Source organism: Pseudomyrmex gracilis, unplaced genomic scaffold, assembly GCF_002006095.1.
Source record: "Pseudomyrmex gracilis isolate BER0280 unplaced genomic scaffold, ASM200609v1 scaffold_123, whole genome shotgun sequence".
Taxonomy (NCBI): Eukaryota; Metazoa; Arthropoda; class Insecta; order Hymenoptera; family Formicidae; genus Pseudomyrmex; species Pseudomyrmex gracilis.
The window spans coordinates 74,945-144,471 of record NW_018020707.1 but is presented as its reverse complement, the minus strand read 5'-3'; the positions used below and the strand labels follow the sequence as shown (position 1 = coordinate 144,471).

General features: G+C 42.0%; 7 protein-coding genes and 1 non-coding gene across 20 annotated transcripts in view; 4 read left to right on the top strand and 4 right to left on the bottom strand.

Moving 5' to 3' along the window:
* LOC109856561 (LIM domain-binding protein 2) overlaps nucleotides 1–18,976 on the top strand; it is a 131,423-nt gene extending 112,447 nt beyond the window's left edge. For 2 of the 6 annotated variants that reach the window (XM_020431958.1, XM_020431956.1), the window contains exons 4-10: nucleotides 15,254–15,356; nucleotides 16,146–16,318; nucleotides 16,820–17,023; nucleotides 17,576–17,708; nucleotides 18,202–18,326; nucleotides 18,409–18,651; nucleotides 18,875–18,976. In XM_020431958.1, the coding sequence (XP_020287547.1) occupies nucleotides 15,254–15,356; nucleotides 16,146–16,318; nucleotides 16,820–17,023; nucleotides 17,576–17,708; nucleotides 18,202–18,326; nucleotides 18,409–18,651; nucleotides 18,875–18,976 (1,083 nt within the window). Of the gene's footprint in view, nucleotides 1–15,253; nucleotides 15,357–16,145; nucleotides 16,319–16,819; nucleotides 17,024–17,575; nucleotides 17,709–18,201; nucleotides 18,327–18,408; nucleotides 18,709–18,874 lie in introns of all 6 variants that reach the window. The other 4 variants (XM_020431957.1, XM_020431962.1, XM_020431959.1 and 1 more) reach the window with 3 other exon arrangements.
* Nucleotides 18,977–26,729: 7,753 nt separating this feature from the next.
* Nucleotides 26,730–29,784, top strand: LOC109856558 (stAR-related lipid transfer protein 7, mitochondrial-like). 5 transcript variants are annotated; one of them, XM_020431952.1, is made up of 7 exons: nucleotides 26,731–27,715; nucleotides 27,808–27,959; nucleotides 28,052–28,320; nucleotides 28,398–28,525; nucleotides 28,612–28,751; nucleotides 28,828–29,133; nucleotides 29,221–29,784. In XM_020431952.1, exons 1-7 carry the CDS (start codon nucleotides 27,318–27,320, stop codon nucleotides 29,232–29,234), a joined length of 1,407 nt encoding a protein of 468 aa, XP_020287541.1. In that variant the 5' UTR covers nucleotides 26,731–27,317; the 3' UTR covers nucleotides 29,235–29,784. The 5 variants fall into 5 exon arrangements, with proteins under 5 accessions (XP_020287538.1, XP_020287541.1, XP_020287540.1 ...); XM_020431949.1 differs by having other exon boundaries at nucleotides 26,730–27,715; nucleotides 28,055–28,320; nucleotides 28,828–29,784; XM_020431951.1 differs by having other exon boundaries at nucleotides 26,732–27,712; nucleotides 28,055–28,320; nucleotides 28,828–29,784.
* Nucleotides 29,785–29,888: 104 nt separating this feature from the next.
* On the bottom strand, nucleotides 29,889–32,054 carry LOC109856559 (DNA-directed primase/polymerase protein-like). Of its 2 annotated transcripts, XM_020431954.1 has the most exons (4): nucleotides 31,467–32,054; nucleotides 30,573–31,363; nucleotides 30,237–30,471; nucleotides 29,889–30,094 (listed from the first exon to the last, which is right to left on the bottom strand). In XM_020431954.1, the coding sequence occupies exons 1-3, from the start codon at nucleotides 31,782–31,784 to the stop codon at nucleotides 30,258–30,260; spliced, it is 1,323 nt and encodes a 440-aa protein (XP_020287543.1). In that variant the 5' UTR covers nucleotides 31,785–32,054; the 3' UTR covers nucleotides 29,889–30,094; nucleotides 30,237–30,257. The 2 variants fall into 2 exon arrangements, with proteins under 2 accessions (XP_020287543.1, XP_020287542.1); XM_020431953.1 differs by having other exon boundaries at nucleotides 30,085–30,471.
* An 871-nt stretch (nucleotides 32,055–32,925) lies between these two features.
* Nucleotides 32,926–34,574, bottom strand: LOC109856567 (cuticle protein 21.3-like). Its single transcript, XM_020431977.1, has 2 exons — nucleotides 34,403–34,574; nucleotides 32,926–34,273 (listed from the first exon to the last, which is right to left on the bottom strand). The coding sequence occupies exons 1-2, from the start codon at nucleotides 34,412–34,414 to the stop codon at nucleotides 33,293–33,295; spliced, it is 993 nt and encodes a 330-aa protein (XP_020287566.1). The 5' UTR covers nucleotides 34,415–34,574; the 3' UTR covers nucleotides 32,926–33,292.
* Nucleotides 34,575–36,038: 1,464 nt separating this feature from the next.
* Nucleotides 36,039–36,120, bottom strand: Trnas-gcu. The gene has a single exon. It is a non-coding gene; the product is annotated as a tRNA-Ser (tRNA).
* A 578-nt stretch (nucleotides 36,121–36,698) lies between these two features.
* LOC109856555 (molybdenum cofactor sulfurase 3) lies at nucleotides 36,699–40,427 on the top strand. Its single transcript, XM_020431942.1, has 7 exons — nucleotides 36,699–37,011; nucleotides 37,378–37,534; nucleotides 37,654–38,310; nucleotides 38,397–39,382; nucleotides 39,470–39,664; nucleotides 39,753–39,970; nucleotides 40,037–40,427. The coding sequence occupies exons 1-7, from the start codon at nucleotides 36,912–36,914 to the stop codon at nucleotides 40,220–40,222; spliced, it is 2,499 nt and encodes an 832-aa protein (XP_020287531.1). The 5' UTR covers nucleotides 36,699–36,911; the 3' UTR covers nucleotides 40,223–40,427.
* LOC109856557 (migration and invasion enhancer 1) lies at nucleotides 40,316–41,194 on the bottom strand. Of its 3 annotated transcripts, none has more exons than XM_020431945.1 (4): nucleotides 41,121–41,194; nucleotides 40,852–41,037; nucleotides 40,665–40,762; nucleotides 40,316–40,580 (listed from the first exon to the last, which is right to left on the bottom strand). In XM_020431945.1, exons 2-4 carry the CDS (start codon nucleotides 40,878–40,880, stop codon nucleotides 40,417–40,419), a joined length of 291 nt encoding a protein of 96 aa, XP_020287534.1. In that variant the 5' UTR covers nucleotides 40,881–41,037; nucleotides 41,121–41,194; the 3' UTR covers nucleotides 40,316–40,416. The 3 variants fall into 3 exon arrangements, with proteins under 3 accessions (XP_020287534.1, XP_020287535.1, XP_020287533.1); XM_020431946.1 differs by having other exon boundaries at nucleotides 41,103–41,147; XM_020431944.1 differs by lacking the exon at nucleotides 41,121–41,194 and having other exon boundaries at nucleotides 40,852–41,095.
* A 3-nt stretch (nucleotides 41,195–41,197) lies between these two features.
* LOC109856556 (ras-related protein Rab-27A-like) lies at nucleotides 41,198–44,501 on the top strand. Its single transcript, XM_020431943.1, has 5 exons — nucleotides 41,198–42,027; nucleotides 42,391–42,461; nucleotides 42,934–43,048; nucleotides 43,571–43,683; nucleotides 43,810–44,501. Exons 1-5 carry the CDS (start codon nucleotides 41,884–41,886, stop codon nucleotides 43,991–43,993), a joined length of 627 nt encoding a protein of 208 aa, XP_020287532.1. The 5' UTR covers nucleotides 41,198–41,883; the 3' UTR covers nucleotides 43,994–44,501.
* The last annotated feature ends 25,026 nt before the right edge of the window (nucleotides 44,502–69,527 follow it).

The following is a 69,527-nucleotide window of genomic DNA, read 5'->3' as shown; positions in this document are numbered from 1 at the left end:
GGCGATGTGTTATCTGCATGCGTAATCCATAAGGGGACACAGCCCCGAGTAATATCGCGCGCGCGCGCGCGTATATTTACCATCGAAAATTATTCCCTTATACCCCCCGCGACTGGCAGTTACAACGCGCGATTTACGACAAGCAGAAGTGCGATGGTAACATTCCTTCTTCGTAGATAGGTTGATACTTCGCGCTAGTCAATATGTCATTAAGGATTGAGTAATGCGAAGACGTAAAAGAAAAAAATCAAAATAAAAAACAAATAAAAAAAAAAAAAAACGCCCGAGGTTAATGCGTTCTAATGAGCCTGCGCTCCTAGCACGGCGTTCATTAATCTTCGAGCCGCGGATGGACAACCGGTCTTCTTCCCTGGGAGGTCTCTTCGACAAGCGACCGACCCGAATAAATTCCTTCGGTTTCTGTCGTTAGCATCGCGCGCAAGAGGCAAGACGAGGCGGCGAGAGCTGTCAACGCCTCGCCGGAGAATCGTGCACGTGCCGTCACGAAAAACTTCTTCGCGTGCTCAGCTTTTGAATCCGGACGAGATCGGGATTTTCGCGCGGATTTTTGTGCGAAACATTTTTTTTTGTTTCCGAAACTGTTTCGTTCACTACAACCGCAACGATCATCTTGACAAGCGCACAAAACTAAATTCGAGAAATTGCGCTCTCTCTCTTTCTCTCTCTCTCTCTCTCTCTGTCTCTCTCTTTTTCTCTTTCTGGTCATTCTCGCGCGCAGCGCACTGGGGACTGGGCGTGTGCGAATTATATTTCGCTGGCACAAGCATGTATGAAAGAGAGAGAGAGAGAGAGAGAGCGCAGGTATTAATATATATATACACACATGAACATATATATGTACAGATATATATATGTGTGTGGACCGCATCGATCGTTGCGACGAGAGAAAGAAAAGGTCAGAATCGAACAGTCGTGTGTCGCAATTGCTTTTACTTATGCATATTGAACTGCACGTATTTTGCGTACACTCTATCGCGATGACCCGAATTCATCTTGAATCATCGATAGAAATGATCGATCTTCTTTCAAACAAGAAAAAAAATTGCCCGAAGCGACATGATTTTTATTAACAATGCAATCGTAAAATCCAGTTGCTAAGGTAATAATTAGCAGACAAACGCTCGAGGATTTAACATCAATCAAATCCAACGTCAACGTTTAATTTTATATAATAGGATTGTTAGTTAATGTTATTGACGTGTGCTAATTAATTAATAAAGTTACTTACTGTGTAATTGTTGTCATGCATATCTCTCTCGGAGATGTAAGATAATCTAAATTGTAAATAATTAGAACCCATTTTTCTTTCTCCAGAGAATTGTTTTGCGATAGTTTTTTTTTTTTTTCAGCACAGAGAAATGTATCTCTCATTTCATGTTGCGTCGAGAACTTCCTTTAAATAACAACAACGACGGCTTTATCGTAAAAAACTTTGATGCGATCGATGATGTTATTCAGCGGCTCGACAGTGTTTGCGCGCATTCAACACGCGGTACGAAATCGCGCCAACGTTCGCCGACAGATTAAAGCGAAATAAATTCTTCGTTAAAAAATTCACATACTCCATCGGAATATTAGAGCACGCGTGAAAGTGGCGCCTCTCGGTTGTGTGTGCGTGCGTGCGTGCGTGCATTCGTATGTGTCGCGTGCAACAGCATGAAACGAGAGTTAACGCGGATTGCTTGTAGGTAACGCGTTTAATAGTATCTTTAATGTGTCGCGATGCATTTCGATAAGCCGCACGCGTCGCATGGGTCCAATTCTATTTTGTGAATCGCGTCGTCGTCCCAGCGTCTCCTCGTACGAAGCGAGCGTTAAAAACACTTTTTGGTCAGCTTTTGGGCTGGCGATTACGCCACGACCATCATCACGGACAAAAGATTGCGCGGCGCAATCTCTTTGCCCAGCCGAACCGATTGTTTTTGCAGCAAACGTGTTGTTTAATTGTAAACCGGAGGCTCTGCGGTCAAACGCGTCTGTCGGGGAAAATTGCGGGCGAAATACGGTCGGTGCGCAGCGCGCGTTAAGTTCAGGCAACCACAGCCGAGTTTCATCGAAAAAGTATTTCAAAGGAATGTGTATCGACGTTGAAAAAAAAAAAAAAAAAAAAAATATATAAACTTCGCAAATTTAACGCGATATATAAGAGACGTAGAGACGAGAAATGTTTTTTTTTTCAACGAACAAATAAGTAAAACAAAAATAATAATAATAGAAAGTACACATTTTCCGCAAAGAAGTATCGTGAGTTTTTTTTTTTCACGAGCTTTCTGTAAGTCGCGGTTATAATGACCCCGCATGTGTTGTCACGTGACATACCCGTGTGTCTTAACTCTCGCGTATCACGACGACAGGTGCGTGCACAAGACGCGCTTTTAAACGCGGCCGCGCAAAGTCGTCCGAGCCACCAACGAGGCGTGGAGAACCTCGCGAAAGGGCAGCGATCCAAATTTCAACAGCTACAACCCTGTGTCGAAAGCGCGGTGTAGCCGGTGGCGCGTTACTGGCACAGTTTCTACCTTTCCTCATTGTCTCTCGATCGCCAAGAAGTGAGATTTGCTCTTTTTCTCTTCTTTTCTTTTTTTTTCTCCCTCTCTCTCTCTCTTTCTCAGATTTTTCCTCGCATTTGGTATGTCTTGTGTATTCACATGTCACATGTGCGCTCCGAGCGGATTTGTTCTTCTTTCACTCCCTTCTTTTTCCTTTGAAACGCGACATAAATTCTACTCTCTAGTCCCGCGCTCTCTCCATTTCTACCTCGCATGTCCTTTTCGCTCTTCGTGTTTTTCGCGTACGCTTTCCTGCTCCCTCGCGCGCACGTGGACACACACGCCTCGTTCGCGAAGTTTAGCAAACGACATGGCGTGTCCCGCGGTCATAAATCATTTTACCTCGCGCTATCGTCGCATCTCGTGCGTTGTCAGCATGCGTTTGCAAGGTTCAACGCCGTTTCTTCCGCTACTTCCTTCGGTTCTAATAGTATTGGTTGGCGGGGAGGAGATGTTTTCTTATACGAAAGGGCGCGTTTTCGAATTTTGAAGAGGGGAGGAGGGTCGTATTTTTTCGACGACAATTAGTTGCGAGCGAAAAGTAGCTGCGAAAGTGAGGCAGCGCGAGCGAAATGGAAAAATGTGAATCGCCTCGTGGATTAAAATCCACTTTGAACAAAAATTAGGTCGGTCAATATTCGACATGGGTTATTACCGCAAAATGTGTCTCGCATGTGTGTGATATACTATTCGCGGGGTGTGGTGAATTATATAGCATACGTATACGTATGTATACGATCGACCCTTCCAACACAATCGTTCGATCGTATCGAAGTTAGCTAGCGATTAAATGTATGCAGTTTAGAGTGCGTTCTATGTGAGAATGATTGATGTAAGGCAAATGAAGAATGCGTGCGGAAGTCACGAGGAAGAAAGTGAAAACGGGAATGAAGGGTGAACACGCGCGTTTTCTTAAAGTCGCGGTGTGTTTCTCAAAAAAAGAAATAAAATACAAGTAGGAAATGAAATTATCACAAAATTCTTATTTTATATAAATTACGTTGCCGGAGCTGGATTTTTATTTTTATCAGCCGATAGTCGATAGGCAGAAATTATTAATTTCGATGCGTAAGAGGATTACTAACGATCGCTGGAATACTATTCGCGGAAGATCTTTACGTTGCGGTTGAGGGGTAGAGAGCGAGAGAGATGGCCGGAGAGCTGCTAAGTGTACCGTTACTTGCAAAGTTTGGCGTAGTTCTGCTTAGGAAGTTATCTAGACGAAGACGAGGAAAGAAAGAGAGAGAGAGAGAGAGAGAAGGAGAGGAAGCGATTTAGTCGAGAGCGAGAAAGCCAACGAGAACAAAATGAGGGAAAAGACCGCGAGAGGCTGGAAACGGGAGGAAGAAGCAACGACCAGAGAAGCAGCAACGGAAAGACTGCTTTTACGATTCGGTGTGTCGCGAATATACCGAGAATTCATAATCCTGCGTATTCATGCGCGTGCGAATCAACGAAAGGCCTCCGCTGATCTAAATAGTGATTCGACGCGAGAACGAAAGAAAATCGCGATCGGTCGATTTGTACCTACGTTAGACCGAGTTGCGGCAACTCGGTAGAGATTGAGCAAGCCCGGCTCGGCTCATGGGATTGGCCGTTTCTCTTCAGATATTACAGTTTCTCCATAGTCCTGCCTTGTAACGTAGAAGAAAAAAGTCATTTAGTTGGCTTTGTAGTTTAAAGCTAACTCTTAGTCATCGAAGAAATCAAACTTGAAATTTGCGAATCTTAGTGCGCTCTCTCTCTCTCTCTCTCTCTCTCTCTCTCTCCTTCTCGCTTTCTTGGTAGTATCGGTAAATTACAAGATAAGTTCACTTTGCCGGAAATTTTATTTGAGAAATCCACTTGCCGGGAAAGTTAAGGGTAGTTGCGAAACGTTGCGACGAAGTGACAGTTCAGGAAAAAATTCATCAAAGAGAATATCCCTGAAATATCTCCGGTGAAGCGGAATTGAAAGCGAAGAGAAAAAGCAGAAGGCGCATGAATTCGTCAACAACAACAACGGTGATAGACTAAGTGTTCGCATCCTCGAGAGAGAGAGAGAGAGAGAGAGAGAGAAAAAGAATTGAAAAATCTACAAATCTATCAATGCGAGAGAGAGAGAGAGAGAGAGGGAGGGAGAGAGGAAGAAAGATAAAAGTGAGCAGTGAGCATATAGTATAGGAAGATCGACGAAATTTGAATCAAAGTGGATGAGTCTATTCTTCCGGGCGAATGCGATAATACGTAAGGGAGAAGATTCTGGCCTCACTGTCTCTCTCTCCCACCGTATTTGTTCATATCGATCGGAACTAAATCGATTTCCGAACGCGCCGGAGCGCTGCTTGGAATCGACAGGATCTAAGCTTCAAAGAAGCTTATAGTACAATCGGATAGAGTGTGACGGCATCGCCGCGAAGCGTGGGCACGTTCGACGAACGAAAACGACCGACTCGTAACACACAGAATTAACGCAGATGCGAAACGCGGAAGCGACGGCCAAGACGATCTAGCGTTGCGGATCGCGCGCGATAAAATTAGTTATAAATATAGTTTCTCAGACGAGCGTCGTCGCGTCGAAGGAAAAAAACCTCGAATGACGTAGAAACGCGATCGAGCAAATTTTGCGTGCAAATTTCCTGCGACTTCTATGCGCTTTTTTTTTTTACTAGCACAACACAGATGCGTGCTACGCGCACGCTATTATTGTTTTTATTTTAGCGTGTAGTGTCAGTAAACACAACTTGTCACCGCGATGACAGCTAGTATATACGTCTTACAAACCATATAATACACATTTGAGAAATGTCAGAAATAACGCATGAAAATAAAAAAAAAAAAAAAAATCGTAAGGAGTAAAAAACCAACACGTGACTACAGTCACGTGCCTTTATTTTAATCGCGTGTCTTTAAAAAGATGACTAAAGTACAGTCACGTGTTGTTTTTCCTCTTCTCATTGTCACGTGACTTTATTTTAATTACGTTTCTAAAGACACACGCAAGAAAGTCGCGCTTGAACGGCGCGAGACAGTACCGTGCCTCTTGATTCGTACGACGTGAATCGAGAAACACATCCGAGAAACGTCCAATCAGCGTTGCGATCAAGAGCGGCAACAATCAAGATCGATAGAATCAATTGTAATTATTTAACACACGCTTTTTTTGCTAGGATCGCAAGCTTTTTCTCTCAGTTGCGTCAAAATCGATGTGACGTAAAATAAGTTCCGACGAAATAATTATTATGCGTATAACATCTCTCGAGCGAGGAAATATCCAATGATACAATCAAGAGCGCGAGATAATTTTCAAAAAAAAAAAAAAAAAAAAAAAAAAAAAAAAAAAAAAAAAAAAAAAAAAAAAAAGAGAAAACGATATATGAAATATACACAGAAGAGCGAATAAAATAGAACATCAAAGCGATATGATGATTTACTACGGAAAGCTTCGAGATTGCACCGTTGGCCCGTGTTACTCTCGAGTTTAAACAGGAAGCGCTATCTTTCTGTGATAAGACCGGCCCTGTCGGTAGATGTATATCTCATCGATCTTATCTTAAGAACCGAGAAAAAAGATTTTAACGGAAGTGAATGACGTAGCCGACGAGAGATCGAATGCCGCTCATAATGACCAATAGGAAATGCGCGGCTCGAGAAAATTGGAGCGAAGTAATTATTTCGAACAATAGCGCGTACAACGATGCGAATCATCCCCCATTCGAATCTAGTTTGAGAAAGAATAATAATAATAATAATAATAATAACAATGTCAAAAGTAAAATCAATAAACGAGACGCAAAAATTCCTTTTCTCGTAAATTATAATTCAACGACAGTAGAGAAATCGACAGATGTGAGTCCGAGAAGAACTACCTCCGAGTAGCTGTCTCGGTGCGCGATTTCTAAACAAATCGAGACGCGCCGATTACTGTTGGTAGCAATCTGCTCGCTTTTCGTGCGATTTTTCGCGAGATAATAACTCTTTTTCTCTCTCTTTCTTCTCTTCGTTCGTCGAATTGCGTTTTTCAGACACGAGCATCGCAACGAACGGCTACGAAGTGGTGGGCACGTAATACGCGGGAGAATGTGCGACAATGCGAAGCCGATAGAGTTCTAATGGACGAGAAGGGCGGCTTCCGAGCTGGACGGTCGGATTTGAAAAGAAAGAAACCCGATTCGGAATCCGAAGCGACCGAATCGCGGAACGAAACGAAACTTCGCGTGCTTTCTCTTCAAGGAGGACTTTCTCAGGGAAGCCGCCGTCGACTTCTCTTCGCGACGTGCCGCCTTTCTCGATGAACCATATACGCGAAAACTACCGTCGTTGTGCAGCTCGAGCTGCACCTGGCTGCAGACACGGTTGCGCTGCCTTCTTTTGGTTGTTCGATATTCTCCGAGTATGTTGCAACCATCTTTGTGCTTTTCGTGGCGATCTCGAAGTTGCTTTACGCTGCGGTCGGCTCGTTTCAAGATCGTGACGATGAACGTAAATAACGTCGGTTGGCGAGTTGTATTAAGGAGAAAGAAGAGGGATAAAAAGTGACACGCCGTCGTTCACATTCCCTCTCCTTCATTATCTCATCTCGGGAGTGATACGAGAGAGAGAGAAAGAGAGAGAAAAAAAGAAAAAGAGCGAAAATGAAAAAAAGAGATAGACGTGCGTGCGAGGAGGAGTTGCGTTATAAAAACCGTAGACGATGACTACGGTCGCCGAGACAAAAGACGAGACCCGCCAAAGTTACAATGCGAACGTTTAAACGGGTTCCCGATACACTCCCGAGAGAGAAAGAGACACGTTCAATGTATATACCGAACGGCAATTAACGGTGCGACAGCAGGGTTAGATAAAAAAAAAAAGTTTGTTAACCGGTTTGCCGCCGATACGGAAACGAGTTTCTCAGGAGCCGCGATTATGCATTTTCCTTATATGTAACTCGTTTATGCGCTTTATTGAGGCGGTGCGCGTGGCGAGCAGCCCTCGTGGTGATAATGCGCGCGTTTCTTTTTATGTTTTCTTACTCTCCGACTCTGATTTAATGAAGCCATCTGAGGTATTTACGCGCGTTTCCGGCCGCCGTAAATTTCACGGCGAGCTAATCTCTTTCTTTCTTTCTCTTTTTCTTGCTTATCTTGTTACTATTAACTATATATTCGTCGCGATATATCAATACGTCTTACGGAATGATAACAATCTGCAATAATGTGAGCTCGAGCGTGAAAAATGTCTTAGCGCCATATAAAACGGGCGCTCAAGTACTCTCTCTCTCTCTCTCTCTCTCTCTTCCGCGCGCGTTTCCAGGCCACGGAATCTGTCTTTAAAATTAAGGTCGCGAAAAATTCGCGCGGGATTTTTCGCGTATGATTTATATACCGAGGGGAACCCCCCCGCCGTACGCGCGCGCCATTTTTTTCATCCCCCGCGTTTCGCGGTCGTCTAGTTTTCGACGTACGTTACTCAGCGAAAGAAAGTGCATTAATTTCCATCGTTGGACTTTGACGTGCACGTGAAGAGAGATCCACTCCCGACTATTATGACGCGCAGCATTTTGACTGTGACTGATGGCGCCTCATTTTACCCCTTCGCGCGTAAGTTCTCTCTTGATTCTACACACGCACGCATCTCTCTCTCTCTCTCTCTCTCTCGCCTTCTTTTTTCGCCACTCCTCTCTTCCGTCCTCTTTTCTGCGCGCGATATTTATACGTATGTATATGTGCGTGTGTATCTCTCGTGACACGGTAATTCCGTAATTACGACAAAACAACGTAAGGAATGCCGACGAAATGGCATCGCGGCTCATTAGCGATAAAGCGGGACTCTCTTTTTTTATAAAGATTTTAATTATCTCTCCGTTTTGAATAGCTCGGCGTTCTTTTTTGTTTCGTTGTATTCGCGCGTTTGACATCGCGAATATTATGTATATTACGTATTATACTTACGATATAGTATATATTATATTATATTATTATATATATTTTGTTTTATATCAAACTTCTCCGAGGCAATCATGTTTGTTGATATTACGTGAAAATAATTATGTTTGAACAAGTAACTTTTAACGAGGGAGAGCGGAGAGAAATTAATTTGGATTTTCATGAAATGTACGATTGAGAATGAAAACTCTCGTGTGATCAGAATGCATTTGTTAGAAAGATAGATGGAAGGGAAACGCGAACGAAGCTTGTAAACAGCGTGTTTAAATACGATATATATATTTTTTGGATCCGTTTAGAAACAGTTTTTTTTTTTTTTCATACGAATCGTGTATTTTGTTTTTTTTGTTTTTGCATTATTCCGAGATTTTTGTGTATTAGATGTGCTAAAAATACATAGCATCGGGAAAACTCGATGGTGTAAATTTTGTTTGCGAAGTATTATCTCGAATAAAATATATCTGCAATTCTCGAAATATAAACTTTTTTTTCTTCTTTTATATATTTCTCTGCGCGCGGCGCTTGAAATCTGTGTTAAATGAAACTGGAAATTTTTTCCGAGAGAAAATTGCTTTGCCGAAGAAATTCTGCTGCTAAAATATATATATATATATATATATATATATATATTTTTTTTTTTTAATAATAATTCTTGTACGTTCTTTCGAGCGCGCACACATGCGTGCGAGTTATTATTTAAAAAATATTACCCGATATTAAATCGAGTAGTTAGTATTACACGACCGCACCACTAACGAGCAACACTGACATATTAATCCGTCGCGTGTTATATATTTATGTTGTGTATTCACTATTCTCGAGCAATGACAAATTTCTGCGAAACATTAGATTTTTTTTCCGCGAACGAACTCTTGAGACCCAAGGGGGAAAAGGGCGAATGCAGAGCGCCGCGAGGGTGTCGGCGTGGTGACGTCGTTGCGCGAGATGACGTTATCGAATGCAAAAGCCTCCGTTACACGGTTATCGAACACTTTTCACATTTTCCATCGCGCACATTCGTCACGTCGCTCTCTTTTTCTCTCTCTCTCTTGCTCGTTCGTACTCTTTGCGCACGAAAATAGCAGCAAATATTGTCGCCGTTGTTCTTCCGTCAACGCGTTTCGCGAGTGTGTGCGCGCATATGCCCGCATCTTTCTGAGGATACGAACGTCTGTACGAACATGTACGATTCGATGATTCGACAACTCGCAGGGAGTGTAAGTACGCGTCTCATGTTCGCGCAAGTCGCAACGACGACGAGTAGCGAGTCGCGTGAGAGAGAGAATCAAGTTCGGCCAAGGTTGAGAACCGTCATGGGAGCCTGGGTAATAAAATGAGGGCCCCTGCTCTCCCCTGGGGGTGGGGCCCCCTCGATAACCCATATTGTACCCCCCATCCCCTCGTTCTTCCCCCCCGAGTTCGTCCCTCGCGCCGCCGCCCCTGGCCGTATATACTCCGATCGGCCGGAAGAGTTTTGTCCGGGCCGGTCGCGTCAGAGAGAAATCCCGTCGAATCTATCTGCGGGCGTGGCGCGTGTCCGAAATTTCTCAAAAATGGTGGTCATGCGGTTCGGAATTTTCGCGAATTTTCGATATAGGCCGCGTCCACGTAGGCCGCGGACTTGGGCGCGAAAAGGATTTTCGCGAGAAAATCGAGAGGTGGAGCGCGCCGACAATACTTTCGCGGCGACGTATATACACGATCATATACCACCCCTAGTCTCCCCACACCCCCCTAACAACAGTGGGGTGGTACAGTCCCGGCGAGAGAGCCGCCGGCAACCCCGGTGTATAGTCCGCGCCGCCAGTCGGAAACGCGCGAGAAATCACAAAACTGAAGAATGAACGGATAGGATGAAAAAGGCGGATTTTGACAGTCGGTTCGAGAGGAACGGATTGAAAAAAATGAGGAATCGAAGCTAATATGATTTCACCGCGTTCGGCTTTCGATGTCGCAAGTATTCGCGAGAATATTCCGCACATTCGCGCGTTTCCACTCTCCGTAAAAAAGACATGTGAGACACACACACACACACACATATGTACTCAGTTAAATGCTATTACATAAAAATAAGTAAAAAAATAGCGCTTTTGAATATATCAAGCTCGAAAATTTTATATTTTTTTTTAGAATTTCGTGTAATAATTTTGCGCAACGCTTCATCCAAACGTAGTATCAAAAATATCTTTTTTTTTCGAGAGAGAAAGAGAGAGAGAAAAAATACAGAATTCAAAATTCAACAGATCCAGATTATGTCACAATCGTATCAGATTTAATTCCTAGAAATCTAACGAGAAAAAAGGAGCCGTAACGTATCTGTACTTATTTTTTCACGAAAAAAGAAAATTCAAGTTCGCTCTCCGTCCGCGCGTATTTTAGTGCGTGACACATTATACTTCCGTCTTGATTCTCTGATAATCGTGGCTGTTCTAAAAAGTTTTCCGGTGTTGGTATACAAAGACACGAGAAGCGGTCAAGCCGGTAACAGCCGTACTTAGCGTTAAACGGGCGTGTACGGTCAAGAATTTGGGGACAAGGGCAGGAATTTCGGGAGTTTCTCTCCGGGCAAAGCGACGAAAGCGGAAAGGGCAGCGAGACGCATCGCGGTCGGTTTTCTCGAGAATGGTCGACGCGGCCAAATCGATGAAAAGAAATTTATTCGTCGCGAGCGCCGGCGGCGGCTTTAAAATACGGCGTCGGCGTCGAGACGCCACCAGCGGCGCGTCGCGTCGCGCCTAGCTACCTGGCGGAATTACATTCGAATTCTTTCTCGTCGTCGCGCCGGTATGCCGGAATCGGACTGGAATTCGGGACGACTCTCGACGTCAAGCATTTTTTCGGGCTGAAGCCGCGGCGAAAACGCGCAGCGTTGCGCACACACCCCGGTTATTACACGAGATCCCGGGACGCGACTCTTCTCTCTGCAGCTCTCGGCCAACCTAGTGTGCGGTGGGCCTTTGCTTTTTTCCGCCCCGGGACTGTCCGGGGCTGCAGTTCTCTCTTTTTCTCTCTCTCTCTCTCTCTCTCTCTCTCTCTCTCTCTCTTCCTCTCTTTCCGAGAGGCAAATTGAATTTAACTCCGCCCGCTAATACGAGAGACCGTCGAAAAAACGCGCGCGGCGGGAACGCGGGAAAATCACGCCGCGATTTATGTCCGAGCGCGCCCTTTTTCCTCACTCGCCGCCTATGAGATCTTCCTCTCGGTCCCTTTTGAATGTGATATTATGCACGCCGTGGTGTTTTAATATAGCGGTCCATTTTAATGAATAGAAAGGCGCCGCGGAACTTATGTCGCGTTTTGCTTGGCGAGGGCTTTTGTGCTTATTAATTCGCATGCTTCGAATTTATTGTTTAGGGAAATGACTCTCTCTCTCTCTCTCTCGGTTGGAGACAACATATATTTCGTAGATCAGAATTTTAACTGCATTAGACGAAAAATCTAAGAGCGAGAAGATTGCAATATTACATCTATGCGGCTAAGCTAAAATAAAGTCAAAGAAAAATAAAAGAAAAAAGAAATAATAAAAAGAGAGAATTGTTGAGTTTTTTTTTTCTTCTAGTGTGTGTACCATGTATAAATGATATTTTTTTTGGTATTAAAAAACATGCGTGTCCGTAATAGAATAATATCTTTCTGCGGGCGGTTTTTGTTAGCGCGAACAACCGACCGTTGTGCTCGTCGTGCTCGCTATTCGTACATTGCGCGACGACCATTGCAGTTTTCGCTGTTATTAACTTGGCTGAATGCAAGTGTACGGTGTACGCGTGTGCGCGACTGTCGCTTTTTGTTATTTCCTTGTCATTCGCGTGGGGACACATACCTACAGTGTTCACGGCGGGGAGAGCCAATTTTTATTGCGACAAATCATATTGAATTTCGACGGTTTCGCAGCGAGGACAGATGCGAAAATTTCTTGCGCACTGTCGGAAGTGCGGTTTTGTGTAAGGCGAGAGAGAATTATCGGATGGAATTATATAGGAATTATACAGGATCGAAATAGAAAAAGAGAGAGAGAGAGAGAGAGAGAAGAAGAATGAGACGGAACAGGCGGACGAACATGAGACAGTCGAATAATGAGACTTGTAAGAACATAATTTACGAATAAGCACGCGTTAATTTATGCACAATAACTGTTTATACATATATTATTATTATTTATAGAATAATGTGAATGAAAAAAATCTCATGCGTGTGGAAACACTGCGAATTTATTGACACTATCGGTTGTATTTATGCGAATAAATTTGTGTTCAGACGTTCGCACAATGGTTCTGCAAATATTTTTCGCATTTCAAATAGTCGTTAATTAATTTCGCCTACATTAAAAAAACCGTATGTTTTATTCTATCTGCGTAGAATTTTGGACCGTCGTGCGCGAGAACACGTCGATAACGTGTAGCGTCCGCGGAGCGCGTGAAAAAAAAAAAAAAAAAAAAAAAAAAAAAAAAAAAAAAAAANAAAAAAAAAATCGCGCCGACGGAGAAACGTCGGAGAATTTAAGGAAACCACCACCATCCGGGGAGGGATCCGCATTGTGCCGGTCGAAAGACGTACCCGAATGATTAACGAGCTGTTAATTACTCCACTGAAATATGTATGACGGGCGTTAAACTTTCGCGATATTCGACAGTTTTGAGAATCGCTAAGCTACAACTGAAGGGCCTTAATTATGTGACTCGGAAAACTTTCCCGATTTTATCTTGCTCGCGACAAACTTCGAGTTAAGTCCATGACAAATTCGATTCTTATTTGCTCGGACGAAAATTAACGCGAAATAAAGAACTTATTGATTAAACGCGTCTGCCGAAGATTCGTCCGAATGATTTTTTGCGACAAAGATAATTCTCGAAAATACTTGTATGCGTCACATCGCTCCATCGTTTAACGTAAGAAATAACATCACACGAGTTCAATTTTCCTCATAGCTCTCTGAAAGCTTGAACTCGTGCTACTACCTTTATGTACACCGCTCATATGACACTTATTACACGTTTGTCGGAATAGATCGTTACATGTGCGTCGAAGCGCATGTCACTCACATTAGAACCGGAATGACGGGACCCATATTGCGCGCGCAAATAGTACTGGATTTCTCATCACGTCGTCGGCCGAACGATTTGGCGAAACGAATACGGACTTTCGCGGCAATTGTCGGCTTCGATCGGCCTCGCGAGACATTTTTCTCTTCAACGCGCGGGGCGGCCGGCCGGCCGCGCGCTCTATTGAATATATCGCCTATTTGTCGAGGGAGGTAACAACGTCTTCTTCTTCTTCTTGCTCGTTCGTTCGCGCTTATCGCGCCGCCCGTTCCGACGACTTTTCCTCTTGCCGCGTTCTATCCAGGGCGCGCTGCTCTCCTCCTTTCCGCGCGTCCCGGGACTGCAACCGCGCTTGCCAGAAATATCAATTTGCGCGGGAGTGGTAACAGTTTGCTTGATTTGGCACGGTGCAGCTTACGTCCGAAATAAATCACGGCGAGTGCGATGTCGGGGTGCCCGGAAACCGATTGTCTATGCGGGGATTTGACGTGAGTATAGCGGCGGAAAGGGAGGAGCGGCAAATTCGACGTTCCCCGGCGTACGCGATATCTCATTTCGACGATTCGATGTCTTGCTCGTTATTGTCAGAGTTCTTTTTTTTTTTTTTTTTTTTTTTTTTTTTTTTTTTTTTGCGTCCGATCGATAATAACTCGATTAGAGAGAAGTGTGTGCCTCTTTATGCACACACGCGAGGAAGGTGAAACAATATTTGTCTCTGTTTAATTATTCACTTTGAAGTCGGCAGTAATGTCGCGACGCCTCGTTCTGTCATCGCGCGCAATAAAGCCGTCTTTATCGTTGAATGAAAAAAAAAAATTAAAAAGCATCTATGTATCGACAACCGCGACGGAACAAGCGCGCAACAATAAGTTACAACGGCGAACGATGATAATTGTTAACTCCGACAACGAGCGTTTTATTGTGCAAAAGAAGCGTGTACTCTCCGCAGGCCACGCGACGATATCCGTCGAAATGTATCGCACGCGTGTGTGCGATACGAAATATAACAATTTTATTTACAATAATACACAACATTTTGCACGCTTGTTTACGCATTTCGATAATGAAAATAGACACGTCATAATCAAGAAGGTATATTCGCGAATGAAAATTGCGCGTCCGGACGATTGACTTGCCGCGATCTCCGGTAGGATTCGCGCGAGCGATCTCGGCCGACGAAAGTCAGCGATGACAGTAGGTTTTTCGCGCGCGGCAAGTAAACCCCGGTCGAGAAATCGAGAGAGCCACACGCGGGAAAATAATAATAAGAGGAGCGCCCGCGGGAGGTTTGAAGGTACGTGGGCCACAGGCGCGAGGGGATTGGCGGTGGATGCATAATTGAATGAAAGCGTGGCGAACAGAGCCAAGGGGTAGTTCCTACGACTGGGAGGGGGCGGAATGCTATAATTTCAAGCCAGACAGTCATGCGTTATTCAGCGCTGAGGTACAGCCTCCCTCTGTCTCTTTCTGTTCTCTCCTCTTCTCTGCCTTTTCCGCGCCGTCCTTCAGAAGGAGGAGAAGGAGGAGTGAGAAAGGGGTGTCATCTCTTCATTCTATCTCCTGTCCTTTTCATTCCGCTGCGCCTTCGTCACTTCTGTCCTCCGCGTAACTCCTCGCAACCCTTCGCTTGGCTTTCACCCTTTCTCGATCGTTTTCGATTCCGCACTCACGGAATAAATCGGCGCGCGATAATAATCAACGCGAGGCTAATTCCTTCTGTGTGTTTCTCTGTTTCTAGGAAAGCGATAATCACTGGTGGGAGTCCTTCGCGAACGAATTCTTCGAGGAGGACGCCACCCTCACCCTACAGTTCTGTTTGGAAGACGGACCGAAACGATACTGTAAGTGTGTCTCCGATTACTTCAAGAAAAACAAGACTAAAAAAAACTGTCGGAGAAACCGACTGTCTCAGAGAGTAATTATTTTTTTATTTATATTTTTTTACCTTCATTATGTGAAATATCTTATTTTACTTTTTTTTTTATAGTTTTTTTTTTTTTTTTTAAACCAAGGTGACATTCCTGAATAAATTCCTCCAGCTATCTGTTCGCGTCATCCGCGCTAATGCGTCCGATAATCATGTCTGCCAGTGCGAGATAATTTCTTGCATCTTGGCGATATCGCGCGCGACCCATTGTCGTCGATACTTAATCGCCGGCGCGTTTCGCGCACGATAGATACTCGCCGTCCTCCCGTTCTAAATAATAACGTGCCACCGCGCGGCAATTTTGCAGTCGGTGGATTTTAATGTCTGTTCTCGCACACATCGTCGTGAGGATATACGACGACAACGTGATTACATGTCTCGTGGAATACGCGTCGTGTTGTCACCTGGGTATAAACGACAGGCTCGCCGCGCAAGTGAGAGACGCGCGGCGAAACAAGCGCGATAATGCGAAATGCATTTTGCAATCGGAAAGAAAACGCAGTTGCTCCAACAATTATTGCGCGTTTCTTTAAACGCAATTGTAATTGGTTGCTTTAAGTATCATCGATCGGTTTCAAGATAAAGTTGTGGATCTTATCGCATCTCGTTTTTTTTTTGCAAAAAAATAAAAAAAATAAAAAAAAATAAAAATACACGTTTATCGTATTTATTTTGTAAACTATTCTCACCTTTATCCTTTCAGCGATAGGAAGGACGTTAATACCTAGATACTTCCGCTCGATATTCGACGGCGGAGTGACAGAACTTTATTACACACTGAAGAATCAGAAGGAGTCGTTTCATACTACCACAATATCATTGGACTGCGAACAATGCACGATGGTCACGCAGTACGTAAAGCCGATGTTCGTTAAGGTACGAATAGTCCTGTAACAGAATTTTATTATATTTAATATTGTATATATGTGTATTCGAACTAAATAAAAATAATTGAAATAACTAAAACAATAAATTGAGTGGAAAAGTAGTAGTAAAACTTTCGTGGTTTACGTGATCACAAAGTTTATTTATTGCAACATATAATATGTACGCAAACGAGAGAGAGAGAGAGAGAGAGAGAGAGAGAGAGAGAGAGAGAGTGTGTGTGTGTGTGTGTGTGTGTGTGTGTGTGTGTTTGTATGTTTGTGTAGATAACAAATAAAGATTGCTATTTCAATTCGACTGCAAAAAAATGTTGCGAAGGGATATAAAAGGGATTAAAGTTTAATTGAATTTTCGTAATTTCCGTGAAACTTTGTTTCCCGGCTTCAAGTTCTCTGTGAACTCTCTCTCGCGACGAGACCGGCGTTGACATGCGAAATCAAGCAGACTCCCAAAATAGACGAGACAGATATTGTTATGCAAAACTCATTCCAGGTGTTAACGGAGGGTAGGTTAATATTGGAGTTCACCTTCGACGATCTCATGAGGATAAAGTCATGGCACATGACGATAAGGACATATCGGGAGCTTATGCCAAGATCTGTCGTTGGCATGCAGCAGGACCCGACGATGATCGAGCAGCTCAGCAAAAACATCACCAGGCAGGGCATGTCCAACGCTACTCTCAACTACCTTAGAGTAAGTGTCCCACGTTGTAACAATAGTCATAAGTGACGTGTTGACTCTTACAATACACGCTTGACGATGTACATACACACGCCCACGTTCGCGAAAGTGTATCTCCGGCTATCCGGGTTACGGATCCACCTTCTCGCTGCGCTCGGAAGCGCTTTCACCGGAGCGCCCGCGCAATTTCGCTGTGTATCCTCCCAAAGCCGTTTGAAAAGCCTGTCGATTGTTACGTCGGCTGCGGGAAAGTCCTCGTCCATTGTTGGACCGGTACATGATGTTCGGAAACGGCCTGTCGTGAATAGTTTCTTCTCGCGGATGGAGAGTCTCACCGATGACAAAAGTTCATGCGTAATTTGCCGGATAGATATCGTCGGCGTGTGAAATTTTCTTCAGTCGTTCTTCAAATATTATCGCGCGATCTTCGTGTTTTGAATAGTATTAATGATTAGTAATATCAATCAATCAACAATATTAATTAACGAAATATAATGTTTCCTTTTCGAATTGCTACTCGAATGTTTGATCATGTTCTCACATTGACGATTCTCACTGTTCTAGTTGTGCGTGATCTTAGAGCCGATGCAGGAGCTGATGTCGAGGCATAAATGTTACGCGTTGTCACCTCGAGACTGTCTGAAAACGACCTTATTCCAGAAATGGCAGAGGATAGTTGCCCCGCCGGGTAAGAGAGGTAGACGAACAGTTGCTTTACATGAGAAGCACCAGCCAGTGGGGAAGTTGAGTTGGCCGACGGTCCTAAACGACAATGAGAAATCGGGTTTTCTGCCGGCAATGTTGTTGATGTTGTTCGCCGGTGTTTTCTTTCTCGCAATCATCTCAAATTCCGTCAGTTTGTTCGCGACAAATTGGTGGAACGAGAAACGCGTTATTAACCAACACCAAATATATACTAGCTATGCCAAGCGTGTTTCTCTGTAAAGATTTTCTGAGTGTCCAAAATACAAATTGTATTCGTGAGAGAAACATAGAAATAGATCTAATGAATACACATGTCTATATGTCTTGTTTATCGATGCATGCTTGTGCTTGTACAAGTCAGAGACCTTTGATAATGAGAAAGGTCCACAGCTGGGTAGTGCTCTTTACGTTTATCAGTGTGTTAGCTACACACGTGGCCAAACGTGGCGCAGCGTCATGCTCACGAGTTGTACGTTCTTCTTCAGAATCGCAACGACCGGCCAGTAAAAGAAGAAAGAGGAAGGGTAGTACTTCCGGACCGGGAAACAATGCGCCCCCTGCGCCCAGTAAGAAGAGGTCACCAGGACCAAATTTTTCCCTAGCGTCGCAGGTAAATTTGTAAAATTTAGTCTTTAATTTTATTGTACAATATGTATGTCTATGAAATAGTCATTAACTAGCGCTTTCTTTAGGACGTGATGGTCGTGGGGGAACCTTCTCTAATGGGTGGGGAATTCGGGGATGAAGATGAACGATTAATAACGAGGTTAGAGAATACCCAGTATGATGCCGCGAACAATCTGGACCCCCATAGTCATGATACGGCAGGTGGTCCACCGCCGCATCCGCATCAGTTCCATTCGGAACCGACGCCTGGGAATTCATGGCCTCCAGATCGTGGTCCCGGTCCACCACAAGGCGGTCCTGGAAGCCAGGTACCTATCGTAAAACTGGAACATCCTTCTGAACATGGAAAAACTTAGGTTTGCGAAGTAATAAAGTAAATTGAATAAACATAAATGAAGCTAGGTTTACAAAATAAGATGTAAATTTGCAAGTGTTTAAAAAATGTTGAGGTTCAAACGATATAGACAACTAACTGTTATTTATGAGCATAGTATAATACAATTTAAGAGTTTAACTAAACATTATTTTTAGGGCGTTCAAGGTGGTCAAGCAGGGACGCCTGCGGGTGTGCAAGGATCCCAAGATGCAAGTCAACAACAGCAGGACAAAAAGAGCCCCGCAGTGAGCCAGTGAGGCCAGGAGTCCCCGCGCCCCCCCACCAGGGGGCGACGGGGGCGCAGGCCCAAGAACGTGGCTCCCTAGCGGGGCGAGAATCTTAGCCTCCCCACTGCCGCCGCCTATTTGGCCTCCGCAGCCGGCTCCGCGACTGGCAGGCTGTCATCGCATATACTTCCGGCTTTGGCCTGCCAGCCCGGTCTGCCAACAGCAACATCGGTAGCAAGTCATCATCATCCGGAGCAGCATCCGCAATTGGGTCACGTGGCCGCCGCCGCCGCCGCTGCAGCTGCCTCAATGGGCATGGAATCTTCGGAGCTGATGGCGATGGCTCATTACCAGGCGCAACAGCTGCAGCGACAACTAATGGCCGAACAGTCAGGCGCCCCGATGCTGCCGCCTTCGTCTGCTCAGCCTGCTGGTGGAGGTTTGACGCAGCCGCAGGGACTCCATGGGCAGCAGCAGGGTCAACTACAACCGGGCCAAGACCCGTTGCAAAGCCTGGTCCAACAACTGCTCTGTCTGCAGCAGATCGAGTATTTTCTCGCGCAGCGCGGTCACAAGTGATCCCATTCAGAAGAACCATATAGGAATTTTGCGCGAAAAAGTGAACGGAAAGAAGACGAATCGGAGAAAACTTTTGACGTTTGGAACTCAAAGTGAGAAGTGTGTTTATGTGGTGGTTCATAAGTGCCGGTTTGTTGATAGATTAATTTCGCGCGTCGAGTCCGCGATTGACCGTCTGCTGCTGATGATGATGATGTTGCACCGCTGGTCGAAAATAAATATAACCTATACAGCGGCGTCTGCTCGAGTTCGATGATTTTTCTAATTCTCGAACAAAGGGGAGGTGGCGCGGTGTCTCCGAGTCTACCACGATGATACGGGGAAGGTTGCGGAGGATCTGAATGGAGGACGCTGCAGAAAATGAGAAGAGAAGTAGTTTGCATCTCGTTGCTTTCGTGGACCGCTATATATTGCTTCGGGACACCGTGCTGACAGACGGTAATCTCCGGATAGAGGAGATCGGGCGTTTTAGTGTGTGATAAAAAAAAAACTTTATGTCAAAAATTATGTTAAATATAAAAGGTGGAGAGAGCGGTATGAGCGCGGGCAGTAGTCACACTTTCGCTTTCAGTCGATGAAGAATAAGCGAGAAACAAAATGGGAACGTTAAACGCCACGCTCGTCAGGGACGATTATCCGCTCTGGCGCGAGCTGTGAATGAATCTCTTATCCGTCAACAGTATTGATATAATTAAATAGAGTAAATGAATATAAAATATATATTGTAAGAACTATTATCGTAAGTACGTATTTGTGCAAACGTCAGTGTGAAAGTTTGACAGAATGCGTAGTGTGACAGCGATTCGGCGTGCGCGAAAGAAAGTAAAGAGAGAAAGAAAGCGAATGCTTGAGAATGTGGGGCGAATAGAGAATGAACCGAAAAGACAAGAGCGAAGAGTCACTTTCGATTCGAAGATTCATATTAAAAACGTGGGAAACCGATCGAACGCACCGATGACATGTGAAACGTCGCTGCTTATTTCCGGAAGTTACATTGTAGATTTGTAATCTGTGTAAATATTGATAATTTTTCGATAATCTTTTTAATATATTTTATTTGACACGCGTCGATGGAAAAAGTGCGGGCAACATAAAATCGATACTTTTATGCGAAAATCAATTGCAAAAACATTTTTGTTCTTCTTTTTTTTCAACATTGTTTTGCGGTTTGCAGCATATCGCGGTACGACACGTAGCACAGCACGTACCCACGTCTTACGGAAATTAATAAACGTGACTTTTAATTTCGTATGGGACATACCTAGGTGAATTTATAATTGTTTACTGAACTCGGATCATGCTTTTTTTCTTATTTCTACTGACACATGATGTTTAGAACTTTTATAATTTTAATATTATTGCGTCTCTCATGATTCGATACTTTGTACAATGTTTTATGTATAATATAAAAACCACATCATGCGCACACAAACAACTTTATTGTACACGTAAATTTTTATTGAATGAAGTTCCTTGCGTTTTTAACACATCATGTATGTTCCTCATTGTTTATATGCTCGTCGCATTTGTTCCTATTTTTATATTACTCTTTGTGATTCGACACGCGATTCCTTTCTTCCATTCAGAACTAGTATCGATCGATTAACGTGTTGTTCGAATCTCTACTTTTATTTAAAAAAAAAATCTTTTATATTACGATATTTCTTTATATATATGTGTTTAATACGTTACGTGATTGTTGTCAGATTTATTTAAATTAAATTTATTTAAATTAAAAAAATATATAAATGAAGGATTTAGAATATTTAATGAAACTTAGACAAATATTGTATATATGTGTTGTTTATTCTCTCCGTTTCTTCGAGGAGATTCGAACGCGCGCGTTAACGTAATTTCTCAGAATGTGAGAAAGGGAAACTTGGTTTTAGTTAGTAATTATCATGCATCACACAAATGGGCGATTTGTTGTTGGCGTTTTTACTGTATAACTAACGTCATTACTTGAGCACGACGTTGGTACGAGCTTTGCTTCGATTGTGGAATTCAAGCTCCTTGATACATACACGTGCGTGCATACACACCACATATATTACACACGCGCGCACATAGACACACGCATAGAAAACACATAAGCGCTCGCAAACGGACGGACAATTCGCGTGTCGCAAAGTGCTCCATTCTTGCGAATATAAAATCGTGATCGTGAGTGAGTCGTTCTATGAAAGAGAAAAAAATGTTCCCCCTCTGTGCGTCGTTCTCTCTCAGCCACTATCTTTCTTATCACTATCTTTATCGGTCGTTTACCAACGGGTGGAGGAAATCGGCGCGTAGAGGTGGAATTTTTTTTACTCGTCTCGTGGAAAACGATTCAATACCGGCACATCAGATTTCAAATATCGTTCCTTTGACTTCTTTTTATTTCCTGTCTGAAAAGAAAATGGTCATTTTCGCATTCTGCCTCCGGTTCGAATTACAAACATTACGTATTGATTTTATTTCTTTTGTACTCTTTGTTGCTTTCTTTAGGAACAAAGCAAGTTACGTCAGAGTGGAGCGCGTTTCAATCGATTCGAATCTAATTCAATTCATGTAATTATCAAGGAATTGCAATTGCAATTGCAATTGCTTGTAAATTCTGCAAAAAACTTTATCATGTGAAAAGTTTCGGCTGTTAAGTTTTATCGACAACTTAACAATTAACAATTATGGTTACTAAGCAGTTCTTAATTGTTAAGTACATATTAAATAATATTTTGCGTCACTCTTTGCGACAGAAAAAAATGAAATCACAGCTTATGTACAGAATATCCATAGACCAAGAGATGCGTCGCGTGTACTTCAGAAAAAAAGAGAGAAAAGAAAACACGTCCGTGCCGATATGTTCGCAAACACTACACTTACATACAATCTTATGTAAACGCACACATACATACATACATACACACACACACACATACGTCCTAGAATCACACACGAATCATAAATTAGTTAGATAAGCCACGCGTGAAACCAGCACAGTCCTACGGCGTGAGAGTGTGCGAAAGTAGGGGAAATGTGTATTTCCTAAAATACACTCGTATGTGCAAAGAAAAAAAAATGAAGAAAAATGCGAGAAAGCCAAGGCGAAATAGCGGAAAACGTAAGAAAGAGAGTGCTGCACGTATGGTTAGGTGCGTGTACGTATGGATGTTTTAAGCGCGCGCGCATGTGTTACGCGTGCGCGCGAGAGAGAGAGAGAGACGAGAGACGAGAGAATGAGAATGATTATTTCGACACAAGCATGCAGTGGGTTTTAGCATAAATGATCTATTGACAAATGTTGTATATTATTACGAATTATAATGACACTAATTAATTAATTAATTAATTATTATACCCTAATAATGTGAATTGAATTTAAACGACAAAAAATACACGAAATGATAAGTAATAGGCGAACAAATTTTTAATTGTTAGCGAAGCACACACGGAGCCGGAAAGTTTATGACGCGCCCTCCCGTTCTCAGGCTCTTTCCTCTTCTCTTTTTACCCCGTCAGGCCGAAAATTCGGAAGTAGCAGTAGGGGCCTTCCCGATTCGCTTCTCTCGACGAGGCCGAGACGGTGCGCGCAAACGTTACGCGGCCAAGTCATGCGGAGGAGGCGAACGTGTGGAACCTTAAAATCCTTGCCGGGAGAAAGTGCATCGCCCAGTCTCGAGCGGCACGACTCCGCCTTCTATATAAGGAAAATAATTGCATTCTCGGTGATCCCCCGTTGTATAGTTCCAATACCCACATAGTAACAACAACGCGGCGGCATCAATGCCGCCACGCAAAGCGAAGTCTCAACATTCCGCAGTATCGAGCTAGTCACATTTCACAGGGAAAGAGCATATAATTAATCGTTGTAAAGCCGACCGATGAACACGATTTTCACGGCCGACTCTTCACCAACGATGAATTAATTTTAACTCGCAGTATTTTCGTCGATTCTTCGCCTCTTTCCAGCCTGCATCTCCTCCGCCGAGAGAGCTATTTTAGCTCGAAACAAAGGTCCTACCGAGAGAGAGAGAGAGAGAAAGAGAGAGAGAGAGTCGTCGCGCTACGGGGAAAACATCTCGGCCGCTACTTCATGATCGTTCGTCGCTTACATGCGATCATCATTTAGTCATGTGCGAAAAAGTCGAGTTTTGAAAGTCGAGTTAAGCAAATAAGAAACGCGCGGAGAGACACATACACACAAGAGAGTCTCGGTGGACTCTCAAGTCAAGTGAAAGTATCGATCGTAAAATAGAGTGACAGTCGGTCGCGGGCGAACGACCCGGGGTCGTGCGCTAATCCGCGAGGAAGCGGCGTTTGATTTCTGTCGCACATTTCACACTCCTTTCTTTTTTTCCCCACGCGCTTTTATGTGTTTCTTATGAGAAAAATACTTTATGCGCCGAGCAAAAAATTATCTCCTTGGTGGTCCAAAGAGATAAAATGCAAAAGGTCACAGAATTTACGAAAGAAAGCCGCAGAGTCACACACGTGAAAACGGTTCGAATTATTTCGAATAATCGATATTTTAAATACGCAAATAAAATATGAAAAAAATTTCTGCGGTGCCCACAAATGTGTTCTCGTTTCTTGCCGCGCTGCATTTTATCATTGACATCAATTCTTTTCAGAATTGCGGAGGTCCCCGCTCCCTTCACTCTCCCTCCCCCTGTGAAGCAAATTAAATTTCAGATCGAATTAATTGAAGTTCACGAGAGAATATTAATTGCGCCGAATGAGGAGAATTTAATGTAATTCTCGCCGTGTAAGCTGTATCATTAAACATATTAAAACGTTCAATTGAAACCCTTCGAACGATCTCTCGCGCGTATCGGTGCGCGATTCACGAAACCGCCGACTGATAAACAGCGCGCGAGCGCTCGATTAGCTCAATTTCTATTCATCAGCAAGATTTGGCAGGAATGACATTTTATCGCGATGTCGTTTGTAATTTCACGATTTAATATTTGATAAACTCTCTCTGTTAATAAGCGAGAATTGTTCCGGCTCCGGCTCACTCGCCGGAGTATCATGAGCATCGAGCGTGTTCAATCGATCAATTTGCCGAAATACCGGCGATTCGCTTGGTCAGTATGCACGATGTAAATGGGAATGATTGGGTGTTTGAATATGGGAAATTAGAAAGGAGAGAGAGAGAGAGAGAGAGAAAGTGCGCAGCCACATTGTTCGTCTATACAAAGGATGTTATTTCTTCTGCAAATTGTCGCAGACTTACCGCGCTCGCTTTATCTTTATTGTTGATTTTCAATCGATTGAGAGTTTTTTCTGTCGCCAGGACAATTCGGTTCTGAGTCGGAAAGATCCCAAGTACATTTTGGCTCAGGGATAGGGTGAAAGGGCGTGTCGTATTCAAAAGGGTTACTTGCGAGCTTTGGACTGAGCGGCCGAATTGATCCTGTGTTCTCGAGCAATAAATCTACGAAAGAGATTCGTAGATTTATTCGATTCTCGCGATTAAGTCGGATCTTTCAACCGATTGCTTCTTCTAAACGGGGGAAACCGAAACACGCAAATGTGTAATAAGAAATGTTAAAAACAAGGATTCTAGTGTGCAATCAAATCTAACCAGTTTTCGTCCGAACAAAACTGTACTTTTCGCTTCCCTCGAAACACACATCCGAATAACGACGCGTTAATTTTATACCGTTCGCGAAAGATACAAAGAGGATACACTGTTTCAATTACGAGACCGTGATCAAATAAAGAGCACAAATTTTTAAACTCTCACCGCGAATCAAATTGCATATCACCGACCGAATCTCAGGAGGAGCAGAGAATTAGTGTTTACTTAATGTGCGAGAAAGTTTGAATCACACGTAGCCGCGATCCCTTGTTAGACCGATTTGGTGTCTCCACCCTGTGTTGCTTGACCCGACGCTGTTTCGAAACGCTACCACTTCAGAAAGTCCAAAAAAAAAAAAGGACGATAAGTATTTCCGGAAATAATTTGTTGATATAAAAACACGATCAGTCCTGTGTGTGTGTACAATGACGAAAGAAGAAAGAGAAGACAAAAAAACAAAATCGTGCCACTCGTCGCTGCACGACGAACAAGCATGAAGGCAAACAAAAACAAAAAAAAAAAATAAATAAATAAAAGAAAAAACCCAGTTGTCGTTTCCAAGTTCAGAGGACCTGCTCATCCACACATTCGCGTCGCGCGATCAATCTAGCTACAATTAACTTGTTTCGTCGACACTACTACGGGGTTCGGTTTAAACAAACACTTACACTTCTGTAAATATCGGTCCTCTGAATTTGGCACTGAATCCCGTGCCTCCACGGTCGGTGTGTGAAGCAGTCCTAAGATCGGCGAGTCGATCAGATCGTCAACACCGGGCCAGTCTTGAGCGACGATTGCGCACCGATAGTGTGTAAAATATTAGCGAATTAGGGACGATTTAAATTGCGATCAAGAAAATAATTATATTACCCTATCCCCGATTTAAGTGGACATGGGCCAGAGAAGAGACTCGGTGTGTATATTATATTAATATACATTCACATTCGCATACAACGTACACACACAAAGACACGTACACGTACACACATACACGCACACACATGTACACGCACGCAACAACGCACAAAAGTTGGCCCATCGCCATGACCAATGAAGTAATTAAAAGGAAAGGAGAAATAAACAAAAAAAAAAAAAAATAATAAAAATAAAAATAAATTGTCATCTAATTACATTTTTACGCACTCCAAAATTTTTATCCTCGTCATTTGTATCATAGCAACCATGTGTTTAAAGAAGAATCCACATTATATGTATGTAATCAAAATTGTAACTGATAAAACGTTAATAAAAAAACGATATCCGAAAAAAAGAAAATTTCTCTCTCGTCTGTGCCGTCGTTGCCGATCTTTTATTTCTGTTTCTCCGTTCACACACAATATGTGATACTTGTTTATGTAAATTTTTCAACTTTTTTAATTATAACAGTTCTTTTTAAAAAATAACTAACACTTATTTCTGCAAAGTATTTGTTTTACGAACGAAAGAAGAATACATATAGATCCTCTTCTTGGCAATCATTGAGAAGTAACAGGTACGCACACACAAAAGAGGTTTTTAATCAAAAATATTCATCGAATTTACCTTACAGAGATGATTGTTCGCAACAGCTGCGGGTCGTCGACGTTAAATTAACGAAGATTAAACCTTTCCTCCGCTCTTCTTCTTCGAATTCGGACACGGTAGCCGTTTCTCTCTTTGCGAATTTCTTCATTTCACTTTCGGAGAAAGAGAGATGGCGCTTAACAGATGGCTGCGACAGATCGACCTTGAATTCTCGAATATCGAGAACTCGCAAACCGATTGGTCGTTCTTCCTATCGCGCAGCCGCGTACACACATACAGCGCTCCGATTAATGTAAACCGGAGCACATGCTCGCGCAGCAACCTTCATCCATCCTCGTCTTTCACAGTTGGCGGTTATTATGTTCTGCTGGTGTTGCATTTGCGCGTACGGAGGTTATGCGAATGAATGATCATGAATTCTTTGCGTGCGCTCGGTTTCACCGCAACCGATTGAGTGTCTTGTTGACGCGAGAAAAATAATGCGCATACATTATCGGCGTAATATAACTGAGCGAAAACGGTGGGGAAAAAAAAACGCAGAAACCGGCGTAACACACGTAGCTTACACGTTATTACGTATCGCGTATATAACGAGTACTCGGCAAGAATTACGCGCGAGAAGCTGTCGGGATCCGTGCGAATGAAAGCGTGAATAGACCTCTTTGAGTGAAAATTAGCGCACATTAGCGTTGTCGAGTTCAAACAATGTACGTGTGGAAAATAACCGGTTACGCTCTGAAACGATTCAATCGCGGCTACAGTGCAAACGGCAGGTTGGCGATCGTTTTGGAGCAGTGCAATCCGCAGAGTTGCGGCGGATTTTATCGCAAGCGGATAAGCGTGTGGCTGCGAGAACAGGGCACGCAGGTTACGCGTGCCTGCAGGCAACAGTTCGAGTTCATCGCTGCGCAACGTGTCCGACGATGCATACAGATATTCCATTTGTACACAAGATTGTGGGACGAAATGGCGCTGAGGGAATTCATGCGCTCGTGGAGAATGAGAGTCGCCAGGAACGCGGAGAATTTTCTGATAAGCGCGGTCGGCATTACGGCTTACAATTGGGATCGCGACAGAATAAGTGACCAGGAAATTAATAGGTGGTTGTGTCACTTATCCTATAATTAGATTTACGTGTATGTATATATCTTTTAAGTATCTTGTTACTAATGTATTAAACTTCTTCTTCTTGCAGGTACAACAATGAAATCGAAGGCATTTACAAGTTGCGAAATTCCACAGTTGTCTGTGCGAAATGTCATTTGCGAATTGTTATCGACGTTGTACAGCCCGATGTTAAATATTGCAAGTGTAGCGGAGCTCAGTCCACTTGTGCCAATCATGATCGTAGGTTTCTCTTTTCTCTTTGAATTTTTTGCTGTGTTACTTGTTTGTTTCATTTTATATGTTCTGTTATGTAACGTATACACAATATATAGCAGATGATTGGCAGCCATTTATTGAGCGCCAAGACATGTTGATATGGAGAAAAAAGGAGCCTGATTCCGGTGGACTGTTTGCGTATAAAGTATATGGTTCGTTCTCAGACGTTACCGCTGATGATTTTCTTCAAGTGCAAATCGATGTAGATTACAGGAAGCAGTGGGATCCTACTGCTCAGGAATTACAGATCATCGAGACTGATCCGAATTCAGAATCGTCTGTTGATCACAGTACTGACATTATTCATTGGGAGATGATTTGGCCTGTATGTGTGTCAAATGAACAAATTTTATCTTTCACTTGACATACATGGAATTAATTGATTCTCTTTTTGTTGCGCAGAAATTATTTTCGAACAGAGATTACGTCTATCAACGACGATGGGTCGTGGACAAAGAAAAGGGGCTTATAATTATTGTCAGTCGGGTGACGGAACATCCTGATGTGCCAGAAAGACGGGGAATTTACAGGTTTATAAGATAGTGATAATAGATATTCTAATGTTTCTCTTTTGTCGGCGAATAAATAATCTAATGCACTGTGCCATACGTGACAGGGTAAGGACATATTGGTCGTACATGGTGATAAAACCGTACACAAACTTCCACGAGCCCGGCATCGAATTCGGACTCACTTACTTCGATGATCCCGGTGTCGCTGTACCATCGGCTGTTACCGCGTGGGTGGCGCTAAGGGGTTTGTTTCTTCAAAAAAATCTACAAAGTAAATTACAAGATCTCTTCTAACAGTACAGTTGTATCTTATGTTTCAGGTTTACCGGATTTCTTGATTCGCATGAGACAAGCCTCGAAGGATTATCAAAAGTATAAACTTAGCATAGCCCGATCTGATAGCAGTCATCTCACTTTAACAGAAGAAAATACTTCGAAAGGGCAAGTCAAAGATGACGTAGAAGATAAGTTAAAGGAAGATGAAGGGTCGATGAGGGATTCTAAAGATCAACAAGACGATTCCGCAAAGAATCCTGGCGATTTAGATCTGATACGTGATACACAGAAAGAAACTGAAACTAAGGATATCCCTACCGTGGGTAACACCGCGCCCAAAGAGGAAAAAGGTTTATTGCATTATTTCTACCTCACAAAATTGATTGCGCTCTTAGATATTTGACAATTTAATTTAATAGTATGATTTTGACTAGTAGATACTTTAACGTGAATTCCGCACGGACGTAATAATAAATCCGCTATTGGTATATAGAACAGACTTGTGGAACAGACTTGATGATACTTGTGGAAGACAAGAGAAATGTCGTTAGTGTTTATTGGATCGGAGATACAGCGCGTTTTGCATACACAGCAAAAAATGAAATCGTGAACGTATCTCGTAGATTTTTTTTTGTTAAACGGTGGATTTTTTTTATAAAAACCAAAACAGAAGTAAAAAAATGAAAAGATTAAGACTGATTAGATATCATTGATTTTTTAAGTCTGTTTGCTCCGAACGTGTGTATCATATGTTGTAAACAGTCATGAAAGCAAGAACAACCAATTGTTTTTATTAAATTGTGGAATAAGGAATTTAGAATTGTGTATGTGAATATTTTACAGTAGCACGAACGGATGTGTATGAAAACGAAACAAATTTATTGTATTTCTTAACGCGGTATAAAACTAAGCTAAGATATGTATGCGTATACATGTACAAATATTTAATATGTGATGTATAAAAATACACTTGTGTATATTTATACATACTCGCGAATATGTTGTAGCAATTTTACATTTGTACATATGTGATTTCTGTATAAAAACATATATTATGTATATAAATATTATATATTTGTATATATATTATATTTATATATAAATATATAAAATGTAAATATATGTATATATTTATATATTAAACATAAATATACGAAGCAGTGACGTTACATTTCAATTTGTGAAAGAAATAATAGAAAAACATCATTGTGATAAAATAACATCGTCGTTTAAACTAAGTGTATTATAATTAAGTGTTATTTACCTTTATGATACGTAACATCGGTTATTCGTTCTCTTTCTAATATTTATCTTTTGGGCGTAATATATGATTGTCGAAAAGTCATTGTTATTAGTCAAGGAATTCGTGCAAAAAAATAAACAATTTATTGGTAACCAACAATAAGTTCCTTTTTTGTTATGCATATGATAGTCACGTTTGTAAAAATAAAACCTTTGGTAGCTGCAAATCTTTTTACACAACGTTTTCATCTATCACTGCATTGCTTATGAAATCATCACCCTCTGTGTCCAACTGAAAAACTATTTCATCTGGCAATCTCTTTGGCGTGGACACAAAACTCGAGCAATCCGCATCGTGACATTTTTGGTATAATTCTTTCTTATTCAAGTTCACAATCAAGTATATGTTGTTGCTCTTATGGTTTCTGCCAATGTTTTCGCAATATCTGTGTGAAACAACATAGAACAATAATATAATAATATTTATCTTAGTAATAATAAAAAACACACAAATAAAGATAATATTTATAAGTATCGCTTCAATCACCTGTTGCCACAAATTTCGTATCTTAGAGTTTTCTCTTTATCGGAGTATCGAACGACGCGTATCTTGCCAGGATTGACGAGATCGCGAATGTATTTGTCTATATCGGGATACGGCGATGTCTTGTCGTCGTCCCTCTTAATAAACTGTGTTGGTATCTTCGAGAACAGTTTCGCCGTCACATCGCTACGGTTGAAAAACTCGAGCAAGACCAAGTTCTGCTTGTTTGGAAAATAAGATATCAAAGAATCCAAGAATATTCCCAGTTCCTTATCCTTACATTTGTTCACCGGAGTGTGCGAACAATCCGAAGAAACCGTTAAGTACGATTGCTTTCCCCATTTGGTAGCCAAGTAGATTCTGAAATGTCTGTTTTTCGTATAGACACCGGTATCGACAAACAGCTTCTTGCCGTGATCGGTCTCCACCAGCATTTCCTCGAGATCCGTTTTGGCAAAGTGATCCAAGATTCCGTGTTTCTGCATGTTTTCCGACTTCAAATACAACATGATGTCGTTGCATACGGTCTTGACCAGTCTCCCGACGTGCAAGTTATCTCTGAAAGCCATATCCTTTATGGTAAAAATCACATGCCTGCTGAATTTCGTGCTGGACGTGGAGTCCAATATTAGAAAATTGCTTCTGTCACACAACAGGTGATAGTGATGAAGCAAATAAGCGCGTATGATGTCTATCAACGTTCTGGTCATGCGTGATCCGTCGCAAAGCGGATTTAATCCTATTAAATATTCCAAGTCCAGATACAACCAGCACGGTGAATCTTGCGGAATGACCTGTTTTTCGTTGACGATTCTCTGAAACGTCGATCGTACGTCTATATACAAAATTACATCGATAAAAGTCAAGATCGCGCGCAAGTCTTCGACATATACTCGCCTCGTACGAACATTTCTCCTCCGGCGGTTTCACCTTATAATACCACCAGTACACCTCGGGATGGGCGACGACGAATTTTCGACTGCCGTCGCTGGGTCGCTGATACACAAACGTGCAGAGTGTGTCCGTTCTGGTACTGTTTTCGGCAGCCGCGACCAACGCGTCCGCTTGTTTGTAAAATTCTTCCCAATATTGCGTCGGGCCTAATATATGCGACGGCATGACCCGGTGTGTTTTTATCCACGAGAGCTTGGACTTGCGTCTTTTTCGCGTCTGCATCTTGTTGCCGTAGAACTTTTTCGTGCCGATGAAGTTCATGTCTTCACGCTCGACGTACGAAGTTTTGGCAATCGATCCGACGATCCACGCGATCGTCGCGTATATATATAAATATATATAGGTTAGATTTTTTTTAACACCGTTTTAACAGCTCTCGCAGAACCTCTGCTGCTTCACACGCAAGTTCGAGCTCAATACACGTATGACGATTTCATAAACAAAACGTCTCTCTTGTAAACACACAAACAGCTGCTGATTAAACCAGTCGGCTTGTTTCCCGCCAATTTCGTGACAGCTACGCATATGTAGTTCAGCGGCGTATGGTGTTTAGAGAAGATACGCGCACGACATTCGCAGGCCAATGAAAATGCAGTCTTGAGCACGGGCGCGAAATTATGTTCAGGAAAACAATAAAAAATATCTATAAAAATACAGGAAAAATCAACAAACGTAAATGATGTTCTGACGATGAAAATTTTTTAAGCGTCACTCGAGCAGTTTTTAATATCTACAGGGAACAACATTTTTATACTTCTATTAAATGTTTATTACACGTCATGGACGTCCATTAAACATAGTATGTAAATAGGATGTAAATACTGCAACTTTTACTGCGTACAAAAAACTGAATCGTATAGTAATTATCTCGTCATCTCACAACTTTGTTTTAAAAAATTACTGAAAACCGGTCGTACGCGTGAAAGTAGTTATCTTTCTCTTTTATTCGCAATCGGAAATTCACGAGGTGAAAATACGATCGGCACACGTCGATTATCTATTGTATGCTAATTTTTTACGAACTTCAACAAGAACTTGAAGATGACGCACGTCTATTCATGCAATATTATGCTCTCATGTTAGTCATTGTATCCTAATCTTTTGTGTTCGATCGTGCACGCGCGTGATTCGCTTTCAAAATATGTATACACGATATTCATATGCAGAAGAGAAGATGAAAGATAAGAACATGACCTCTCATGAACGAAAGATATTTTATATTCGAAACTATGCGAAAAAAGTGTGTTATCAAAAAAAAAAAAAACAATTTTCATCAATTCTGTTATTTAAACACTCTCTTGCTATTTTCACATTTAGTTTTTTTTTGTGTAGTAACACAAATTTCATTACATCCGTAATGAAAATTGGATCGGCAGAAAAATATATAATAATCACACTTTCGTCGTGATAACAAATTTGTTTTATTCGTATTGTCGCCAAATATATAGTAAAAATATTTCTACTACTATCTGCGCAACGTATACTTTTACTATTACAAAAATTCTTCTATTACAAAATATGTTTCATGTAATTTGAGGATTTTGAAATATGTTTCATGTATTCGGGGTTCCATGCTAGAGTATATATACGCGTAGACAGACTGAGGTATAAATATAAAAATATCACTATAAAATACGCATATTATACACACTTCTAAAAAATCAAAAAATATCTTGCGCATATACCAAAAGGAAGACGATGACATCGCAGAACCTCGCTGCAGCTTGAATGACTTTTGAGATAAGAGGATTCGTTTTTTTTTTTTTAATTTACCAAGAGTAGCTAGTGCCCAAGCCAGTGAAGGTCGCGTGCACTACGGGTGCGGCAGCGTCGTACGCATAGGGAGCTGCGTAAGTCTTGGCGACTAACGGAGCGGCATGAGCGGTGTACGCGAGAGCTGGTGCGGCTGCGATCGCGGTCTTTGCCACGACCGGAGCGGCATAGGTTTTCAGGATCGGTGCAGCGGCGGCATAAGTAGCGGGCGCAACGGCGTATGCGGATTTAGCGTATAAGGAAGCTGCCGCCGGTGCGGTGTAAGTCGTGTACGCGGTCTTGGCGAGCAAGGGAGCTGCCGGCGCGGCGTAGGTCGTGTACGCGGCGGTCTTGGCGAACAAGGGTGCTGCTGGCGCGGCGTAGGTCGTGTACGCGGCGGGTTTGGCGATGAGCGGTGCAGCGTAGCTCTTGGTCAGGATGGGGCTGGAGTAGCTGTAAGCGGGCGCCGCGGCGTAAGCTGCCTTGGCTGCCAGGATCGGCTGAGCGGCGTATCCGTAAGCGGGCGCCGCGGCGTAAGCTGCCTTGGCTGCCAGGATCGGCTGAGCGGCGTATCCGTAAGCGGGCGCGGCGTATCCGTAGGACTTGGCGATCAACGGAGCGGGATGAGCGGCGGCGTAGGTGGTTGCCAAGGCCGGGGCGGCATAAGCGGCTTTGGTGATGATGGGCGGCGAGGCGAGCAGAGGCTTGGCCAAAGCTGGCGCGGCGTAAGTCTTGGTGAGCAAGGTCGGCGCGTAATCGATGGTGTGGTGCTCCAGAAGGGCGTCGTTGCTCACGTGGCTGTTGCTCACACGTACGGACGAGTGCGCGGAGTCCTCGGCGCGGCTGTACGAGGACACGACGTTCTGACCGGCATAGCCCTTCTGCGTGGATTCCTGGCTGTAGCCGATGCTGCTCAGGTCTGCGGATAGGGTGCCGATGTCGTATGCCGCCGGACCACCGGCGCTCGCCACCGCGATGAAAGCTGCGAGCACTACAAACTGTGATAAAAGAATTTGTTTTTTATCAATAATAATGTACAGTTTCTATATTTCAAAAATAAAATGCAGTAAAATATGTATCAGACACCGGTATGTCCTCCGTAAAACAGAGCGACGACGTCTGCTTACCTTGAACGCCATTCTGCTTGTTTGATGATGGAACAACTACTGACTTCTGACAAACTGGTAGCTGTCGACCACTATTTATACGCGGGTTGGGCTGTTCGGGGGTTTGATTGAATTTTGGACACTACCTTGTTCGAGGTGATTGGGCATGGTCGATGAGAGAGGGGGATCTCTTTGTGGGAAATCGGTAAGAAAGGAACACATATATATACAAAGGTGCAAAGAGAAGAAGTAGGTAGGATATAGCCGAGGGGGGAATATGGGCGAATTCCGGGCGTGGTCCTCGCGAAATTGAGACCGCGCATTTGGTGCAAGAGCGATTTGTTGAAGAACAAAAAAACATCAAAGATGCGACGACACTTGCCCGCGATAATTACCCCTTCGCTTCGCTCATGCGACGTGATTCATCCGCGAATAATTGATAATCCGCTGCGAAAACTTTACGAGATGTTTCCTTTTACGTAAAATGTGTGCGTGATACAATTTTACAAACTCACCGTGATATTATGGCACTCGCCAAGGACGCACTTTCTCCGAATTCTGGCACTGACATAAGCAATGTCATGTGTAACAGTGGGGACAAGGGGATATATGTAACTTCTTACGTGTGCGCAAGTGCTCCGGTTGTGTTATTAGATAAAATAAGCGCGATCGTTTGCGCACGTGTGGTTTCACAGCCTCCAGGCAACCAGGTTTAGTTTTATAATAATGAGCCTTAAGCAGAAAACGATTGTGCAAGCGAAAACAATTTGAACTACATTCGCGCACAAGGTCACTTATCTCTATATAATATCCCCCTTTTCAAAACTACAGATGGTATATTAACATAAGTACATTTGCTACAAGATTAAATCAATAAACAATAAATAAGATGATACCAGATACGAGAGTGAACGATCACGATTTTAACATTTTGTCCGCAAATTATATTTAATAAGATTTTAATAAGACACAGAATTTATTGTCAAGAAGTAATATAATTTATTATCCGTAATAATTACCTTTGCGCCGTATTTCGGACGCTTGTTCGATAAATTACACGGTATCTCAAAATCTTTAATTTCAATATTTAACGAAATATATGTCTGACGAAACCACGTTTGCTTTCGAAATCGATGCGACCCTTTACAATGAAGTTGATCACCACTGACGCTTTAGGTGATGGTGCTAGGTCATGGACAGACGTACCCCCTTCACACGTGTACGAGCTGTCAAATTTTTTCCTTTGTAAAAGTACGCTGAGTTTACACTCATCCGCCTTTCCGTCCGTGACCCAATATCACCCTTAAATCCCTTTTTTTTACGATCAGTGAGCCGGCGAGACGGCAGGTTTTAAACGCGTTCGCGAGAATATAAAAAACGTCCTCCGTTCACAAAAGTCGCTTAATTGCGACATGTCTTTGAGTTTTGATAATTTATTACTTAATTATTTAATAATTCAAAATTTTTCTGATACTTTGTTTAACAAAACATATGTTTCTTTATATTTTTAAACGTGTCGTCTGTATGACTCACGAGATAATTGTTTCTTTGATATTTTTTACATTATTTCGCAAAGTAAAAATTTATTGTTAATAATGAAATCATCGATTAAAATTACACACAAAAATAAAAATTAAAAAAAAATTAAAAAAAAAAACGACGAGGATGGGATTCGAACCCACGCGTGCAGAGCACATTGGATTAGCAGTCCAACGCCTTAACCACTCGGCCACCTCGTCACATCTCACGTTGTACTCCAAATGTTCATAGCATGATGTAGCATCTCGTTTCGTTATTTATAGAATTAATATCTGCGCCTTTCACAAATTACACAAGACTTGAAAAACCTTAGCTGTTTGATTCCAAACAGTTATCAGCTTCTAGCATACGAGCGATTCGTTGTACAATGCGCACGAGAAGTGTCAGAAAGTATCTCCTCAATGGACAATTACGAATAAAAAATATATGATTATAGCATTATAGTAATTAGATTATAAAAAAAATAAGAGTAAAAATGTGAATGAATTATTTGATGTAATTCATAACTTATTTCTATCGATACGTAAAATGTATATAAAAGAATTGTATATAAAAGAAAATTGTATATAAGAGAATTCAAAAAAAAAAAAAAAAACCATCCATCATATCTCAACGACAAATAACGATAATTATAAACAATTTCGTAATAGTTCGCGTTCTTGATCTTATTGCATACATTGCGGTCGATATCGCGTTTACCCCACGCAAATGTTTATAATTCTAATCTTATCGAGCGTATTCAATAAGTCAATAAGTATATAAATCCGACGTTACGATTATTTTTATTGTGTAAGAGACACGAGTGCTTGTTTCCGTGACCGTACTGTCTTCACCAAAGTTCCTATCGTCATCGTAAGTGCTCGAGCGCTGGCAACAGCTGTAATTCACTCTCTGTTGAGTAATCACTCGTATTCCGCTGTGAAACGTATCTAGTTTTCATAGTGCAACAAGGCAGTTTGAGGAGTGCGCGCGTTGCGAAGAATTCCAAGCGATGCAAAGATCAATCGGCATGACAGAGACGCTGGAATACACACCGGTGTACGATGACGCTACTGTTAAATTTCTTGAGAAAGAATTCGCAAGACTCAAAGGTGAGGACACACCTTTAAAATTTATTGCACCAAAATGTGTGTTTTTCATTACTATTTCGCAACACTGAATGTGTTAATGGATTAGAGATTTCTTTCGATTCAAGTGTTCAAGAGAAGATATTGACACAACTGTCAGAGTTTAATAAAATTTCGATGAAATTTTTACATTTCTACGACTTTGCAACGATGACGCGAATTTATTACAAGGACATTGATGATGTAATGAGTTCTAATAAAAATGTTTCAACATTATTAGTTGTTCTTACAACCGGACATCCTGTTGTGGCTAATTTAGAAGCGATTTGATCTTGAGCATCACATGAATATCATAAAAAAGTATACTTATTTATACGCGTTGTTTTTCAGACGAGTGCTACGTGGATCACGCGGGCGCTACTCTGTACGCAGACACACAGATTAAAAACGTCTATGCCGATCTGCACGGCTCTCTCTACGCCAATCCGCACTCCGTCGGTATCGCGAGTTCGTCGACACAAGATGTCATCGAACGCACGAGATACCGGTGAGAGAAATAAACAACAGACGAACGCTCGTATACTTAATAATATATTTGTTGGTTTTTGTTTTTTGTATACATTTTAAAAAAATATATATTTGATAAAATTTTTACTCCTTACGCAGAATCTTGAGCCATTTCAACACAACGCCCGACGAATACAGCGTTATTTTCACCTCAGGCGCCACAGCTAGTCTAAAGCTGATCGCGGATGGATTTCGTTTTGCGTCGAATAAAAGCAACGCGACTCGGCATTCGGGAAGCTTCGTTTACATGCAGGACAATCATACGTCAGTTCTCGGGATGCGAGATGTGATCGCCAGCCGAGGCGTCGAAGTCACCTGCCTCGGTCACGACCGGGCGTTTCAGATTTTCAGCCAGCGATCGCCCTCTCGCAGTTTTCAAGAGCATAGCGGCAACTCCCTCTTTGTGTATTCCGCGCAGTGCAATTTTTCCGGCATGAAATATCCCCTTAAGTGGATCAGAGACACGCACATCGGCGCACTTTCCGTGGTGGCTGGCGAACCGTCGGCCAGGTGGTACGTTCTGCTCGATGCGGCTAGCTTTGTTCCAACCAACAACCTGAACTTGTCTATTTTCAAACCGGACTTCGTGTGTCTGTCTTTCTATAAAATGTTCGGCTATCCGACCGGCATCGGCGCTTTGCTAGTCAAGAACTCCAGCTCGGATGTTTTGGAAAAGGTGTACTACGGCGGCGGCACTGTGGACGTCGCGCTCAGCTCTGAAATGTTTCACAAGAAACGTCAAGTGTTACATCAGAGGTGAGTGTGCGAAAACACTCATCGAGTAAACCGAGTTTTGTTTTATTTGTTTTATCTGACAAAAAACGTCAAATCCCGATTTACAGATTCGAGGATGGAACTATGCCGTTTCTGTCCATCGCCTCGCTAAAACACGGCTTCGACGTACTTTCCGAGCTTACCATGGAGCGAATATCGCAGCACGTGTTTTCTCTCGCCAAACTTCTGCATCGTTCCCTGTTGATGTTGCATCACTTCAACGGTAAACCGGTTGTGAAACTTTACTCCGATTCCGATTACGAGGATCGCGACACCCAAGGAGGTGTTGTTACGTTCAATCTCGCGCGATCGAACGGCGAATACGTAGGCTACATGGAAGTTGTTAACATGGCGGCGTTATTCAAGATACATCTTCGAACCGGTTGCTTTTGCAATCCCGGCGCGTGTCAAAGACATCTGTCCCTCTCGGCAGAGGACATTCTCGAGAATTACGAGGCGGGATACACGTGTGGCGGTGCCGCGGATTTAATAAACGGCAGACCAACCGGAGCGGTGAGAATTTCATTCGGATACATGTCCACTATCAAAGACGTGCAGACACTCCTCCTCATGATCAACGAGTGTTTCGTCGACAAACCGTGCGTCAGAAAGTATCCACAGTGGTGGGAAGATCACACGATAAAGATTCGCAGAAAGTACGGACACTTTTACAAGTCCAACATTCTGGATCATCCCATCAGGTGTCTTACAAGTAGCAAGAAAGATATCGCGCGCAGTACTTTACAGAACAATGTCCGTAACGAAAGTCAGAATCCCGATCCTATCGCATATTCCATAAACACTGACAAAATAATTACCCAAGCAGATAACAAATGTATCTTGCGACGGTTATTTGTATATCCTATCAAATCGTGCGGCGCTTACGAAATTACAGATTCGTGGAATCTGAATTCAAAGGGTCTCGAGTACGACAGAGAATGGATGATAATGTCGTCATCTGGAACTTGCTTGACGCAAAAACACGATGTAAATCTATGTCTGCTGAAACCGGTTGTTCTCAGAGATGAAAAAATTATGAAATTAACGTATCCAGGTCGGAGTGGTTGAATTCGATAAACTTATTTTTTTTGTTTACAAAATTTTAACACGGGTTTTTCTTTAATGGAATATCAATTTTTAGGAATGCCAACTATCGAAATACCTTTGGAAAATACTTATGAAAAATCCACGGAACATCCCGTGTGTCAGAGCAGAGTCTGCGAGAGCAGAGTGCAAGGTATCGATTGTGGAACGGAAGTTTCCGAGTGGCTCAGTTTGGCATTGGGCAAACCAAACCTTAGACTAATTCGGCAAAGTCACGGGAGACAAAAGAAAGGTAAAGATAAGGAAGCATTACATGAGATCTTAAAGTCACAGAAAGAGTACACTTGCACTGACAGAGAACCCATTATTTTCTTGTACAGGACTGGATAAAGCAGAACTATCATTTTCTAGTCAGGCGCAATATTTAATGATAAACGAAGCAAGCGTATCGTGGCTTATCGCTAAAATATCTGATGACTTGGATTTCGAAAAAGACACGGCAATTCATCGATTCAGAGGAAATATCATTGTGGAAGGTTGCAGTGCCTTTGATGAAACGCAATGGAAACATATACGCATAGGAAATAATCATTTTAAGGTATAAGTGTTCATGTAACTGATCAAGATATATGTATATTATTATAACACAAGATTTCATACACAGATCAATGGTCCTTGTACGAGATGCCAAATGATATGCATTGATCAGACAACTGGAAAAAAGACTGTTGAACCATTGAGAACATTAGCAGAAGAATTTCATGGAAAACTGAGATTTGGAATTTACTTGACACGATTGGAAAACACACAAAGTATACTTAAGATTGGTGACCATATTCACTATTCATGAATCATGTTTTTTAAATAAAAAAATCATCGTATGTAACTTCACGTACAAAACTTAAAAACACACTATCATCAACTACAGAAGAATCTCACACAGTTCTATTATAAGCCTTTAGCAAATTTATATAAACTCATACATATCAATATAACAAATTTTACATGAATGATACGATTGTACCTGATTTGTAATAAAAACGTTTATAGCAATACACAGTCTACAGGCTGTTGTTGATCAATCTTTCTCACTGGTTTACCCGCGGATACATCCTTGATCATGTCTGCAACTGCAGCAAAGTCAGGAAACGCTAGCGTTTGAAGCTTTGAATACACCAGTTCGTCATTGACTTGTACTTCAAAAGAAGCTAAAAAAAAAAAAAAACAATTAACAAAGAGAGTTATAAAACTCTCAATTGCTCTTCCATATCGGTGTGCGTTTGCGAACTTGCCTTGTCTTCCTTCAGCACCGGCTACGGTAGCATTGGGTACGTTCTTTTTTATTTCCTCCGCCAACTCAAGAAATTGTTTCTTGTGCCCGCACGAACCACTGTAAATTCAACAAAAATTCCGCAATTCTAACCTATCAACGTCACGTACTTGAAAGTTGCTCGCTTGCCAATTGTGTATTACACTCACCAGTATTCAACGTCAACTTTCACGTCCATTTCTTCTGCTGCATACTTTAATTATAGATAATCGTTACGTCCAATTCAACGCACATCAGGCCTGTTGCCTCCTCGCGTTCGATTAATTCAGTCCGTCCATTCGCTAAAAACAGCCCTTTAACTGGAGCGTAACCTAACTTCCGTCGCAAACAACAATCTGCAATAAAAATATTAATTATACTCTATACATCGCCTCCAACATACGCGTGTGATTCCTGTTACTTTATTTTAGTGACGTACAGGCACATTATTGGAAATAAAAATCCACTATGTAAAACACACACACATACAAGCAACTGCACGTACATACTAACCTGCGTGTCTCGCGTAATAACCTAACATCACTTTTCGCGTACGTATTTCGAGCAAATAAAAAATAAATAAAAAAAAAATAAAAAAATAAAAAAAAAACGAGTCACACGTCGGTCGGTTTGTCAATCGAAGGCAATCATCACGTCCGTCGCACGAAGAGTTTCCGTCCATCGCGCGATTCGAATTTCGAATTTTCATCGTAGCAGCTGTGGTAGCCCTGCGATGTCAGCGCCATTTTTTTTTGCGCGCACATCTGTCCATCGAGCTGTCACAGACGGGGCGGACGGACGTCGTTCACGAGGAGCCGCGATTTGTGACACGCGTATATATGTAGTGTATACATATACTACGGTATACGTCAGATTCGCGTGCGATCGCGTTTATACGCTCTCATGGGGCGCGAGATCCTCAGACGATAATCGGCCGCCGTAGTTCGGCGTTGTTCCGCGGGGCGCGGACCTTTTGAAAAGTGGAACACGTAGGCAACAGGTGTCCACGTTAAATGCCGCCTGACAGTTGACGTTAACACGGGTCGTCGGGAACGAGCGATCGAGTGCACACGTACACGCACGACAATTATTTGTAAAGAGAATTAATAATCTATTTCTCCCGACGACTGACAGGTACGCGTTCTCTTCACCGAAAGGAACAATCTTGGGAGCATCTTTGCTTGGGAGAGATCGTCATCGAGATGAATTACGACTATCTGATAAAATTTCTGGCGCTCGGAAACTCCGGCGTCGGCAAAACGAGCTTCCTGTATCAATATACGGATGGTACTTTCAATTCCCGATTCGTGTCGACGGTTGGAATTGATTTTAAGGAAAAACGAGTGGTAAGGATCATATAAATAACTTGCATTGATTTGCTATGAAGTCGGCTGTATATCTGGTTATTATTATTACTTTTGCATTGATTAAAGTTACTTGTGTACGACGCATTAGTTGCTCTCCCATCACTTAAAGTTTGCTGTGTGTGTGTGTGTTTTTAAACAAGCTTGTTACGCATATAATTCTTTAAAAGTAGCACAGTGATAACATTTTAAGTGACTAATGACTGTAAATTAAGTAAATACATGTGTGAACGATTAGATATATATGGTAATTATTGTGTGTGTGATATGTCAGCTGTGTAACAAACAAGACTTTCTTATCTTTCACTTGGATATTTTAAAGTAAACGCACATTTATTATTGCAGATATATCAGTCGGCGAATGGCAGAAGTCAACGAGTACACTTGCAGCTTTGGGACACAGCTGGTCAGGAGCGGTGAGTACATATTTTTTATTGAGTAAACAAAGAGAATATGTAGCTAAAAAAAAATGAAAAATATGTAGACACAATGGCATCATATGCATTTGTTGCACTCTGAGAAATTAGCATTAAAATTAGCATTAAATTAGAAAAAATATTGAGCAAATTGAATATTGATGTATTTACATTATTTATGACAAAAACAGATGCAATATTTTAAGCACACAATATCACGCTCTGTAATCAGACTCTGCATTGCAATATTTGAAAAACAATTCACAACATTGCTACGAACGCTTGTATATGCCACAGCGCATAATATTGCCATTAAGAGAAATGTGAATATATATATAATCATGTAAGCCGTACAAATAATCCAATTAATATGTATAGATATTCCAATTAATACGTTGCATCACTTGCATGCACGAACAAAGGCTTCCGATCTAACATTGCACACAAGTAGCTTAACATTGTTGATATCCAGGTTCCGAAGTCTAACCACAGCCTTTTACCGGGATTCCATGGGTTTCCTACTAATTTTTGACTTGACCAATGAGCTGTCGTTTCTTGAAGTTAGAAACTGGCTGGAGCAACTTAGGGTATTCATCTAACTTATTAGCATTTGTTGTAAATATTGCACAAACATTAGAGAGAGATCATTAAAAACATTATAGAGAGATCGTTTCTAACTGGTCAGTTTTCTTTAAGTCAAGTTTGATTATTTGAAAGCGTCTGTGTAGAATTCTTCTTTTTGTTCGAATTGTTGTCAGCTGCATAACATGATGTCTCATTTGTTTCGAGTATTATTTGACACACGGTTTTGAAAGTAGGATGAAGCATGTGAATTTACTGATAGATGGGGATGACTTGATGCACGATATTAAGTTCAGATGTACTAGTTTAGTTACTTAAATAAATTTAGCATTTGTTGCTATGATATTAGAGTAAACTGCACATATGTAAGGAGTTTATTGAACTTTCTAATATCGCGGACAACTTTAACGACGAATCTCTCTCTCACTTTGCACGAAATAGTCTCTTGTAGCCTAACTTCTTTGGCGGAATATCATGTTCATTAAAAACTTAATGTATGTCATATTTACATGTATATATACGTGTAGACCCACGCATATTGCGACAATCCGGACATAATCCTCTGCGGCAATAAATGCGATCTTGAAGACAAGCGCGTCATCAGCGAGCACAAAGCGCGAGAACTCGCCGAGAGACACGGGTAAGTCGGAGATAGACGGTAGAGCACATTTTCAACGCAAACTCGTCAATGTGTGTATTAGCACATTGTGTATTTGTTTCAACACTCTTGATATCTTACTTGAGCAAAAAATGTTTGTTTTCTCAGCCTGGTTTATCTGGAGACGAGTGCCGCGACCGGGCAAAACGTGGAGCGCGCCGTGGAAATATTGCTGGACCGTGTGATGCGCAGAATGGAAGCCACGGTGGACAAGTCGCTGTTGCCCCATCAAAAAGTCCTAAGGTGCCATGAGCGCGAAACACCGCCACCAAGTAGTTCCTGCTATTGCTGACAGTGTCGATACATGTAGTCGCGTCCGAACTACTATGTCGCCGAGAATTTCGAAGAAAAAAGCGAGCGATTACGAAACTGGCGTTTTCTCTGTTTTTGCAAAGCTAATGTTGACTTTATTACACATAGACTCTAAACACATGTTAAGAAGTTCGTTTTACGAGAGAGGTGCGTATTGACATTTCTTGTTATCTTCCATGTACTAAGTGTCTTCCATCGTCGCTTTTCATCATTGAACGAAGACATTGCTCGAATCTTGACGAGCCGTCAATCTACACAAATTCTCGATTAATATATTTGTAATACTTAAACGTTGAGGATAATTCTGTAACGGACAATCGTGTCCGTTGTTTCCGTGTGATCTTTAATGAATTGCTCTTTGCTGTCAAATTTTCTTTTTATATCACTCTGTCGTCTTCCAAATGTCGCTTGTTTACGAGTGACAACGTCATTCGACTCATACTTGAAGTTACAAATCGAAGTCTTTCATTCTAACAAAAAAAAAAAAAGAAAAAAAAATTTTCAAACGCGCTGAAATCTTTTTCTATCACTTTTATCATACGCACACGTAAAAGGTGTTCAATAAGTCAATCTTTTCTTACTTGCCAAAAGTGTGATATGCGATCGTTGTCGCAGCGCAAAAGTTAAGCGAATCTCTTTCGACTGTATGTATTTTTGATGATGTTATAACCTAAATCAAAGAGTTAATATATTTAATCATAAGATATATATACATACACATATACATATTACGAACGAAATATACATATATGATACAAGCACGTATGTTGACAAATTAATCTCTCTTGTGATATTTATTATATCATATATTACAATTACACAGAAAATGATAAATTATTGTATTCCGATCAAACTCTAAAATGCCTCGACTGTGAAATAAAAGCTACCGATGTTGAAAAGAGAAAATTATTCACCACGTATATAAGGTATTCACACATACGTGCGTACACTGCTGTTCAATTGTGATGACTTGTGGGACGTAATTTTGTTCCTTCACCTTATATCAAAGACCGCGTTCTAGATTACATTACAACTATATAACGATAATACAAGAAGATACTTTGATTAAAAAAAATAAACGTAGTAATATTACGAGTGAGACTTTGTAGAAAAATCAAAGTGAGGAAAGTGCAATATGGATAGCGAGATACTTTTGATTGAAGTTCGATTTAATGAAAACTGATGAAAAATCTCTCGAGTTTGAAGATATTTAATGTTGAATACGAAGATTTATTTGATGAAAAAAGAAAACAGAAAGAAACTAAAGAATAATGATCTTGGAAAAAGTATCGAGTACTAATTGCGGCTTGGCAATTCTGAATTACATTGCTTCGCGAGACGAGATATCGAAAGTGCAAATAAGGAGGTAAGCTTTTAGACTTACGCGTAGTACACATTGTATACTACGAGGAGGAAAAGGGGGTGAGAAAGGGATGAGAAGGGGCGGAGTGAGAGTGTAATCAATCTTAACTGGAGTTTGTGCGCGCGGAACTTCCACTCCTCCCGCTATCTTGTGGTATATTAATGTTAAATTAAGCGAAATTGAAAATTATGGATGTGCGGATTCGAATGAAATTTCTTTATTTTTATTAATGAGAATATAATTACTCTCGTTTGTAACACGAGCGATTATCAAGTACCATTGAATATCGCCAATATTAGGAGAGCAACTTTCGATTGATATCGCGCAGCAAGCGCATTGCGATGCGCGACAATCGAAACGTGCGGAAAGTATGTCTTGTAGTAAATCCGCGAGCAATGGAAAATATCTCCGGAAAGTATCTCCGGGTAACGGGAAGGCAATGAAACTTCAACGTTTCGTCAATGAGACGAGGCGAGTTTTACGGAGTACACTGGAAGAGATTAAAGTTTGTTGGGAAAACTTGCTTCATTGCTCGCTTATTAGTCTACTACTTGCACGTATGGATCGCTGTTTATGAAGGTTGAGATCCCAGCTTCACAGTTTCGTCGTACGACGAAACTCGGCGCTAACTTTCACGTTGTGCCGGAAATTGATTCGAGTCGATATTTTTCGAGGAGCTATCCGTAAAAATGAAATTAGAGAGTTCGGAAAAAAGTGTTTGATCTCCAAGAGAAAGATAAAACGTTCTTTAATGTTGTGAAAATGTTCATTCATCCTTATGAAGGATCTCTCTACGTGATATATATATATATATATATTGTTGAAACAAGAAAAAATGTTATCGGAATATTATGTATACACGAATGTATGTTGATTAAAAATAAAAAGAATGACATTATAAAAAAAAAGTGCTACAACACCGTTTCGTGATACCTTTGTTGTTATCTCTCGACTGACGATTGTTGAGCAATTAAATTCGTCGTGCGCTGTGCGCGCATTAATTATTTCCAGAACGCACAACCATTATTAGCAGTCTCTATTACACAGCATAAATTTTCAAGATACACAGAAATATCGCACAGTTACTAGCGCGAGACAAATTATTAGAATGCTAACTTAGGAAACTCGCGCAATTTATAGAGGTGGAAGAGAAACGCGGAAGCGGAAGTTGAGGTGGGGGGTGGGTGCCACAAGACTGTATTATGTGCTTAAGAAACCATCTCGGAGTTGCTTAATTGAGTTGTACACGTGATAATCTGTCTAATTAAGAACATGTCTCATATTAGTTGTTAATTAATTGTCGGAATACATAGACCATCTTTTATCAAATTACTAGAACCGTCTAGGCACAACGTCTAGGTGTGTGTGTGTGTGTATGTGCGTATTAAAATTAGTGTTTGCATTGAATATATTTACAACATTTTTTTTCGGACATTCGCAAAGTAGAAAAATTTTAACGCAGTTTATCGCTGGAGATGAATAAAGTCAGTGGGAATTTATCAAACAAATATATTAATGGCGAGGACTATTTATCGAGTCGCGCGACCACTTCGTTGCTCGGACTGTAATCTCTCTTTACCCAACCTCCGGATCTTCCCTCTTTCCATCTCTCCCTCTCCCTCTCTCTTTCTGCTCTTAAGGAGAGAGTAAGTTTCCGCGGAGTCTCGTCGACGAGTGTAACTTCTGACCGGAAGTTTCACCGTACTATCCACCTGAATTCTCCTCGCTGGCTTGTTCGCCAGAGAGACGCGTCGAGTGAGGCTATAGCTCTACTCACTCTGCATGAATTTTCGTCGCACGTACCAGGCAGTCAGTTTCAAAGATGACACGGAGCTGCTTGGTTTCGCAATTCCGCGAAGGTTTGTTTTACGCTAGTAGAGTTGAAACCCACTCTTCTCTCTCTCTCTCTCTCTCTCACTTTCTCTCGTTCTTTCCAGATATATGCATATGAGTTACGTATCTGCGGCACAGGTGTTCACTCTTCCTTCCACTTTACCAAACTTTTATAAATATGCATACTCGATTAAACTATCACACATCGTGCGAATGAGTTCGTAATTCTCGGTACATAAGACGGTTAATTCTGATTTTACGCAGTTGAGAGATAGGTTTTTTTCGGATTTTAAGAAATAGAGGGTTAAAATCCATTCAAGCTTTTTTTTTTAATTCAAGTTGTTAAATGCGCTGTAGTACCGTCTTCGAAGATAGAGTTGTTGGTATCTTTTACGTATTGACAGCGGTGATCGACGTTCGTTAAATCGACAAGATTAATTGGCGTTAGTTGCAATTACTTTCGCTCACGTTGGTGATTGAAAAACGAGCTGGAACGCGACGGGAATAGGGAGAGAGAGGGAAAGAGAAAGGGTCGCTCGTCATTTATCGGAACTCGGGATATTAGTGGTGTAACGATGATCGACTTCCCGTTGCAATGGTAAGAGAGTGCGTCGGAACTTTTAACACGTTCGCCGGGAGGTTGCAAAACTATCCACATCGCAAACGTTCTCGCGTTCAAGGTGCGAACGTTAGAACTTTTAACACGTCCGCGGGTGGCAAGCTGCAAAAGCGACATGAGCTGTAGTAAATTTCAAACGCTCCTTTTGCGATTTTTCAACAACGCTTTCGGTTGCTCTTTTTCGCCGTTTTTGTCGCTCGACCATGTGCGAGATCGTAAGAAACGCGATTCAAAATCCGACGACTTGTCGAGTTTAAAGGCGCGACAAAACTTCACTTTTTTCTTTTTTGTATTTCTGCAACATTTTACCGCGACGGTGTTGGAAGGCAAAAGTTTTTAATTTTTGTAATTAAATTTTTTAATATTAGAGCAGCGAGAGAATATCGCGTAATGAAATAATATATACTGACGTTTCGTTAATCGTCTGTGAATATTATTCGCCGAGACATTTCTAATTAAAGTTACGCCCAATGAATCGATAATGCCAGCGCTATCTTCCTCTTTCCAGTTGAAATAAATAGGAAATGAGGAAAAACATCGTCCTTGTCCGGATAGCCACGCGCGCGATTTCTTTTTTTTTTTTTCCTCGTGTCTTCGTCTTCCGTTGCCGCAATTTTCCGCAAAGAGGATCACGAAGACATTCGTAGTGGTGTCGGGAAGTCTTAATGACGGCACAGTGTCAGTTTTTTTTCTCTCCGTATTACCGGAGGACTTATCTCTGAGATTTCCTCCGGCGGATCCGCGTCGACTTCCTGCGAATCAAAATAGCTATCGTATTCGCGTACAGACATTTTATGAATTCTCTTTGAACCTCGCGCGCAGAATATTTCGACGCATTTTATCAGCTTGTACATGTGAATTAACATCTGACTCCGCTCCGAGTACAAAAGCGAGTTCGCAGCGTATTTCTCTCATTCACAACACGCGCGTCGTGTTGCTTTTCGCGTCCAAAGCTGAGAATTGCGCTGCTTTGCACATCAATAACCTATTTATTTTTCGTGTTATTGCTCGAATTTCGCTTCTCTTCAGCGATAATATGACACGAGCAAATAAAATACACAAGGATATACGTACGATAAAGAGAGAAAGAGAATAAAATAAACAAAAAGATTTAAAGATATTTTTCACGTCGATGTAGCGCAAAATATGTCAAAATCGTTGCGACGCGACGACGAAATATGTCACGCGCGCGCTCGCACGTGTGTGTGTTCCCTTCTCTCTGTTTTTTTTTATTTTTCTTTTCGACATCAACTCCGCGTCGCGCAACTCCCTTCGAAGGGGGTACACCCGTCCGTCCGCATTTCGTTCCGGCTTGTTTTACGTACATACACTCAGGAGGAACGCGCGGCGAAGCGAATAAGGGAACGAGGAAGACGGCGAAATAGCCGGGGCGGAACGTGTCGGTTGTTTCACCTTTCCCCGTGCTTTGTCCACACATACCCACACCTATTGTATACGTGTTTGCGTGTGTGTACGTACACGTGAGCGCGTGACACGACCGCCGTGTCCTCCTTCGGTGGATATTTGTTGTGTAATCCCGACCGGCATCGTGTGTGTATACCGATAGGCGACGGAAGAATTTCGGTTAGATAGCCGGCTGCTAGATAAAATGAAATTACGTCGCGACCTCGAGCCGGAATGGGCAACGGAATCCCCTTACCGCCTCTGTTTCTGGGTCGGTGCCGCTGCCGAGTGATTTATAACTTCCGTCTGCGCGGATATTTCACGTTCAGCCGGCAGTTCGGGCCGGCGCAAGCGAAACCGTTTGACCGTCTGGCCGGGATTTCCCCCGCGACGACGAGAAACCCGGGGCACACCATCTTGAAATAACGAGCTCGCGAGACGCGAGTGCCGCGCGCGATGATTACTGGCGGCAAACTTTCGGTTTACGTTTCTTCTCGCGATTAATGTCCGTCTTACGTCGACTACGGGAGAGAAGGGAGGAGAGACTTACGGCGAGAGATAAAAGGTTGCGCGGAGATTCGTTCTTTAAATTCTCTTTGCGGACGTCGATGTGGAGCGACGAGGATGAAAGTTGAAGCAGCGGATTCACCGTGCGATTTAATATTTGACGACGGCGAAGTCTTTTAAGATTTAATGTTACTGACTCTTACGCAGATAAAAAAAAAAAAAACCGTATGCTAAAAAAGATCGTAACGAGTGTAGGATTTGTAATTTGTTTACTTGATAACTCTGAATTGTGCAAGATGATCGGGACAAAACTGATTTCTCAGCTCTCCGACGCTCAGCTTACAAAACATGAGATCTTGCACAAGTGAAATAAGTATCGCGAGATGTTATATTCGCCGCTCTTCGGTATCACGTAGAGTGCATTTTTTCAAAAGATCTGCACATAAATCGTAGATGCGCGCAGTATCTATTTTGCCGAGGGTTTCTCTTGAGTTTCTGGGTACGCCAAGGTGGAGAGGTAGACCGGAAGTAGAAAGTACATTTTGTTTTCGCGTTCTCTCCGGAGATCCGATGGGAGAGGAGGATCGTCGTCGTTGTCGTCGTCGTCGTTGTCGTCGATTTCAGACCAACCGATCGGTCATCGTTGACATCGTTGGCTTAGGAACTGCTCGGCCGGGATTCGGGAAATGCACGAAGATGCGGAAAAGAAGACAGTCGCTTAACCGGCTTCCGTATGAACTCGTCGTCGCTTGCTCGGTCGGTCGGTCGGTCGGTCGTTCCGTCTGCTTTGAACGCGAATGTTTTACCCCCCTCGGCGGATTTACCGGGCCTGTACGTTTCTATCTAGCTGGTGCCCACTTGCCTTTTCTCTCTTGGGACGCGGCGCGAATGCACTCAATTGTTTCGAGATTGTGAAACACGAGAAACTGGCTTAGAGGGAGCTTTGCGCTGCTCGGGGGCTCGTTCAGAACGACGAGGATGGCTTCTGTATGGAAGTTGGACACGAGAATGTACACGCCCAAAGAAGCACGTCTTCCCTCCTCTTAGCTCGCCACGCTCACCTCTAGTCCCTTTCTTTTCCAGGTGAAATATTTTTCAACGGAGAATATGACGCGCGGGAACGTATTCTCTTTTCTTGTTCGAAATCGAGTTCCACTTTACTCCTTTCCTGCGTTTTTCTCGTGAAAAATTAATAGCGAGCAGCGCGAAATCACGTTACGTAAGTTTGCGATTTATATTTAATTCGAGAAAGATTATTTTCAGAAGGTTAAAGAATCTTGTCTTGTGGTGTCCGGTTGCTTCTCGAAATTAGGTCGCTGAATGCGATCTTCTGTCGGGCCATTCATCATAATCAGCTTTAATCCATCGAGATAGCGACGACGACGAGAAGATCGTCGTTTCATCTGGCGCGGCTCAGAGGAAATAGAAAAATTATTCTCGACCAGACAAAACCGGGATTAAAGGGCTGCTCTTGCCACGGAATTGCTGATCGGTCCGGCATCGAGCCCGAATCGATCAAATTCGCTCTTCCAATTAACGTCACGTTTTCGCGGGGATCGTTATCTTTCTCTTCGGCAACCCTTTCGCGTCTCCTACCCCCCTCCCCGGTACGATAGTTGGGTAGGTACGGGGTCGATCACAGAAAAGTCTCACGAATCGCAAGTCTCTCGTCGCGCCGAGAAACTTGGACTCTTCTCCCGTCGGCTTTGGACTTCTTCTTATTCCGCTTCCGCGCGCGGCTTCAACGCAACCCGGGGAATCGTAAACGGCGTGACTCGGGTCTGCTTCCTCGAACGCGCGTTTCTCACACTCCTTTCGTCTTTCCTTAAATCCGTGCCCCCGAACACAATGAGAGAGGTGTCGAAAGGGACTTGAAAGAGAAGAGGCGTGTGCGGGGGAGGTGAAGTTCGCGACGGGGTCTTTTATACCCGGGGTCCAGATACTGTGTGAATCGCTTCGTCTTTCGTGATGCTAACAAATGCGGAAAGTTCGAGAAGAAGGAGAGGAGCGGCCAACACAAACGACGCGGTTATGCCGCGCAAGAGAGAGTTTGGCGCCGCTCGTTTGCCGGAAAATTTCATTACGCTTGTCTTTCGGCCGTCGCGTCGCGCGTTTTCCCGCTTCTTTCATCAAAGCGACACTCGAGTTTACACTGATGCTTTCTGTATAGGATCGATATGGCAAAATGCGCGATTCTTCTGAAACAAATTTAAGCGAGTAATAATGAGAGAAATAAAACGGAAACTACTCGACCTCTGTTCTACAGCGATATGTACACGCTGTACACAACGTATGTGTGTGTGTGTGAAAGAGTGAAATTTAAATATACATCAATTCTCCTCTAAAATTGTTTCAGAAGTTCACTATTTATAGCGCCGCGTGTGAGATCCTCGCGAAATTTCGAATTTAACGCGACCACGGAACACTTCTGGGTGTATTAGAGAATATAATTCTCTTTTCTAAATCGGATGAAAGTGTGTTCTTCTCTTAACATATTTCTCTTGATACCATTGCTTTTTCATACGACAGATAAGTTCTTATTTCGTCGGATAAAAAAAAAAAACAACTCGCGAAAAAGTACTCGCGATTTCAGATCGGATTATCATAGTTGAGAACCGGGCCAACCCTTGCCTGGAATGATTTCCATATCCCGACGCCCACATCCACGGGTTTCCGGAATATCTTTCCTCTATCCCCGACACTTACCGCGACTTCAGACGCTCCTGAAACGTTATCCGGGACGGGAGGAAACGTTTTATTTCGACATTATAAGCTATTTCACTTTGAAATGGGACAAATGGAATTGTGGCCTCCCATCCACGGTGTCGGCTGCATTTTTCAGCGCGGCTTCTCTTCCTTGCACCCGCACTTGCCAAAGCGCGCTCGGGACTCGTTCCAATCCGAAGGGAAGGAAAGTCGTGAATATGATTCTCACGAAATTAAAATGTTCGGCTCATCGATCCCTTTTGCCTATTCGTGGGCGGGTATTGAATCTGAAGGTATTTGGAATGGCGCCTCTCTCTCTCTCTCTCTCTCTCACACACACACACACACACACATACACACACCTCTCTCTCTCTCTCTTTCACTCTCTTGTTCGTCAGAAAGACATACGATCGCGCGCGTTGCCGAACTACCCTCCTCTGATGAGAAAAAGAAAAAGAGAGGAGATATCTTTAATATCTCATCAAAATTACATCCCGTTATTTTTCCTGCATACGCGGGGAGAGAGAGAAAGAGAGCCGCTGTTTTATTTCCCGATCGATAATAACCGATATTTCTTGCACATGAGATAATTCGATAGAGTGCCGGGGAGAGGACGCCAGATTAGTTTTAAAGATTATATATCGCGTGCGCGCGCGCGCGCACGCGAAAACTAAGTTAAGTAAAATGAGATTTTGCACACGCGGAAGGATCATCGTTATATCTCACTTAATTTCTTTTATCGTAGACATTATATGTGTAAGTTAAAAAAAAAAATATAATGTGTGTGAGTGAGTTGGTAAAAACTTTAGATTCAAATGCAACATCTTGTTCTCGGTAGTTCATTTTGAATGCAAATTGTTTAATTTACGATTTTAAGCGAGCACAGTTGCTACACTCCGTTAAAAATACAACGAAAAATATGTTCTTTTTATCTTGTTTCACATGCTTAGTGAGATTAAAAAACGAAACTTGGTTTTATATTTTTTAATAATGTACTTTCTCTCTCTCTCTCTCTCTCTCTTTCTCTCTTATTAGTCTTGTGAAAACTTTTTTATGGATATGTTCTTCACGGAGAGAAGGCTTTTTCGCAATCGTTTAACCGATTAAAACTCGCCGACCGCGTGGTTGGCTCGACATTTTCCATTATGTATCGCTTACGAAAAGCAATTTGTGCGGCTAACGCTATAATGTCTCAAGGAAAGACTTACAAAACGTCGGCCGTGCACTTAGCTCCGTTGAGCTCCGTCTAGTGTTTTGTTTGTTATTTTCTTTCTGTCGTCGTTGCCGATACAATTTGTGTACGTTTAACAATAAATAATTACGCAAAAAAAAAAAAAAAAAAAAACAGAAAACCAGCAAACTGTATTATTGCATAATTTTTTTCGGGCAAAATTTTATTAAAACGAGGTAATTATAAACGGACGACGGAATTTCTCATTTTCAAGTAAGGATTACATCTCGATGATTACGCGAAGAGAGTTAGCAGTGTACCATTTCCGCTCTAAATTACCGCGATTTAAATTGTATCCGCGGACGCAAAATGCAAGCTCAACCCCCGTCCGTTATGCGCGCATGAGAACACTGCCAAGTGGTAAGACCGACAAAAAGCTGCGGCTGTCGCTTTCAGGAAGAAAACCGCAATTCGGAATCACCGGTTTAAAATATCAGGCTCGCAAAGAGAGCTGACGTTGCGGTAACGAGATTCACAAAATTCCCAAAAATTTATGAACACCCTTTGAGCCCGATGTAAGAAATTCTATATTGATATGAAAATAATAAAAATGTTTTTTTTTATCTACCGGAATAGTAGTATTATGTCGAAAGAGAGATTAAATAGTAACAAAAAAAAAATAGTTTCTGGAAAAAGAATAAGTTAAACAATGAGATAAAAATTTCGATTTATACAATAACTCGAACAACAAATAACTCGAAAATTATTGAAATACGTTGTACGAAGAGAAATATTTGAAAAAATCGCGTCGAAATAAAGCAAGTGGCAAAATCTGCCGCAGTATTTTTACGGATTTGCCGATTAGAATATTCATAACGCGGACACAGTGAGAGCGAGCGAGGATGGATGTTGGGAGGGGAGATTTCGCATTATATATCCTCCGCAGAATTTAAATAATCGATCGCCAATAAGCGGATTCGCTCAAGGTAAATAATGAAATTGTATCTTGTACTCATAAAACAACATGTCACATGAATTGCTGGCCTAATTAACACTGATTCCCGTACTGTTTGATCGGCAATATTTAAATTAACAAACAGAGAAAGAGAGAGAGAGAAAAAGAGAGAGAAAGCATATATTTACAGAGTAAAAAAGAGAGAGAGAGAGAGAGAGAGAGCGGACGCGCTTTAATTGTTGTGTTCGCGGGGAGTCGCGATACGGAAGTCGATTATCTCGCGACCCCTATCGGCTTCCGGTGTTTCCCCGCATTCCTTTTCCTCCCTCGATTCTGAGTATGTGAAATTACGAGTTAATTAAGCCGGATATCTCGCTGTTGTACACGAAACGTTACCGCCATTAAGTACAATTAGCCGGATTTCGTTATGAACTTAATAGGATTTTATAAAATGTTGTCCGCTCTCTCTCTCTTTCTCTCTCTCTATTTTTTTAGTACCGAACTCTCGACTCGACCGCTCGATTTTCACGGATTTTCTTTCCTGCGTCGCGGAAGTACTACGCAGGGAAAATAAATTCACGCGGGAATAGTTTAATTACACAAGTCCGCGGAAAATATAATATTTTTACTCTCTTACAGCAGCGCGCGCGCGGGGAAAGTTTCGAAAGGCTTTGTGCGGGCGAAGTTACGTTTATTCACGACGATATTAACACACAGCAAGAGTATAATATATGTATTCAGCACAAAGTTTTTTTTCGCGGCTATTTAATAGTTTCCACTCTTGCTTTGTGCGTTCGCAATTTTTTTTCCCACCGCATTCTCGTGAATATTGAAACGGACGAATCTGGAAACCTGAAACTTTCGTACAAAGAATTGCATTACACACATTTCTCTCTTTCTCTCTCTCTCTCTGACGTACAATGCAATTATTATATTTTAACTTGTGTATAGAAATTGGTTGTTTGGAAATAATTTCGGATATATTGTTTTACAACTTCGAAATGTACAAAGACACACACTCGCGTAGTTTAAGTTTAACGAACAAATCGACAACACGGGGGCGATTCTAACGAAGTGTAATACCAACAAAGCGTAACCGAGCGCCATGGAGAACGCGCGCACGAAATTTCGCGGTACATGCGAATAAGTGCGCTGACATTTCTCGTTTGCGAGAACCGCGAAAATGGAACCGGCTGTGCGCACACACAATACATACACACACACACACATATACGTACACACGTACGCATATACACTCCCGCATGTGCAATTTTCGTAACGCTTTATTGGGATGAGCACGTTCGTCGTTGCAACGCTCGCGCCCCACGACGCGGAATGGAAATATTTTACGAAATGGAAGCTGAAGCCGACGATATGCGAGACTCATCGTCTCTCGCGAAACACGCGGCCTTATAAACGCGCGCGCCCTCGATTTTCCCACGAGGCGTATCTTTCACGGGATTTAGCGGCGAACCGTAAATTCGTTTGCTCGTCCTCCCCTATCTCCCCTCTTAAACGCCTCTAGTCACCGATAATATTTCATCCGAAGGTTTTCGTGTCGTCTTCTCCTTTTTCGCGAGACGGATTCTTGCGGATCAACGAACTCTCTACGAGAAATAGCGCGCGACTATATCGTATGTACACGTGTCTTTGTTCAATCAAGAGCGTGCGCGCCCTCGAATAATCACTTCCACCGGCGCGACGATAAAACTGCGACACTGTCACGGTGTCTGTCGTGTGTCTTCGGTACACTTGAGAATAACAAGAGAAAAAGAGGAAAGAAAAAAACGGAGAGAAAAAGAAAAAGAGATTAACAGCGCGCGAGATGTTTGGACAAAGACGATTAATCACACTTTAAAAAGTATTAATCAATCAAGGCTTTAATTAGCCAAACCCAGGAGGAAGGGGGGGGGGGAGGGGATACCAATTTGCCGTGTCATAATACAGAGAGAGAGGATATAAAATCGTTTAATGTCAATTCCGTCGACGTCCGGATATTTTTCGTTACGCCGGTTATCATCGCGCAGGTGCAATAGATTTCTTGGCTCTGACAGCTGACGACCTCCAAAACTCATAAATCAGTGTAAGATTGTTATAAAATAACTTTCGTGAACGCGAAGTTTCCTAATCATTCTGGCTTTAAATTGCCAAAGCTTCGCGCACGTGGTTCATACTTTGAGAGAGAATATTTTCTGAGAAATCTTCTGTATAAAATAAAGCACGACGTATATATATATATATATATACACACACACACACACAGATACACACACAAACACACGATAGTCATTAATTCAGAATAGAGACGTAATTCGCGCTGCTTTCTGGAGAATAGAAAACAGAATTACGCCGCACAACTCGAGTGCAATATTATCTTACGAACGGCTGCACTTAACAAACTTCCCGGTACACACTTCGCGGATAATAAATCCAGTTACTTCCGGGCTTTTTATTTGCGTCAATATAAAGCGAGTTACGGCACTGGGATAGGAAATGAGGGCTGAAAGAAGGTGGAAAGGAAGACCGGCACGCGTTTGATTACTTATCGATTGTTTGCGCGAGAGCCGTGGCCGATTCGTTCAATTTGAAATCGCGGTTTCTCGCTCGCTGTTTTCGCCGACGGGGGAACGTAATTTTCTCGCTTGTCTGCGAAGGCACGAGATTTCCTTTCCTCCAGCGCGGCGCGCGATTAGATGAGGGCCAGATTAGCTCTCGCAGCTGTGTGTATCATTTCATTTCTATTCCATTAGAAAAGAATGTTGCTCCGTTCTTTTCATTCGAAGAAAAGAAAGCTAATTAAACGGTTTCGATATGTATACACTTATATATGTATATATATACAATATATATATATATATATAGTTTTAACCAATCAACGCAATTGCGATATTTTTTCTTCCAGAAATTGAAAAAAAAAAATACCCGTTGAAATTTTCAGGATAAAACGAGCAAGTAGAAATAATTTTAACGCTGCGGAGCAATTAGCTCTCAATTATTTTGTTTTGCACGTACGTAGCGCATCGTATTACGAGATATAATTACCCGTTTTGGAGTTTCCACAGATTTGATATTGGATTAAACAGACGTAGCAAATTGACTGCCCACATATACTCAACAATTATTGCTAGCGAAATTACAGCACAGAATGTAGGACGATATTAACGGTGTGTTGCAGATTTTCATTAAAAGTGCTTTATGTGTCACCTCTTGGTCCGTAACTTTCATTCAAATTACATTTGACCGTCTAAAGTTCACTTTTTAAACTAAATATAGGGCGCGGCTTTATTCCCCATTTGAATTTCTGCAGCTCGATGTGAAAAAAAAAATCTTGCCTTTGCAGAGTGATTCAAAAGCGATTAAATAAAACTACGTGCAAATTTAAAAATTCTGAAAGTTTTTTTTTCAGTTTTTAATTTTCAATTTCTAATTTTATATATACACAAGTATAGATAAATATTATATGAGATAAATATTATTTTATTATCGATTTTATTGTCATCTTTCATTAGCGAGTATTTCGGAAATTCGCGAAAGCGAGCAAGACGAGTCTCTCCCGCATGTTTCCGAAATCTGGACCATCCGAAACACTTCGAGACGGGGTTCCTAGAATGGCGGAAGTTCGTTCGGACCGTCGTAAGTTCGTCGCTGAGTTTCTCGAACTCAAATCGTTAAACATCGATTAAACGGATAGGTGACTCCTGGCGTGGACGCGAGCGGGCATTCCCGTAGACGCGGAGCGCAGCACAGATTGTACTTACGGGAGGATGGAACAAGTTACAAGTCTCGTTACAAGCAGACCCGGAAGTTGGTTCTCTGCTAAAGCGGGCTTTGATGATGATTAAGTCGCTTCTCTTGCGAAATCACGGCGCGACATTTGATTCGTGCGGCTCCGAAAAAATCCGCGCGTGTCGTGACACGTGAGGTTGACACGTGCGGCTTCCCGATGCACCGCATGTATATATACACGCGCGCGCGTTACTTGCGCGACAACCCGTTGCGGGATCCGAGCATCGTGAAAAAGTCGTTAGCGACATTTTTTGCAGCTGGCAAACTAGCATGGTGAGATTTTTGTTGAAACTTCAGACTCACTGACAAGCGGAACACGATGTCGAGCACTTTTCGTAACAACAATATTTGATGGCAGTTAGTAACAATAGGGGGATTTTTGTTCAGAATTTCACGCGGGACGCTAGATTGTCGCGCAATAACGAATCAGTTTTTTGGTCGACAGTTTATTCCGTTTCGACACACAAAATGAGTCCTCGGTATTTAAGAAAAACTTCCGTGAGATAATTTCCATGTGCGGAGAATATTATAAAAATTGTTTTTTTTTAAATTAACTAGAACAACATTAACACCGGATAATGTTAGTAGAATCGCTGCAGAATTTACAGTTAGACGCGACACACAAACTTATATGTCAGACATTTTCTTTCGACGTGTGTTACAGTTACTCGTAAAATTCTCCGCAGAGATCTCCATCGTCATCTCGCGTCCGTTGCAACGATCGTGAATAGAAACGTCGGAATTTTTGGCGATCTCCAGTGTGTATAAAGTGTACGAATAAAAACGCTTCCGTCGGGACCATATTTCACCAATACTACTTACAGACGTGTGCCCATCGTTCTTCCTGTAGACGCTTCTGGTCCCGAGCTCTCGCCTGCTACGGAAATTATATGCGGGATTCGAGCCAGAGCCGCTACGTGTGCTCCGTGAGATCGGAGATCTTTGGAATTCGAACTGCCGAACGTTAAGCGTCGAATTAATGCCAGATGTCGCGTACATTGAACCTCCCATGTCGTCCAAGAGTCACGTGATTAATATCTGGCGGGCCAAAATCGCCGCCCGAAAGCACGTCAGTCGATTTGGATGTGAAAAGGCATTCACAAGATATATACGGGATTATATTCTACATCCCTCTCCCCCTCACTCTGCGTTTGTAATTTTTCAAAAAATATTGCAACGCGCACTCTCTAGTCGCGTGAACAAATCTTTGACAATGTTATAGGTAGAGTTTTTTTACCGCGATGACATTTGCAATTTGTTTCTGTTTGTTTGCTCGTTTTTCACATGCACGAAATTAATATTTTTCCTGAATAAAAATAAAAACAATTTTATATTTATCACGGTTTAACCGAACGAAGCATTTTCGGGATTAAAACTGCGGCGTTAACGGTTTAATACAAAAGGAAAAAATGATATCGAAGAGTTTCTTTTGTCGCGGTTTTGTATTTATTCGAAAATGTTCGCCGTCAACAAAAATGGCGAACGAAAAGTTCATTATTTTCGATAATAAACTTTGCGGGGTCACACGCGGAAAAGTCGGGAAAAATCATAAATTGCGAAAAAAAATAACACGCGTACATAATTATCTAATTGCGTTAGAATTTACATAAAGCAATTATTCACCTATGGCAAATGTTTGTTAGAACGTTATTGTGTATATTTGACGTAGAACCACACAGGTCGAGAGATTCCGAGGATAAATTTTGACACGATGGAAAATTCGTTTGTGTGTAATGATAATCAAATATTTTTAACGCTCTCGCCGAATTTGCGGATTAATATAGATTATTTTTGCGCGTTTTTATTTTTGTGGGACGTGAGGGTCGTTGAAAATCCCGCTCGTGCCCAGGTATGTCAAATACGAATCCTGTGCTTCATGCCAGGGATGTATAACTTCCCCGTTTAGAGTGTTTGCACTTCTGAAGCATCATTCACTGTTGAGTTCGTAGTTGGAAATACGTTGTATTAACTACGCCGTACTGAAAATTGGGCCAACTAAACCGACCAGCTTTCTACATAGAGAAGAATGTTACCTCCTCCGGATGAGAATCTCCGGACGTTCGAATACGCACGTCGAATGTAGCGTGAACTTGGCTTAATAATGAACGAAACGTATCTGAGCGTGCCGCGATTGTGTTAGCGCAGCTACAGAATTCTCGCGTCTCTACAGAGACAAAACGCTGCTTCTCAAGAGAATCGCTGCAACGACCAAACACAAGAGACGTTGTCAAAGATTATGACAACAATCGACTCGCTTTGTCGTCTGTACACGTTCATTTCCCGAGGCAAAATATGTAATTTTCTTTGCTTCTTTGCTTTTATATCAAGAATGAGAACAAATGTTGTTTTTTTTCAATCATTCGTAAATTTAAAATACACGCGTCCTACATATTTTATTTATACTAACGCCGCGCTTTGCGCCCGCTATTATTATTTTTATTTTAACGTGTTGTGTCAATGAACAGAATCTGTCACCGCGATGAAAGCTAGCACATATATACAATGGTCATTGACTTCTCGCCAAAGGTCATTGACCTCTCGGCAAAGGTCATTGACCTGTCGGCAAAGGTCATTGACTTCTCGCCGAAGGTCATTGACCTCTCGGCAAAGGTCATTGACCTGTCGGCAAAGGTTATTGACCTTTTGCCAAAGGTTATTGACTTTTTGGTAATGGTCTTATATATAATATATTATATATATATATATATATATATATATATATATATATATATGTAGTCACATGACTGTAGTTACAGAGTGTTTTCTCTCTCTTTCCTGTCACGTGCCTTTATTTTAGTCACGCTTTTAAAGACACGTCACTAAAGTGCGGTCACGTTACTTTAGTCACGTAGTTTTTTTTCTTTTTTCTGTCATGTGACTTTAAAAAACGTAAGAATACTTTTGTTTTTTAGTGTTTTGTTCTGAAGCGATTTAGACGAAAACAAAAGTGATTGGTTCAGTCGTTCTTGAGATTTTGCTTCATGAACATTTCTTCATTTGTCAATTAATGAATTTCGCGTATAAGAGGCACTACCGTGCGTCCTGATACGTTCGATATGAATCTAGAAACACATCCTAGAAACGTCTAATCAGCGTCGAGATAAAAGTGGCAACAATCAATATCGAGAGATCCGATTGTGATTATGTACACACGCTTTTTCTGGTAGGTTGTGCGCGCACCCTTATCGGGTTTCGCGTTTCTTTATGACAAAACGGTTTCCCCTTCTTTTTTCTTTACAAAAACGAAAATCCGAAAGGTTCATTGCCGCATTACCGTTCTTCCACAGTCAGCGACCATCTTAATTCAGACCGCTGTCAATAAAATCGGTGGTTTCGTAGAACGTGGCGAAGTTATGCGGTCATTTGAACGACAAATGACCCGAGATATTAAGTGAGCCGTGGGGGATATTTGGGCCACGGACCGTGAACGAAATAGGGATGCTTCACATAATTTTCATATTAAACTCGTATTCAGCATTGTCGATAAAAAAAGATAAAGAGAGATGATCGTATAAATAAATTGTGATATTACTACCATCATCAATAAGACAAAGTTTAGAGAATCAATATTGTTGTATTATTACACCAAAGAAAATAAATATGGAATTGTTTAAATCGTTAATTGAATGTAAGTTTTATTTTCCAGAAAAATTATAATTTCTTTATTTGCATTCGGTTTCCCGTGCATGTATGCAAAAATATAGAAAGAATAATACAATAATACGTAAATTATCGCGATAAATTCGCAGAAAGATAGTTTAATAATCTGTGTATTTCCGACAAAAAGTCATTCGCGCTGCGAGAGCTCTCTCGTGCCGTAAATTAACTCTGCACCTTTCTCACATTTCTCATTATTTTTGTTAAAAATATTTTTCTTTTTAAGAGATTATTTTCGAGAGATCGGCAATTTGACATGCTCGGATCTGTTTGTTCGCGAAACTTAACTTTTCTGTATTTTTAATTTATTCGTGTTAAAAAAAATATCGCGGTCGCGAATATTTCGTCACCTCGGAAACGACGCGACACGTCGTCGCTTCACAAGCGGATAATAATTTGAAGGCAACGTTTGCTCACGTGTAATTGTGTGGAATGTAGATACCCTAATTATTTCTCTCTCCTCACACGTAGATATTAAATTAAATATTAGCATTGAGTAAAAAACCTTTTCTTGTCAATTATATTGTTTGTAAAATACACCAATAGAGAAACTTTGTCGAACAATCGGTAAACGAGAGAAAGAACACACGAGAAACGTAAATGATCAAGCACACAGTTACGCATCAGAAATTTCTCATCCCCGATTGAAACCCGATGACGATTTCGCGTTTCGCAGAAACACGCGAGTTATTGGAGCGTATCGCGAAACTCGAACCTGGAGCTTACCTTTTGTCGGATCGGACATTTTCTTGGAAAAAGTCTCATGCGGGCGCATCGCGGGACGTGTTTACATGACTGGAATCGAGGCTCGTGTTTAGCGTCGCGGAACCGAGTTGCAAGGTGAACCACAAGAACACCAACCCGACCACACCGCGCGCGGGCTATCTTATCTCATTTGGCCTCTGTTAAATTACCCCCGGCTTCTCCATTTCTCGCCCACGTCTAATCCCCTCCTCCTTCTCCGCCCTTCTCGTTGCGGTGTCCTGAAACGAACGCGAAATAAGGGCGGATGGCGAGGGGAAGTCGAGAAAGGCCGAGTCGCAAACGAGGAGGGCAAACAATGAATGAGAGAACAGGGAAGCGAGAACAAAAGGGAAAGAGGTGAGAGAGATACACGCCGGGGGGATGAAGGCGAAGGAGCGAAATTGCAGCGTTCCAGGTGCCTTTGGAATCTCGATAATGTCAAAGACTCTCGCGGGACAGGAGGGAAAAAGCTCTTTCGGAGGTTCGGGACTTTTCTCGTCGGAAGGGTGGTAGAAACTCTTCCGTGAAATATCGCTTGGGAGTCACGCGCGCTCAACTTCGAATATATCATTCGCGACTGTGCTTACAACGTAGCGGCTGCTTCGCGGCGCGCGCTCTCAGATATAATTCTTCGTCCAGTCGAAGGATATCGAAAACAGACCCAAGAAGGAATGAGTTTTTTTCTTTCCCGATGAGACACGGACGCGAGAGAGAAACACGCCTTTTTCTCTTTCTCTCTTTCTCTCGCGCACGCGATTCTTCTGCGCAGAAGAATGCGGAGTTTGCTTTCGAACTGGCGGCGGAGATGCTTCTGCTGCGCGCGTTCTTGTGCCACGGTAACCGCTAACGTAATCGATGAAGACATTTGCCTCCGTCGACTACTGACGTGGACTAAGCGCGCGGCCGGACGCCGTACATCTTCCGCGTCGGGCAACGTAACTCGATCCCAGAACGAAGAAATGGAATTTGGTAATACGTACTGGTCAGCGCGAATTGTACAACCGGAGAACCGACGATCGGAGCTTTAGAGCGAGCGTGGCGCCGCAAGTACACTTGCGCGTGCAAATCAGATTCGAGGCTGTTCTCTCCCAAGTCACAGACACGGAGTGAATTACGGTGTTTTGAAAAATCTTAATCTCTTAAGGAGATTCGGTCGCGAGAGGGAGAGAGAGAGAGAGAGGCGAGATGAGTTTCGTATAACTTGCGTGGATCTTCAATGAATTATTCCGTCAGACATTTAAATCACTTAAAGCGAAAAGCCGTGTTCGAGATACATACACAATTTTGCAAATTCCAGAAAATATGCGAAACACGCGAAATTCGATGCGCGGAACTTGCAATCAGCATAATTAGTTATGCACCTAATGTGCGCGCATTTGCGATGCGCGAACGCGAGAGATGAAATTTACGTACCTCTGCATGTTTAACGATAAATTCGCGCGTAAATTGACGGGATAAGAGAGCAGCACAACGGCGAAATATGAAATGTTGTCCGACGAGCGAGTGAGTGAAAAACGCGGCTGTCCCTCGTAAATCTGCGAAGCGCAAACCGCTCGCGGCTGACTGCAACGTCAACACCGCGCAAGTAAAGTTAAACCAATCACTCGCCGAAGTTATAACTACGTTCCCCCAGAACGAGATGTACGCGCGCTTGGGCGTATCGGCAGATCGACCTCTGTCGACAGATTTTGATGGTCATTTTGCCGCGTCGAAAAATCGATATGCCTCCCCGTCGGCGGCGCTTATCATAATTGCGACCTGGCCGTTACCTCGCGGAGGAAATGAGGGGGACGGCGCGCGGCGCTATCTTACCGTTATTGTCTTAGTGATTTTGAAAGTTTTCGAAAGACTGTCCGTATAACTTTAACAGTTTCTTAATAATATCCCGCGTTACAATCCGGCCTGCGAAAGGACAGATTAAGTTTAAATATATTATATAAATTCAGTTCGCCGAGAATAAGCCAAACCTCGATAGAAAAAAGAAGAAACATATAAATCTCTTAATCTGAAATACGTTTATTATTAGACGAAGTTTTGAAAGAACTCGAAAATATTCGAAATATCGAAGAAAGGAACACGCAGTTAGAAGAGAATCAAAATTTCGACAGATCTTTTTGAAAAGATCGTCGATAATTATTTTTTGATTCCCCCGTTGAAAATTGCGCTTATCATTCCGTCGTATCGCAACGATATTCCGCTAGAAGCTAATAACGAATCCAGCTCGGCTTTCTTTTCTTGTGTACGATTGTATTCTGGATTTCTTTTTCCTCCCCGTTTCGTCTTACAATTCGCTATTGTGCGCGCGACTTTGATACCGACGCGCTGGCAACAAGAAACGTAATAGAAGAGCCTGAAAATGGAGATATTCCCGGAACGAATTCATTTGTCACGATTCGTCGGCGTATGTATTCGGCGGCGTATCACGACGACGAGGAAAAACCAGGGCGCTGTGTCGGAGTAACACAAAAACGAAAGAAAGAGAGGACACCGGTAACCCTCATACGCGCACGAATAACGTGCTCGAATAACGAAGGGCACCTTTCCGTTGAGAGAGAGATGCACCTTGTCCCGCGTGTCGAAGATGTCGGTCGAGAAAACAATGCGGTATCTGGAACAATGCGCTTTATTCACGGATGCGTCTATTTGCCCCGAGAAAGGAAAGAAGGCGCGGGCGGAAAATGAGGCAGCTTGAAAGAGGGGAAAAAAAGACTCGTTCTTTTCCTCGATTCTTCCCGGTTTCACGTGAAACTTTCATGCAGATTGACCGTGGACGCGTGGTATCCGCTCTGCGGGGCAAACTTGCGCAAAGAGAAGCATTCGCGAACAATGCGGCTACGTATGTATATAGGCGTAGTAGCGCGTTATCGATAAACTGGAACGTACGAATTTATCATCGCGAACGGAAAAAAAAAAAAGAAAAAAAAAGTTGCGTTAGTCAAAGTCAATGTTCAATTAATTAACGGGCCGATTTTACGCGTTCTGTAATTGCATTGCAACTGACAAACGAAAAAAAGGGAGTTTAATTATTCCTTAAAAAAAAATATATAATAAATATATATCGCGAAAATTTTCATTTCATTCTAATTATCGTTACAACGGGAATCTGTTTTGTTTATGCAAAGGATGCCTAATTTCAGCTTGAAAAATGTCCAGATTATTCATAGAAATTCTTTTTCGACTTGTTTTTCCGCGTACGCTCGGACTCTCTCGTGGTGATGTAACATATGTCCGCGTCAGGTAATTATGTTTCCAACCGAAGTTTTTACAACTCCATAGTGGAGTGCCTGCCATGTCGACGTCGTTGGAAAGAGGCCGAAAAAATACGACACACGCATCAGTTTGTGTGTGTCCGCGAGAATTTTTCAGATAAAAATGTTCTCGTTTCGAAAAAGTGTGTGTCTCTTTTTTAGTAGACGGGTGGACAATCCTGTTTTCGGATGTTAGCACGTTTTACACGATAAATCGATTATTACATGACAAATATCGCGTCGTATCATGTAAATATTATATTGCAGAATGTAGATTTAACGTGAAATACGACGAAGCTGATATAATTGGTAATAATTTATATCAGTTGCCCTATATTAACATGTATCTTAATTATTATTAATTAACAGTTTAGCATCGGGCAGTATTAAACCAGAATGTTAAGTAGTATAAATCAATATTAGCATCGCCACCGCGCGCCGCCGAAACGGAATTAATTTAAATGTATTATTTAATTAAAACTAAGTGAGAGATTTTCCATCATTTCCTTGTACACAAATATATATAAACAATATGTCAATGACGGATGGTAATTAGAAAAAGTTTTTATGATTGATGATGATATTTGTTGTGTAATTTTCCGTATAAGATTGAAAAGTTTTCATCTCGACCTTCTCTTCCGATTTCCCTCTTCTTTTCGAAGTAGCGGCAATAGAAAATAACGTTACTTTGTCCACACATTCAATAGAATTGATCCGATAATATTGCCAATTGAACGCTGGCTGCACAAACGTGTGTGTGTGTGTGTGTCGCGATAAAGGAAAACCACTTGCCACGGCCGAAATATATAAATAGACTTGGCAGATTAAATTTTGAAAACTCGAAAAGAGAATTTTTTTCGCGAAACTAATTGCAAACGCGAGAAAGCAAAAATGAACGAAAGAGATTACAGATACAAAAGCATCACGGACTTTATTCGCATAATTGGTAGTACCGAACCAAATTAGAATCTATATAATTGGATGAAAGAGTAGACTTGAGGTTTTATTTAGACCGTATTGTTGGCACGAACAATGCCTTTATTCTTAAAGTTCGCTCCCAGTCGATGTGCCGTACTGCTACGGTTAAAAAAAGGCTGAATTTTTTTTTTTAAGCCAGGCTTTGTATTTTTTTTTTTTTTTTTTTTTTTTTTTTAAAGAGAGAATCGCGAAGATTCCGCAAACTAGTGGACTTTTATGGCAATGGGATGACGGACTTGAATCGTAATACGGATTCCTGTATTCGAATTTAAATTTTCTACTCGTTTGCCATCCGTCTCCATTCATAGCGAGAGAGTTATTCTCATTTTTATGAGCAATGTGCTCTCGCGCGAAATCGATCATCAAAATTACCAAGTTTATGCGCTCCCATAACTTTACGTTCGCGTGTGTTTTCCTGCAATATGAAAATTTCAACTAGCGTCGAAATCGAATTGTTGTAAATCTGTTTGGCTTTTCGTGAGAGAAAAAAAGAAAGAGAAAAATATACATATCGAGTGCTAATAAAATCTGCAAAACACGACGATTAATTATAAATATAACAAAAAATGTGCTGTAGGAAAAATCTTCAGCTTTAAAACTTTAAATTTGAAGTTTTACATTGCAAAAATATCAACATACTTTTATTATTTGTAATATATAAAATATATTATTTATAATATAAAACAATATAAAAAATTATCATTAGTTTAGTAATTAAATATTGAACTTGCTATTCAGCAGGGATGCGTTATCCGATTTTCGTTCTCTCTCTCTCTCTTTCCCGTCGTGAATATATTGATTTTTGTATGAGACACATTAATTACGCAATAGCGCAATTATCTTCGTTTTTTTTGGGCAGGTAATACTTTTCTAAAAATTCAACACGATATAATATACGAGCTCATTCTATATGATAATGGAAACTATGTTTACGCACGGCAAACACATGTTTTTTTTAGGCAACCGCGAGCACTATCTTCTTTATGCAACGTTCGCGTTTTAATTCATTCGTATGTGGCGCCCGTTTAAGGGACCCCATGAACTCGATGTACGTATAAGCCTGTGCGCCACCGTGAAGCTTGATTTACGTATGAATTTAGACTGAAAAATTTGTTGACTACTCATTATTACAACATATTTTCGTACTTATCTCGCGCTCTCCGGCGCGACTGCGCTTCGTTATCGCGGGCTGCGTTACGACGCTCCCTGTGTGTCAAGTCCATAAACCGCGCGCGTTTTCTCTCTCTTCTCCCGTTGTTTCCGCGTGAACACAGAAAGTAGAGAGAAATAAGTCTGGTAAAGACTAATACTTTGTCGTATTTCACTCATAGATTATAACACGGTCCCGCGGAAAAATGACAAACGCGCGCGTATCGATTTTCGCGCGCCGACTGATAATCCTGACCCACATAATGCCCGCTCGCGCGTCATTTGTCTTTTATCTGCCGCAAATCCTCATAAAGATTTATTAGTGACACGCTCGGATACGTCCCCAAACACAACGGACGAGCAATGAGTAATGGTTCACTGCACAGGCGCGCGGATATTAAGCAAGCTAATGCGTTCTTTTTCACGATACGTCGTGGGATTTGGTCCGGAACCAACGTCAAAACAACTTATATCATTAACCTCTCGAGACCAACCGCGTATCTAACGCGACACAATGTAGTGTATTTTTTTTTTTTTTTTTTTTCGTACTTTTTGCTCGCTTAATTCCATGCAAAAGACGTAAAGTTGGAAATTATAAATAATCTCCGCCCCGGCGATCGCAACGGAAGAAAAACACAGTTTGTTTATTATTAGATATTGCAATGTTTCTTAGGTTTTCTCTGTGCAATAAACAGTTCTCGTGTTTCCGAAGTTTCGAGCGATGCATTTCTCGCTTGAGAATTGAATGCGCAGATGTAAAAAGCGTTATTATGGCTGCGCGCAAAATCATAACGCGCGTACAGCAAGAGAAAGGGAAGGGAGAGAGAGAGAGAGAGAGAGAGAGAGTTATAATCTGAAACCCACCTCATGAACTCCATAAATTCCATTCCGGTAAGCTATGGCGCGGCAAGAACGAGGATGATCGAAACAGTTATCGGGAATGATAACTGTTATTATCGACTCACTGTTCGATAGTTGCCGTAAATTTCAGGTGCAATGTCCGCAATCGCGCGCGACGCGATAATTTTTTTTCTCGCTCGCGCCAGGTTTGACGGTAAACGAAATTGTTTTTCTTTGAGCGAGAAAACGCTTCAAACGCTTGGTGCCGTTTTCCGTCAATCGACCGGAAATCGAATCGCAACCCGATCGCGTAATTACACAATTCTATCGCCGGCGAGAGTCGTGTTCCCGCGCGACACGTTCCATAAGGTCGATTTCACACGGTTTCGCGGTTGGATCATCGAAGTGTCTTAGTGGAGAGAGAGACACGACCGGGAAAGAAAGGTTCTCTAAATGGAAGTTTTCACACGCGAATGCAGTCGGAATCGCTCGTGAAAGGGGAACATCGGAATGACAAATCCAATTGTGGTAGGATAATCCCGCGGCTTTTCGCG

Excerpts from the sequence above, each read along its gene's own strand:
- LOC109856558 (XM_020431947.1), top strand. The coding sequence starts at position 27,318 with ATGTACGTGTGGAAAATAACCGGTTACGCTCTGAAACGATTCAATCGC. Across the intron at positions 27,960-28,051 it reads CACTTGTGCCAATCATGATC|CAGATGATTGGCAGCCATTT; the intron begins GTAGGTTTCTCT and ends CACAATATATAG. Across the intron at positions 28,752-28,827 it reads CGCGTGGGTGGCGCTAAGGG|GTTTACCGGATTTCTTGATT; the intron begins GTTTGTTTCTTC and ends CTTATGTTTCAG.
- LOC109856559 (XM_020431954.1), bottom strand. The coding sequence starts at position 31,784 with ATGAACTTCATCGGCACGAAAAAGTTCTACGGCAACAAGATGCAGACG. Across the intron at positions 31,364-31,466 it reads AGGAGAAATGTTCGTACGAG|GTCATTCCGCAAGATTCACC; the intron begins GCGAGTATATGT and ends AACGAAAAACAG. Across the intron at positions 30,472-30,572 it reads TACGAAATTTGTGGCAACAG|ATATTGCGAAAACATTGGCA; the intron begins GTGATTGAAGCG and ends TGTTTCACACAG.
- LOC109856555 (XM_020431942.1), top strand. The coding sequence starts at position 36,912 with ATGCAAAGATCAATCGGCATGACAGAGACGCTGGAATACACACCGGTG. Across the intron at positions 39,665-39,752 it reads TCACGGGAGACAAAAGAAAG|GACTGGATAAAGCAGAACTA; the intron begins GTAAAGATAAGG and ends TTTCTTGTACAG. Across the intron at positions 39,971-40,036 it reads TAGGAAATAATCATTTTAAG|ATCAATGGTCCTTGTACGAG; the intron begins GTATAAGTGTTC and ends TTTCATACACAG.
- LOC109856557 (XM_020431945.1), bottom strand. The coding sequence starts at position 40,880 with ATGGACGTGAAAGTTGACGTTGAATACTG. Across the intron at positions 40,763-40,851 it reads AAAGTTGACGTTGAATACTG|TGGTTCGTGCGGGCACAAGA; the intron begins GTGAGTGTAATA and ends TTGAATTTACAG. Across the intron at positions 40,581-40,664 it reads CGGTGCTGAAGGAAGACAAG|CTTCTTTTGAAGTACAAGTC; the intron begins GCAAGTTCGCAA and ends TTTTTTTTTTAG.
- LOC109856556 (XM_020431943.1), top strand. The coding sequence starts at position 41,884 with ATGAATTACGACTATCTGATAAAATTTCTGGCGCTCGGAAACTCCGGC. Across the intron at positions 42,028-42,390 it reads ATTTTAAGGAAAAACGAGTG|ATATATCAGTCGGCGAATGG; the intron begins GTAAGGATCATA and ends TTATTATTGCAG. Across the intron at positions 43,049-43,570 it reads ACTGGCTGGAGCAACTTAGG|ACCCACGCATATTGCGACAA; the intron begins GTATTCATCTAA and ends ATATACGTGTAG.